The following is a 59,941-nucleotide window of genomic DNA, read 5'->3' on the forward strand; positions in this document are numbered from 1 at the left end:
CAGTAGGCTAATGTTCAATGGAAAGCAAAATACCTAAAACAGTCACTTCAGATAATGTATGAGCCTTTAAGTTAATGCCTAAAATTTTCCTTACAGAGCATATAAATGTAAATGTTTATACCCTCAATATATATCTGAGAAGGTCTTACATTTTACTTTACATTGGACATTAGTTATAACTTTGTGGGTGAGTCAGAATAGATGTGAGATGACTTTCTTCCTTGTATTTCTGTCTGGGGAACAGCATGAATGGCTGTAGCAGTGTGGGTAAATTTTTGTATATTTCGTGTTTTGATGTGAAGGTGTATTTGTGCTTCCGTTAATCTCAACTCTTTCCTCCCACAGCTGCTTTAAATTCTCAGGCTTCATTGTCATGGAAGGAGCTCATAGGTAGATGTCTTCTCTCTTTTACTCTTTTTGTTTTGTGAAAAGTGCCTCCTATGAACCTGGCTTCTCATCCCTATTCCACTCCTATTCTTGCCCTGTATTCATTGGGCAGCAGCCTTTTTTTTTTTTTTTTTTGGTAGTATCTATGAAGCTCCAAACTGTTATAACAAATAGGAATTTTATATCAGATAGAATAGGTAATGGAATACCAGGAGGACCTCTGATGGTGGTCAGGCACCAGATGTACAGAATTTTAGATGCACAGGCTAGAATAGACCTATCCAATTCTGGAGTGATCTAAATTGAGGCCATTACGATAGTGGGCCAAATCAAGCCAGGGGCCTATTTTTATAAATAAAGTTTTAGTAGAACCAGCCATGCCCATTCATTTACATATTATCTATGGCTACCTTCTAGCTAAGATGGCAGAATTGAGTAGCTGAAACAGAGACCCAAAAGCCTGAACTATTTACGGAATTTTACAGAAGAAATTTGCTAACAGTTATCTAGATCAGCATTCCCCAAAGCAGTTCTACAGAGCACTATTGTCCAGGAGAAAATAACTTTGCTTTTGGGAAAGGGTTATATAGTCATTTTAGACCAGAAAATGCTGGATTAAACCAAGTTAAACAGCCTTTTTTTTTTCTTTTTTTTACTATAGGTCATTTCAGATCCTTTCACATGCTACATGCGTTGAGAAACTCTAAAAGGAGATAGAGGGTGTATTCCCTTTAACTTATTTGACCACTGGACTTCTTTTCCACAGCTCTCTTACTAATACCTTGCAAAATCGTGTTCAAAGGAACACTTATTTGAGAAATGCTAACTTAGACATTCACTTGACAGAAGTTTGAACTTGATAACTGACTCCTTGGATTATTTTTCTAGTTGCATAAAGTGAAAAACTATGTAATATAGTATTTAAGCATATGGACTATGGCTTTAGACAAACCTTAATCTTAAGTAAGTCTCTATCACTTACTAGCTGTTGAACTTTGGACAAATTATCTAATGCGATAAGCAGGACTGACTACATAATTGATGGGCTATGCTACAAAATGAAAACACAGGACCCCTTGTTCAAAAAATATTAAATCCAAGATAGCGACAGCAGAGCATTATACCAATGGGCCCTTCTGAGCACAAGACCTGTGTGCAGATTGTATACGCATGAACTTATAACCCTGGTAACAAATTTCAGTTTCCTCAACTATAAAATGTGGATAATACCTACTTCATGGGATTATTGCAAGAATTCAATCAGAAATATATATAAAGAGCCTAGTAAAATATCTGGCACAGAATAGGCAGTAATAAATGACTTGTTTTTAATTCAAAAGTATTTATAGCCATATTCAATAACCTATTTGTTGAGTGTCTACTATGTGCCAGGCACCACACTAGGTACTTAGGATATTATGGTGAAGAATACAAATAAGGTCCCTGTCTTCAGGTAGATTATTGTTTAGTGGGAAAGACAGATAAAAAATAAACAACTGTTAATTATGATAAGAGCTATAAAGTGAAAACAAGGTGCTGGGAAAGGAAATAATAGAGAGGATCTGCTTTAAATTGGGTGGTCAAGCAAGTCCTCTTCTAGGAAGTAATGTTTAAGTTGAGATCTGAAGGATAAAAAAAAAAAAAAAAAGCTCTCCATGGAAGTAGCAGAAAGGGTGTTCCAGGCAGAGAGAAAAGCTACTGGAAAGGCCCTGAAGTGGGAAAGAACATGGCATTTGTGAGAAACTAAAAGTAAGCTAGTGTGTCTTTAGGGACTGAGAAGGAGAGTGATTTGTGGCACACCTTGTAGGGTAAGGTTTTGGGTTTTATACGAAGTGCAATGAAAAGCTTTTGAAAGGTTTCAGGTATGGTAGTCACATGATGTAATTGATATTTTTAGAAGATCATGTTGGCTGCTGTGTGGAGAGGAGCCATAGATAAGCTAGAGTAAATGAATAATAGGAGTCTATTTCTTTCTTTCTCCAGGAAAGAGTTAGTAGTACCTTGTATTTGGTTGCTATTTGAGAATGTAGTGATAAATAAGTGTATTGAAGGCTTATGATAGGCCTTGTTAATTGATTGGATGTGGAGGATTCAAGGGGAAAAAAGAAATAAAGAATGGCTCCTAATATTTTTCTGGGCAACTGGGTGACATCATTTAATTGAGATGACATGCCTGCGGAGGGTTTTTTTTGGGGGGGGGAGGGCACCCACACAGAAATCCAGAGCTCAGGTTTAGACATGTAAAATAAGATGTCCAAGTGGAGATGGTGATATTAGTTATAGCTGTTGTTTTGTATTGTTGTCTAGGATTCCGTGATTACTAACTCTTGGTGTCACCTCATTAGATTCCCGGGAAATATTTAGAAAACATCTGAAAGAAAAATACCTAAACATAGGAGTCCATAAATGTTATCATCATGGCAATCATATAGAGTCACGGCTGCTTCTTGTAAAAGAACATGGTATATCAGAAAAGACACCGTGTGGGATTCCTCAACAAGATAATTTTATTGATATGGGACATGTATTTGATCCTGACGAAGAGGGCTGCAGCTCATCCCAAACTGTGGTGCTTCAGGGATGTGCTGGGATTGGGAAAACAGCTGTGGTGCACAAGTTCATGTTTGACTGGGCAGCAGGAATGGTTACTCCAGGAAGGTTTGACTATCTCATCTATGTAAACTGCAGAGAAATAAGCCATATTGCTAACCTTAGTGCTGCTGACCTGATCACTAACACTTTTCAAGATATAGATGGACCAATCCTGGACGTTATTCTTGTGTATCCAGAGAAGCTTCTTTTTATACTTGATGGATTTCCTGAGCTCCAGCATCCTGTAGGTAACCTGGAAGAGGATCTTAGTGCTAACCCCCAGGAGCAGAAACCAGTAGAGACCCTCTTATGTAGTTTTGTGAGGAAAAAACTGTTCCCTGAATCCTCCCTGCTGATAACTGCCCAGCCTGCAACCATGAAGAAGCTCCACTCTCTGTTAAAACAACCTATCCAGGCCGAGATCATTTGGTTTACAAATGCTGAAAAGAGAGCATATTTCTTGAGTCAGTTTTCAGGTGCTAATGCAGCAATGAGAGTCTTTTATGAGCTGCAACAAAATCAAAGCCTTGACATTATGTCCTCTCTTCCCATCATCTCCTGGATGATCTGCAGTGTCCTGCAGTCACAGGAAGATGGTGACAGGAGTCTTATGAGGTCACTTCAGACCATGACTGATGTGTATCTGTTTTACTTTTCCAAGTGCCTCAAAACCCTTACAGGTATCTCAGTGTGGAAGGGACAAAGTTGTCTGTGGGGCCTTTGCTCTTTGGCTGCAGAGGGACTACAGAACCAACAGGTCCTATTTGAAGTCCGTGACCTCAGGAGACATGGGATAGGGGTATATGATATCAATTGCACTTTTCTAAATTACTTTTTGAAAAAATCTGAAGGAAGTGTCAATGTCTACACTTTCCTTCACTTCAGTTTCCAAGAGTTCTTGACTGCTGTGTTCTATGCCCTAAAGAATGACAGCAACTGGATGTTTTTTGATCAAGTGGGGAAAACGTGGCAAGAAATATTCCAACAATATGGGAAAGGGTTTTCATCATTAACGATACAGTTCTTGTTTGGCCTCTTACGTAAAGGAAAGGGAAAAGCTGTGGAAACTACTTTTGGAAGAAAAGTCTCCCCAGGACTTCGAGAGGAATTATTGAAATGGACTGAGAAAGAAATAAAGGATAAATATTCTATGTTACAGATTGAGCCAATGGACTTATTTCATTGTTTGTATGAGATTCAGGAAGAAGAATATGCAGAAAAGATAATTGGTGATTTACAATCAATTATATTGCTTCAACCTTCCTACACAAAAATGGACATTCTGGCTATGTCATTCTGTGTAAAAAGCAGTCACAGTCATCTGTCAGTGTCTCTGAAGTGTCAGCACCTAATTGGATTTGAAGAGGAAGAGCAAGCCTCTGCATTCATGACACCAGTCTTTACACTTAATCAGTGAGTATATTAATGTCTTTTCTCCAATGTTTTGACCTTGAGAAATCATGGGCTTTCTTGTTTATTTCAAGTATTCAGGCACACGATCATTTCTGGTATTGTCAATAAATAAAATGAATCATCTCCACTTTCTATATTTTATGTCAATCAACCCAGTAAGGATTTATTCAATATATATCACATATTAGACACTAGACTAAGTAGACAGTAAAGGAACGTTAACAATTCTGAGCACTTATTATGTATTAGGCACTGTGCTAGCCACTGTGTGTGTGTATGTGTGTGTATATATATTAGTCTTCACTGTTACCTTGTGAATGTACTTTATAATTATAAAAGTGTTATGAGCATGTAAGTCATCAAGATTATCATTGAGGACTCTACTATTTTGGTATTGATGACTGCTATTCTGGAAAAGGTGGTAAACTTAACATTGAATTGGTCATCACTCTCCTCTACATATACTTCATCACTGAGGCCTCAGAGAGCCTCAGGTTAGTAAGGGACAGAATTGTACTCCTGCATATATTGCTGTGAATCCTGGGCTTTTCCCACCAGGCTTCCACCTTCACAAAGGGTTCAAAGAGGCTTAGGTAAACCACTTATTTCATACAGATTCTGTATATTGCAAAATACAGTTCTATTGACTTATTGACCTGTGTTATCTAGAAAATGCCACTGGTCATAAGTCCGTTCTCAATACTTGGGTTAAGATGGACATTGCCACTCCTTTAGTTGTACAACCAGCTGAGAGGTAGGGGACCTTGAGAAGAAGAGAGTGGGCAGAAGGCTCTACTTAGGAAGTGTTAACGCGAGTCTTTTCTCTGATAGTTATATTTCCTCAGTGGGAGTAGCATAGAGGTAGAAATGAGTATGGGGTAGGTGTGTTTGAGGGAAGTGGGAGGGGAAGGGAAGTGCAGCAAGAGTGTTTGGGACTAGAGTGGAAGGAGTAGGAGAGGTTACATGGACTTGGAATTACCAAGGACCTTGGCTACAATGTCTTGATAAATTCAAGACCACTTCAACTGTATATTATAAAGTAAAATGATGGATAAATGCATTGAGAACTTTTAAACACTGGTGGAAACAAAGAGAGGCTTCTGGTTCATTCTAGATTTCCAGAAAATCAGCCTTAAATGGAGTCCCTACCCCAGCCCTATTGCCTTTATCAGGGGGCTTAAACTTTCTTCAAAACTTACCCCAAAATATTCTTTTCACAAGCATGTTGACAGAGAGTTCACTATTGTACTGTTTTAGGTTTATTTTGTTGTTCAAGTGTAATTAACATACAGTGTTATATTAATTTCAGGTGTACTATATAGTGATTCAGTGATTCTGTACATTTCTCAGTGCTTGTCAAGATAAGTGTGCTCTTCATCCCCTTTATTTATTTCACACATCTCCACCCACCTCCCCTCTGGCAACCACCAATTTGTTCTCTGTATTTAAGAGTCTGTTTATTTTTTGTCTCTCTTTTTTTTGTTCATTTGTTTTGTTTCTTAAATTCCACATATGAGTGAAATCATGTGATATTTGTCTTTCTTGGACTAATTTCTTTCACTTAGCATTACGCCTTCTAGATCCATCTATGTTGTTGCAAAAGGCAAGATTTTATTCTTTTTTTTATGGTGGAGTAATATTCCATTGTGTATGTATGTATATATATACATACATATATATGTATTGTTTGTATATATATATATATATATATATATATATATATAAATACACATACACACATACATACACACACACACCACATCTCTATCCATTCATCTATTGATCTACACTTGAGTTGCTTTCATAATATGTCCATTGTAAATAATGCTGCAATAACCATAGGGGTGCATATATATTATCAAATTAGTGTTTTTGTTTTCTTTGGGTATTCCTCAAAAAATTAAACATAGAATTATGTTTAACATATGAACATTTGAACTTTTCTAGTTCAAAACATATGAACTTTTCTAGTTTTTAATGATTAATTATTCTATTAGTACTGACAACCAAAATATAATTATAGTGTAGATAGCTTGGGGAACTCACTTGACTTCTCTGAGCCATCTGCAAAATGATGATTATGATATCCATCATTGTGTTAGGGACCAGATAAGATAATTTTATATGTAAAGTGCTTACCTTGGTGCCTGGCACACAGTAACATGGTTTGTGCTTTGAAGTCAGACAAATCTGAGTGCTGACCTCCATTCTATTCCTACCTATGTGACCTTAGGCAAATATCTTAACTTTTTGTGCCTTAATTTCCTTATCTGCAAAATGGGATAATACCTCCTAAGGACTTTGGAAGAAGTAAATGAATACTAGTATGGTAAACAGAAGCCAAAGTAAGCCTTTTACTTAAAATTTTGTTCTTAACTGTTTTGTTTTAAATTATTTTTGCTTTAGGGGCGCCTGGGTGGCGCAGTCGGTTAAGCGTCCGACTTCAGCCAGGTCACGATCTCGCGGTCCGTGAGTTCGAGCCCCACGTCGGGCTCTGGGCTGATGGCTCAGAGCCTGGAGCCTGTTTCCGATTCTGTGTCTCCCTCTCTCTCTGCCCCTCCCCCGTTCATGCTCTGTCTCTCTCTGTCCCAAAAATAAATAAACGTTGAAAAAAAAATTAAAAAAAAATTATTTTTGCTTTCTCATCTTTTTTAGGTCCTTCAAGCTACACAATTTGCCAGTGTCTCAGCTACACTTGCTCTGCCAAGCACTACGTAATCCATGCTGTAAAATCAAAGACCTGAAGTAAGTTGAACTTTGCTTTAAACACTTAGGTATTTGTAAGGTAGAAACTGGATTGCTAGAAATTGTACCCCCAGCTGATGGGACCTGCAAACAAAATATAACTAGTGCTCAGCTTCTCCATAGCAGAACAGCAAATGATAAGATATGCTACAAACCTAGAAGGGGTAGAGAGTCAGGCACAGATCCCTGTCAGCCCCTCCAGCCTCTGTCCCTTTTGTATATGCTATTTTTGCTGTAGGGAGTGGATGGCAGTCTATAACATCTAAGAGATCTGTGTCTGTGCCCCTCCTGGACCTACCCTCTTCTCCTTCCAGATCCAACTGTCCTCTTCCTTGGTTTTCTTTCAGTTGGGTCCTGTCCCACTCCATGCAGCTCAGTGATCTTTTTCTCTCCCTCCATGCCTCACCCCCATCCCCTGCTGTTATTCCCCAAAGTGCCATTGCTCAGAAACTCCCCACCCACCACGCTGCCTTCCATTCTGTGCTCACTCTCAGGTATCTTGTCTCCTTCACTCCACATCTCAAGCACACAGGCACGAGCTCCCTTGTTTCCAGACCCCTCACCACACAGATCAGTGTCTGTTCTCCTTCCTTCCTTCCTGTCCTAGAGGAAGAGGTGGCCTTTCCAAACCTCCCCAAGCAAGTAAATTCACTTTTTAATTTTTTATTTTTAAGCATTTAATTATTTCACTTTACACAACACAGAAGTATATAAAGATATAAAAGCCCTCCACCCTACTGTCCCATACCCCACCCCACCTTATACCCCAACATCCCCACTCCTGCTTACCATGCCCTGACCATACCTCCCTAGGTAACACCTTGTTTGCTAAATATCTTTCCAGACCTTTTTTTCTATGCCTTTTCAAACATCAATGTGTAACATAAGGCACATATAAACCTATAATATATATATATTATATATATATATATATTATATATATATATATCTATATCTATATATATATATATCTATATATATATATATCTATCCTGCATATGCAGTTACAGAGCTTTGGGGGTTTTGTTTCACACACAAAAAAAAACTGGCCGTCATATTTTATTTTTTATTGAATAGTACAATGGACATGCCTCCCAATGTGGTAAGCAGGGTCTCTCTCTTGTGTGTTGTATGTTTTCAAGCTTTCTTCAGTTGTCTCCTTCCCCATGGTTCAAGTTTCTCCCGTATTAAGAGGAACCCTCTCTCAGCCATGTACCCCATTCCTTCCCTTTACTGCTAGGAGTTCTTGAAGAGCCCCCCTGCCTGCACTTCCTCAATTCCCATTTACTCCTCAGTCCTTGTGGTTTGGGTTCTACCGCTCCCTGGCCCAGATCTGTTCAAAGATCGAAATAATACCAGATCCAATGAATACTTTTCAGTTCCTACCTTAGGGCCTCCCCTGCAGCCCTGGGCACTGCTGAGAATGCTCTCCTTGCATCTCTCTTCCCACTGTCATGACTACTCCTAAGGACCTTGTCGCCTGTATGGTTCCCAGCCAGTGGCAGTTTCACACTCCAGTGGACGTGTGGCAATACCTGGAGACATTTTTGCTTGTCACGACTTGGGGAGTGGGTGCTACTGACCTCTAATGTGCAGAGGTCAGGGATTCTGTCAAACATCCCGCAGTGTACTAGACAGCCCCCTGCAACAAAGAATTATTGAACCTCAAGTGTGAGGAGTGCTGAGGCTGGGAAACTCTGTCTTAGAAGAATATAAACAAGCCCAAAGATATTCCTGAAAATGCAGGTTAGGGATCTTGCCCCCAATCCTGATGGTGGTCCACACCTGCCCCAATAGGAGACAGCCCAAAGTCCTATCCAGGAGCTATGGTGATGAACCAGGGCCATTATAGCTTCAGGCTCTATGTCTGTAGTCCCTGGGTGATGTCCAGGGCTCCTCCAGTTTTCTTACTCTGGTCCAGGTGTGACACCTCACGATCCTTCTACCTGTGGGCTAATCCATACATTTAGTCTCCCTCAACACCACTTAGAATCATGAGAAAGGAAACACAAACCATCCTCTCCCCTTCTCTTTTCCCAGTTTACCCCCTCCCTCTAGACATTGATTTCCCATTGGGATATGTTTTATTTCATTTATGAATTCACTGAGACCTTTGTAACCAGATCCCCCCTCCCACTATTATTCTGGCAGTGGGTTTGGGGAGAGAATTGCTCAGGATAGCACCACACTTTGGTCCATAAACTAGACCAGCAAACCCTCTAGGCACTATCATTTGCTGACTCACCTCCTTGGAAGTGGTAGGGGTTCCCTGTTCAGATCTGTCTGTCCCCAGTTCTGCCACTGGGGACTGGGGAAGATTCTCATGTTTTGGGGCTATACAGCCATAGCAGTTGTCTGCATCTGGTGCTGGTGTCCTCTGTATGTCCTGCTGGTGATTTCATCAGTCCTGAGGGATTTCATCTTAGGGGTGGCAAATCTCTGCTGTGTTGTAAGCCCAGGGTTAACCCCAGGCCTGTTTTGATGGTTTCTTATGATATAACTTGATCAGAACACGAACAAGCTTCCTGTCCAGTTCATTCCGGGAGACTTTTGGGATATAGGAATCCTCACTACCTGTAACTCTCTGATACTCCTCCCCAGCCAGTGTTGACATTTTTCTTGGATGATCTGTGGTTTGTGACTGCTCTTCTTGGTGCCAATTTCTGACCTGGAAATAATCTGGTTACCCAGAGCAGGAACCCACTCAACTTAACTTAAAGGGTATCTGTGTGGATTGGATTTTCATGCAGCACAACTGTAGAAAGACCACCACTGTCTCCATCTCTGGGGTTACAAGATCAACTCCTGTGCTTTCTCTATGCCTTATCTGCTCCCTGGGACCTGATTCTGGTATCCTCTAAGACACTTGGCTTCTATAAAGCACACAGTTCTTCTCTCGGACAGCCGGGGCCAGTCCTTGGCTGTGGCCTCGGCATTCATGACTCTGACCTTGGCCCCAACTCCAAATAACCCACTGCTTCCTTGCCCAACACCACTCTATGAAATTTGCCTCTCTGTTCGAGAACCTGTTTGGCTAAGGATGGGTCAGATGTCCACTCCTCCCATCATATACAGCCTAGGTGGGGAGATGGGTGGATTGTCATATACATGGCTGCTCATGTCCACTAGATACTAGGGCTTAGGAGTAAGAACAAAAGCTACGGTGCTTCTGGGGTATGGAACACTAATGCTCTGGAACACAAAGGGGGTCATCAAAACATGTCTCTCCCTGTCAATCTACACCTTCTCCACTTCCCACCCCACCTCCCTCCCATTCCTTTAGCCCCATTCTCCCACTTATCCCCTTCCCCACTCCACCCAGTCCCCTCCCTCACCTTTCCCCCATCCCTCAAAAATTGATTTTCCACTGGTATAGGTTTCTGTTCTATTTGACATTTCTTAATTTACTGAGGGCTTTGCAGCCAGATTCCCCTCCCACAGCGGAAGCAAATTTCCCTCCTTGAAAAATTCACAGCTTTACACCAAGGGCAGTCCCAATCCCCAGGTCTGCGAAATATGGGAGGTCTTCTATGCTGATAGGGATCAGAGTCTCTCCTGTGTCTTTGGGATTCTTGAGGGTCTTTTCCCTGGGACCCCACATTAGACCTCACACTAACCTCAGAGGGCCTCCAGCGGGGAGATGTCTGAACTGGATTTCCTACGGTGAATGGTGTTGCTGGTGGGACTGGTGTGGGCGCAGGTGGGAAGGGGGAAAAGGGACAGGCGTAGGAGTATGTGAATGAGGCAGGGAGCTGGACAGGAAGGGGTGATGGTGTGACTGTGGCCCTAGGCTTGATGGTCCCAGAGAAATAAAACATGGCTGTTTCCACTGACTTAATATCTCCCTTCCTCTGCCCACTGGCGGTGTAATTTTTCCGCTCCACAGCTCCAAGCAGGTTCATGAGGCCTCCACCTGGCTCCTTTGCAGCTTCTGCCCCTTCTGCATTCTTCTGTCCTCTTCTTCCTCTTCCTGCAGTGCCAGTAGAAGCAGTAGAAGTGGCAGCAACTCCCGCCTCCTCTACCTCACCTGCTCCTTCTGTCCTAGTGGCCAGGCCTGGCTCCTCTGAGACCTGGACCTGCTTCTGCAGAGACTGCAGCTGTGGGAGAAAAGTGGGCAGTGTTGAGACCCATTCTGGGGGTGGTGAGGGGATGGGGCAGGGAGATAGGGCAGGGATCAAGCAGAGATAATCTTTAAGACCTGGAGGAGCTTCCACTTCAGGAAATCCCGTTCTGTCTGCACCTCTTCCAGGTTGGCCTGGGCCATCTGTAGCTGGAAGGCTGCCTCTTTGTGCTCCATCTCCTGCTGTGTAGTGAACTCCTTTAGGTCTGAGGCCGAGGTCTGTGCTGTGGTCTTATGCAGTTTGGCGAAGTCATGCAGCCAGTGTACCCTGTGCTTGTGTAACTGGCCCTGCCTGCAGGCAAAGCGCACACCTAGGGCCAGGCTGCTCCAGGCACAGGCGTCTTTGGCCTCACTGGACACTGCGCTGTCCTCCAGGATGGCCTTGAGCTTGTTCTCCACTTCCTCCCAGGGCAAGGATGTATTCTCCAGGTAGAACTCCGGGCCTTTTGTGTGCCCAGACATCTTCTCATTGATGAAGGTTACCACTTTGCTGTGCTGGAACCCACCACTGGGGTCGTCGGGTTTCAAGGCCATGATGACTGAGAACCTTAGGGGTTTGGCTGGCCCTGCAGAAACGAACAAACCAGTTGTCCCGTAGACCCCCCCTTGCCCCTCTCCCCTTGTCCCCCTTCCCCTCCCTCTTTATCCCCCTTCCCCTCCTCCTCCCCCTTGCCCCCCTCCTCCCCCGTCCTGCCCTCTTGTCCCCCCAGCCCCCTCTGTCCCACTCCCTCATCCTACCCCCTCCCCTGACCCGCCACCTCCTCCCTACCCCACCCCGCTTCCCCATCCCGCTGCCCCCCCGTCCTGCCCCCTTATCCCCCCCTGCCCCCGTCCCACCCCCTCCCCCATCCTGCCACATTGTCCCCACACACACACCCCACCTCCGCCTCCCTCGTCTGGTCCCCTTGTCCCCCTTTCTCCAGTCCTACCCTCTCGTCCCCTCCCCCACCCCGCGTTTCCAACCATCTGTTTGCCCTGCCCCTCCTCCCTCAGACCCTCTGAAAGGTCCACTGACTGGTTTGCCCCACCCTAGTACACCTCCAGCCGGGGCCAGATGGGGTGCAGGCTAACCATACCTAACCATACCTACCTAATAAGCCCAAGCAAGAGGGTACTTTTCCCTCCAAGGGCTTGAGAAAAAGGAAGTCTTGGGGCCAATTCTGGAATCTTTTACTCTGGGACTGTTCCAACTTCCAGTGATAGTGGGGGTGGGAGGGAATGTGAGAGGAAGGTTCTGTCCCAACTCCAGGACATAAGAGGACCTGCTATATTGTTGAAAGTCCTTGAAAGCCGGAAATAGCAGGAGTGGTCAGAAAAGACTTAGAATCAAGAACGTAAAGGACTTGTAATCAAACACAAGAAGTTATGCGCACCCCACCATAATGCTTTGTCCCACACCAGGGGGCCCGTCCCTTCTAGAGATGGAATTTTCTAGAACAAGAGGCAGCCCCAATCCCCCAGTGGCCTTCTGAATGCCTTGGAGGAAGAATGTGGAGCTAGGGAACAGCTTCATTGCCCATTGGCCCAGCACTGAATATTGTAGTGACCCTAAATGGTCATAAATCTTGGCTGCTTCACCCTCAAACCATGTCTTGAATCTGTCCACCTTTGCTGCCCCCACCATCCTAGGTCAGCTGCCCCCACCATCCTAGGTCAGCTACCCCTACCCTATTTCTTCCCTGGACTGCAGCCCTCTGATATCTGGTCTGTCTCCTGCTTCCTGGCATTAGAGGGATATGACCATCTCACTTTATTTTTTTTTTTTTTTTTTTTTTTAAAGTAACTAACTGTTTTATTTTATTTTATTTTTTTTTTTTTTATTTTTTTTTTTATATGAAGTTTATTGACAAATTGGTTTCCATACAACACCCAGTGCTCATCCCAAAAGGTGCCCTCCTCAATACCCATCACCCACCCGCCCCTCCCTCCCACCCCCCATCAACCCTCAGTTTGTTCTCAGTTTTTAACAGTCTCTTATGCTTTGGCTCTCTCCCACTCTAACGTCCTTTTTTTTTTTTTTTTTTTTCCTTCCCCTCCCCCATGGGTTCCTGTTAAGTTTCTCAGGATCCACATAAGAGTGAAACCATCTCCACTGACTTTCTGAAGCCTTCTGTATAAATCAGACAGACTTCAGGTTTAGTCCTGAAGTCCTTTGCCACTTACTATATGACTTTCTGCTGTAAATGAATCTTAGTTTCTATCAATGGGCCTACTGCAAGGACAAATGACAAAATACATTGTAAACTTGATGTAATTTTTTCTATGATCACATTTTTGTAAAATAAAATCTGTGTGTGTGTCTGTATGTTTCTATGATCTTGGAGAAAGGAGTGGGAGGGTATACACCAGACTCTTAACGTTGGTTATCTCTGGGAGGTGGAATTGGAGAGGAGGTTTGGAAAAAGGTTTTATCTTTTTTTAAAAAAATTTTTGACATTTATTCATTTTTGAGAGAGAGAAATGCAGTGTGAGCAGGGGAGGGGCCGAGAGAGAGAGGGAAACACAGAATCAAAGCAGGCTCCAGGCTCTGAGCTGTCAGCACAGAGCCTGATGTAGGGCTTGGACCCATGAACCGGGAGATCATGACCTGAGCCAAAGTCGGATGCTTAACTGACTGAGCCACCCAGGTGCCCCAAAAAAGTTTTTATCTTTTAAAATACATCTTCCTATGATTTCACTTGTTACAAAGAACATATGTATGCATGCATTAAAAACCTGGAAATTCGGGTGCCAAAATTTTAACAGTGGTTATTTTGGGGTGATAGGAATATAGTACTTAAAAAAACTTTATTCTTTACGTTTTTCTCTATCATAGAAATTGTTTATAGTAAGCATATATTATGTTTTTAAATTTTTAACTACTCTTTGATAACTTATGATCATTGTAAATACATTTTAAATACCTATAAAGTAAATGTCTCCCTGTAATCTCACCCTTTCCCAACCTAGAAGATAACCACTGTTAATAATTTGATATATATGTGTCTGTGTGTGTGTGTGTGTGTGTATATATCCTTCTAGTCTTTTTTTTTAATGTTTATTTACTTTTGAGAGAGAGAGTGTGAGTGGGGGAGGAGCAGAGAGAGAGGGAGACACAGAAACCGAAGCAAGCTCTAAGCTCTGAGCTGTCAGCACAGAACCCAATACGGGGCTTGAACCCACGAACTGTGAGATCATGACCTGAGCTGAAATTGGACGCTTACCGACTGAGCCACCCAGGCGCCCCTGTCCTTCTAGTCTTTTAAAATAGGCCATAGCAAATACAGTTGACCCTTGAACAACAGGGAGTTTGAACTGTGGAGGTCCACTTATATGTGGATTTTTTTTAAATAAATTCAGAGTAGTACTATAAATGTATTTTCTCTTATGATTTTCTTAGTAACATTCTCTTTTATCTAGTTTACTTTATTGTAAGAATATAGTATGTAATATATATAACATACAAATACATGTTAATTGATTATTGTTAAGGTTTCTGGTCAATAATAGGCTATTAGTAGTTAAGTTTTGGGAGAGTCAAAAGTTGTAGTCAAAAGTTTTCAACTCTGTGGAGGTTGAAGCCCCTAATCCCCTGAGTTGTTCAAGGGTCAGCTGTAATTGGAAGTTTCTCAAACAAAACATCCTCTGTCTTGTCTCTGGCCTTTGCATCTCTTGGCCTTTGCACTGGCTGCTCCATGAGTGGATTGTCCCTCAGCCCCTCCTCTTCCTCCTGCTTCCATTCTCTTCATCCAGCTGTTCAATTTGTCTTCCCCTTTCACAACAGCACTCAAATATTTATTTTTTTATAAATATTTCTTGATCCTCCAACCCCCACCCCAAGCTAGGTTGAATTGTACTACCTTTCTGTGTCCCCATGATACCTTATGCATACCACTTGAAGTACTTTTCACACTGTATCCATGATTTTCTAATTTTTTTGCCCCATTAACTGGACATTCTTGAAGGCCAAGTTGGGGTCTTAATTATTTTTGTGTTTTTAGCATTTGGCACAGTGGTAAGCACCCAATAAATAGTTGAATGGATTGAAAAAATTCATTACATCAGTAAGGTACAAACAGGTACCTTTAAGGGGAGTCCTATTTTCTTTCTTCTCTGAAATATCTTTTTCTCCACACAGACTGATTTTCTGCCACCTCACAGCTTCTTGTGGTAGGGACCTCTCTTTAGTATTTGAAACTAACCAGTATTTGACAGATTTGGAATTTGTAAAAAATACCCTGGAAGATTCAGGAGTGAGGCTTCTGTGTGAAGGATTAAAGCAGCCAAACTGTGTCTTACAGACATTGAGGTAACTGATAGCAGGAGATTTTGTTTTCTCTGTTCATATCATTTTTTGTCAATTTCTGTTTGCATGTGGGGAGAGCATGAACAAGATGATGAGGTCATTCTTCTTTTCTCTGAAGGTTGTACCGATGCCTTATATCTCCTGCTTCTTGTGGGGCACTAGCAGCTGTTCTCAGCACCAGTCAGTGGCTCACTGATCTGGAATATAGGGAAACAAAATTGGAAGCTTCAGCTCTGAAATTGCTCTGTGAAGGCTTAAAAGATCCAAATTGCAAATTACAGAAGCTCAAGTAAGTTGTAACTGTTAGTTTCCTTACTGCAAGAAAAAAAATTTAAATATGCAACTCAAAATGGACATTTTGTGATCAAAACATTTCAAAGAGTCATGGAGAGGAAGAATAAAAAGTGACAGTCCCTAAAATTGTTTCTATGCAACAAGTTTAGGAAGAGAATTTTCATTGTAAGTAACAATAACATCAATGACTATAATAATAACCCACACTTATTGAACAGTTACTTTGTGCTAACCATTGTGCTGAGTGCTTTGTATCCACTATTTCCTTTAATTATTATCCCCATTTTAGCAGATGAGGAACTGGAGACCTAAGATCATAAGACTAAATAACATGGTAAAGGCACAATTCAACGTTTATTTATTTTTGGGACAGAGAGAGACAGAGCATGAACAGGGGAGGGGCAGAGAGAGAGGGAGACACAGAATCAGAAACATGCTCCAGGCTCCGAGCCATCAGCCCAGAGCCTGACGCGGGGCTCGAACTCACGGACCGCGAGATCGTGACCTGGCTGAAGTCGGACGCTTAACCGACTGCGCCACCCAGGCGCCCCTAAAGGCACAATTCAAAACTGACATGTGTTTGACTTCAAAGTCCATGGTAATGATTTTAATAAAAAATTTATCATATACATGTTAGGGTTCTCTAGAGAAACAGAACAAATAAGATATATACAAAATATGCAGTTGACTCTTGAACAATATGGAGGTTGGGGTGCCACTCCTACCCCCGCCAGTTGAAAATCCACATAGAACTTTTGACCTTCCAAAAACTTAACTACAAATAGCCTACTGTTGACTGGAAGCCTTATTGATAACATGAACAGTCAACTAACACATTCTGTATATATGTATTATATGCTGTATTAAAACAAAGTAAGCTAGAGGAAAGAAAATGTTAAGAAAATCATAAGAGAAAAATACGTTTACAGTACTATACTGTATTTATCAAAATTCGTGTTTAAGTGAACTTGTGCAGTTCAAACCTGTGTTGTTCAAGGGTCAACTGTATAGAGAGATTTATTCTAAGGAATTGGCTCATGTGGATTATGGTGGCTGTCAAGTTCAATATCTGCAAGGTAGGTCAGTAGGCTAGAGACACAAGGAAGAGCCGACGTTGCAGCTTAAGTCTGAAGGCATTCTCCTGGGAGAATTTTGTCTTCTTCCCAAGGAGGTCAGTCTTTTTCTAGAAAACCTTTCAACTGATTAGATGAGGCCCATCCAAATTATGGAGGGTAAATTACTTTACTCAAAGTCTACTGATTTCAATACTAATCTCATATAAAAAGGACCTTTCCAAATACATCTAGAATAATGTTTGACCAAATGTCTGGACATATGACCCAGCCAACTTGAGGCATAAAATTAACTATCATAATATATATGTGGGTTTTTTAAGGCAAAACCTCTTTAGCATTGAAGCTTTAAAAAATCCACTTTGAAACTTTTTTTTCTGGCAGAATGCCTCTATTTAAAATTTCTAAATTGGGGAGATACAGACATGTGTACTTAGCCCTCCTTCAAAGCTAAGGTTGGAGCCTGGTAACTCAAGAGAAAATTGAGGACTCGAAAATTGTAGTGTATATCATAGAAATTTTTTTAAATGCTGGAAGAAAAAGTTGATGGGAAATAGTTCAAGAAATTGAACTACTTAATATGGAGAAACAAAGATTTAGAAGACAGGAAGGTTGGTAAAAACCACTCTTCATCCCAAACAAGGAATATCATGTGGAGGATAATGATGGGCTGGGTCTCTGTAAGGATGGACAATTAATTAATAATGGACTTAAAATTTTTTTATGTTTCTTTATTTTTGAGAGAGAGAGAGAGAGAGAGGCAGAATGTGAGCAGGGGAGAGGCAAAGAGAGAAGGAGACACAGAATCCAAAGCAGGCTCCAGGGCCCCAGCTGTCAGCACAGAGCCTGACACAGGGCTCAAACCCACGAGCCATGAAATCATGACCTGAGCCAATGTTGGATGCTTAACCGACTGAGCCACTCGGGCACCCCGATAATGGACTTTTAGATAAGAGGCAAGATCTTTTGACTATGAAGCTTATTAAGGATATTATAGTACCCCCCCCCACCCCCGGGATTTGAGAGAAACTGTAAGATAGAATTATAAATTCATGCAGGGAGTTAAAATAAGATTAGGTTGCCTTGATGTTTCTCCCAATACTTTTTTTGAGGGGCAGTCAACACTTACTGAATTCCTACTGGGGGACACAGTATTGTGGGAGCAATGTATAACTCTTTCCTCTGGAGGTTGTGACATACTCAAGGTTGGCAGTCTTGTATGGGTGGGCCTTTATTTTCTCTGCTCATGAGGTATTGTGGCAGGGGGTGAGTAGGATGGTAAAACAGCCAGTTTTATCTCTGTTCATCTTTCTTTCTCTCCAGGTTGTGTGCTAGCTTTCTCCCTGAAAGCTCAGAGGTTGTTTGCAACTATCTTGCCTCTGTTCTCATTTGCAATCCAAACCTCACTGAGCTTGACCTGAGTGAAAATCCCCTGGGGGATACAGGGGTGAAGTATCTTTGTGAAGGTCTCAGACATTCCAACTGTAAAGTGGAGAAACTAGAGTAAGTTTCTTAGAACTGTCTGGTAGCATCTTATGACTATTGAATTTGTCAAGTGCCTGCTGTGTGCCAAGATCTATGCTTGGTGCTTGGCAGAAGTTATTTCATCTAATTCACTCTTTCCAATAACCTTAAAAAATGGATTTGTATTTCCATTGTACAGATGAGGAAATTGAAGATCACAGGGAAAAGTGATTTGTCCAAAGTCACAGCACTCGAAAGTGGTATGGTCAGGATGTGACTCTAAAATCTTATCATGGGGAAAAGTGACTTGTCCAAAGTCACAGCACTGAAAAGTGGTATAGTCAGGATGTGACTCCAAAATCTGTCTCCAAATCTCATGCTCTTTCCATTATATTACCATCTTGCATGCTTACAAGAATGCCACTACTTAAATATTAATTCTATAAAGAACACCTACTATGCACCCAACACTGGACTAGATGTAGGTAGTTTTGTCAGAAGGACAAGTGACAAGGCTGCCCTTAAGGGCACACAGATATGAAACAATTGGAGAACAACACAGCAGTTCATTCAATGTGTAATGAAGTGCCCAACACTGTGGAATCATTTAGAAATGCCAGATGAGCCCAGGGAAAGGTAGAAGGTCCCTATGAGCTGGAGACCTCAGGAGGAGTCTTTGTGAAGGAGCTGCACTAGGAGCTGGAACTTGAAGGATGGCTAGAACTTAGTTATATGGGGAGGCTAGGAAAAGCTAAATGCAGCAGTGGCTGATTTTTCTTCTTTTTCTCTTGGTAGCTTGAGCACATGTTACCTAACAGATGCTAGCTGTATGGAGCTCTCTTCTTTCTTGCAAGTGAGTCAGACTCTAAAAGAGTTGTTTGTGTTCGCCAATACCCTAGGGGACATAGGAGTACAGCATCTCTGTGAAGGTCTGCAGCATGCACAGGGTATAATCGAGAGTCTTGTGTAAGTGTCTACTTATCCTTGTTCTCATGGGCCTTGGCATTTGAAGTTCAGTGGGACTCTATGGTTAACAGCCACCTTGGTATCCCCATTCCTCCAGGCTTTCCCAGTGTTCCCTTTCTGCGGCTTGTCGTGAGTCCCTCGCCCAAGTCCTGAGATCCACCCGGAGCCTGACAAGGCTGCTTCTAATTAATAACAAAATTGAAGATTTGGGACTGAAATGGCTGTGCGAAGGATTAAAACAGCCTGACTGTCAGTTAAAGGATCTGGCGTAAGTATCATGGACTATAGCCACAGGCTGAGTTTCCTGATGTTTCAGCAACTCTTAAAATTAAATGAGTATTTTTTGGCCTGGTGATTGAATCTCCAAGGAAGCAATAATTGAAGATCCAAATAATTCGGGGGGGAATAAATGTTCCTCTACTCCACAATCTCTGCTTGGACCTGGCCCAGGGGATTTTTTTTTTACACGACACTCTGAGTTTCTAATGTGTTTTTCCAGTGGGCAAATAGAATTTCTAAAGTGACTCAGTGCAGATGAAATGATGCCAGCCTTCTCTACCTTACTTCCCGGCAGACTGTGGACCTGCCACCTGACTGGAGAGTGTTGTCAGGATTTGTGCAATGCACTCTACACAAATGAGTACCTGAGAGACCTTGACCTCAGTGATAATGCCTTAGGGGATGAGGGTATGCAGGTGCTGTACGAAGGGCTGAAACACCCCTCCTGTAAACTACAGACCTTGTGGTAAGTGCACAGGGACCCTTTATTCACCAGGCTCTTGTTCCAGGCTATATATGAAATGGAGGGTCTTTTTGGAACTTGGGATAAAACTGATTTCTTCCTCAAATCCCTAATCCTCCTTAGGTTAGCAGAATGTCATCTCACAGATGCATGCTGTGGAGCCCTTGCCTCTGTCCTCAACAGAAATGAGAACCTGACACTGCTATACCTAAGTGGAAATGACCTCAAGGATTTTGGAGTGCAAATGCTGTGTGATGCACTGATTCAGCCAATATGTAAACTACAGACATTCTAGTAAGTTAATGTGGTGGGAGAAGTGGGAGGGAGGGGGTCAAGGCAGACATGTTGGGTTTGATCATAGGCTACTGCAGTGGGGAAAGAAGAACTGAGAGCAAGCCATGCCGAGGCAAAATATCAAAGGAAGTGAAATTACCAGTAGGCCTCCTCCTTGGACATGGGGCCAAAGAGAGAGGCAGAGAACAGGCAGCACTGGATCTCACTGCTAAGAAAAGCAGCATGGTGTAGGAAAAAGAATATCAGATCTAGATTCTTTTAGGTCTGGCTTAAATACTAGGTTTAGCATCTACTAGCTACATACCCATGGTTACTTAACCTCCCTGCACTTAAGTATCCTTGTCTGTAAAATGGAGCTAATACTAGTACTTGACTATCTGGTGTTGACATGGGGATTGAATGAAGTGAAACATTAATTATAAATGCACCCAGTACAACCTTTGGCACATAGATGGTGCTCCATAAATGTTAGATTCTTTCCCTTTTCTCTTCTAATACTTGCTAGAGGTCTTAATGTTTACATTTGAGAGTCTTCAAGACTCAAGGAAATGAAGCTATAATGATGCAATGATAGGAAGTAGAGGTCTTGACCCTTTCTGGTCAATGTCCATCTGCCAGCTCAGCAGGCTGGCATTGACACACAAAGTCATTCTTAATTAGGATACAGCTATGCTGTGTTGGCAGCTAACCAGTGACCAAACGGCCATTCATTTCTGGAATTCAGAACTGGAACACATAATGGAAAATAAAGGCCGAGTGCAAAAATTCCACATTCAAGGCCAATTTGATGGATTGAAGCATAAATGCAAACAACATAAAGGCCTGATTACAAGTATGGCTGAAACAGAAGCTGGTTCTCTACTAGCAAAGTGAAGTATGTTAGTTTCAAAGGCTTGGAAGTGTGGTGATTACTGCCCAGAAAGGGGGAGTTACTCACAACATGATAAGCGTCAGGGATTTAGGGACCTTCATGGTGTCTTTCTCAAAAGAAATAACTGCAGCCTATATTGTTAGCAGGTTGGAATAAGCTTAATGACCAATCCTAATGTTTCTTTAAATATTGAGTAATTTAATGTGGTAGCATTCTATATTGTGTGTGCTTCAGCAATGGTCCTAAGTGACAGCAAGGAGAATTTTTTTTTGTTGTGATGGCATGCCATTATTTGCTTTTTTATTGTAAATTGTTATGCTGTTTCCTGTATCTCTTGCTCTTTGCCTTTTAACCAATGTGCTTCCATTGTGTTTTCATGCCAGCCTTCAAACCTTTATAACTTGTCGATCAATAAGTTGATAACAGTGGGCAATAATAGCTCAGAATACAAAACAAAGGACACACACACGCACACAGAATAGACACCATTAACTGACCTCAAATCAGTTTTGAATGTTAGAGTATATATAAAACAAACAACACTGAAATTAATAGAAATATATACTTATCCACGTAAGGTGAGAGGAAACTATGGATGATTTAATGCTGTGGTAGGATAGAGATGGAGTAAATCCAGGAGAGCCTTCTAAAAGGGGGAAATTCTGCTGGAAGTTGCAAAGGCTGGAGGAAAAAGGTTATTTTCTAAGAGCTGCTTGAGTGTGAGGCTGAATCTTATTCCTCATTGTATTCTCCCCCTGCCCCAATAAAAAGTTCCTGGCTCATTGCTTTGCATATAGTAAATACATACAGAAGATCAATTAGTAATTTAGAGCATCTAGAGGCAAAGAGACAGTTAATGATATATCCAATAAAGACTATGTGTCTAGACATTCAAAAGGTCAAGGAATAAAAGAGATTGTGGCCTCAGAGGACAGAGCTCACCTTCATTCATTCTACCAGTATTTGCTGAATATGTGCCATGTACTAGGCAAGTGTGCCAGGTGCTAGGAGACAAGAGTGAATAAGACAGGAGACATGATCTGTGCTCTTCAGGGGCCAGTGGGCTTAGTGGTAGAGACAAGCACATAAACTGAATAATGCAATAAGGGGATCGTAAGGTCTTGAGGGAGTCATGGCAGGAGACAACCCACCCAGTCCAAGACGGGCAGGGAAAACTTCTTGGAGGAAGGACCACCTGAGTTAAGTTTCAGGACTATTGCCAAGAGAAATAGTGGTAAGGATGGAGAAGGGTAGTCCAAGCTCAGGAGATGCATGAGCAAGATAGCCAGACAATAAACAGTACAGTTTATGGTACTTGATAGGGAAATGGGTGGGAAATATCCAAGGAGTTTGCTATTTCTGGAGCATAAAGTACAAAGCAGAATGTGTCAAGAAGTGAGACTTAGGGGGTAGGTAAGGCCTGTATGCCATATGTGATTAGTAAGACCTGTTAGCAGAATTCTGGGTACAAATTCAGCCCTTGCTCTCGTTCTCTCTCTCTCTCTCTCTCTCTCTCTCTCTCTCTCTCTCTCTCTCTCCCCCATCTCTGATACTCTAGCAGTGGTACATTTTGAGGCCTCTCCTCACGTTTCCAAAATTGGTCCCCAAGGTAGAGCTAGTTTTGCTTCCAAAGTTGGTTGAAGAATCAGTCCACTGCTGCTGCTGTTTCTCGCTGCCACAGGGGGCTGATCCTAAGAACTGAATCTAACCAGTCCCACAGAAGTTTGGTTACTAGACTGTGATGCCCTGGCTGGTCTGGATCCCTGCTAGCCATGCAGTGCCATTATACTTGGGCTTTAAGGCTACAGGTATTATTAGTCCACACCCAAACATACAGCCATTGTTCTCTAAAGTACTGTATATGTCAGGGTGGTTGGGTCTAGAGGAGCTCCTGGAATCAGCCACAGATACAGATACACACACACTCTCTCTCTCTCTCTCTCTCTCTCTCTCTCTCTCTCTATATATATATATATATATATATATATATGAAACCTGCCCTTGCCCCACAAAGACATAGGCCCTTGAGTTGAGTCAGGGGACCCACTTAAACCTTCTTTCTTCAAGATAATCTTATTTTATGGGCTGTGGTGCCTTTCACTGGCACTGGGTCTTGGATAAAGGCCCCTAGCTCACCCTGATATGTGTTCCTAATTCTAAATTTGGAAAGAAGGGGTTGATAATAACTGGTCTCTTAACTCCCAGAAGACCTCTGGGCTTCCTAAGCATATTGGCCTACCTCTTGCCCAACAGTGAGCTCTATACATCAAGAGGTAAGGCAATTTTTGCTAAGTCAGTAAAAAAAAAATTCTGAAGGTCTTGTTACACTTTTGTGGCATTAAATATCTACTTACTGTACAATTTCATAATTAGCATGGTTACTCATTTCACTTTGCTAGATAAAGATTAGCTTCTATCCATTAAAAACTGAAATCTTTACCTCACTACACACTTGAAAGAGCTGTACCTTCTTTTGTAGTCAATGGGACACACATATGGAGTTTGCAATGTGGGAAGTTTTCTAGTAGGTGGGCAGTTGGATATAGGAGTGTGCCTTGGAGATGATAGATGAAGCCATGGCAATGGATGAGATCCTCTGGGGAGAGTGAGAAGAACCTCTGAGGAACATCTCTGGGGAATTAGCCCTGGGAAATACCAACTTTTTAAGAAGTGGGTATGGGAAAGAAAACCCATGGAGTAAACCAGGAGAGAAACGGTGTCCTGGAAGCTATGGGAAAAGTGAATTTCAAGGAAGAAGTGCTCAACAGTATCAAATGCAGCAGAGAGGTTCAAGAGGACGAGTACTGAAACATATATCCATTGGGTTTAGTAATTTGGAGGCCAGAGGGGACTTTCTAAAGGGCTGGTTTAGTGGCATGGTGGGGCCAGAAACCAGACTGCAGTGACTGGAGGATAGGAAGTAAGGAGGGGAGAAGGAGCAGAGACTAATCCTTCAAGAAGTTTGTGAAAAGGAGGGGCACCTGGGTGGCTTAGTTAAGTGTCCAACTGTGGCTCATGTCATGATCTCACAGTCTGTGGGTTCAAGCCCTGTGTCAGACTCTGTGCTGATAGCTTGAAGCCTGGAGCCTGCTTCGGATTCTGTGTCTCCCTCTCTCTCTGCCCCTCCCTGAACTTGTGCTCTCTCCCTCTCAAAAAAAAATAAACATTAAAAAAATTTTTTAAAAGTTTGTGAAAAGGAGAAGAGATGTAGGGCTATGGCTGGGAGGACTGGTGGAACTGCAGGAAGGAGGGAGAGAGTTGGTCTTTTCCTTTTCTGGCTCATTGAGGATAGGCAATTAATGTAGTCTGAGTGAAAGCCCATAGAGAGGGAGAGGTTCCATATATAGGAGCAGGAACTAATGGACTGATGCAATGGGGCCTTGGACAAAGTCAGAGAGGGACAAGAGTGAGGGTCCAAGAGGAAGTTTTCTCAAGGAAAGGAGCTAAGGCTAAGGGAGGCAGTTGATGTGGGTGAAGTAACTCAGTGGTGGTGCTATGGAGCAAGTGGAATGGGAATCTTATCCTTGCGGATAGGAAAGCTACTGAAGGCATCTGCTGGCTTGACTTGACACAAGATTCTTTTCATTTTTCATAGCATTGACACGGATCATTTACATGAAGAAACGTTCAGAAAGATGGAAGCTTTAAAAATGAGCAAGCCTGGAATCACATGGTAGTTTCCAAGGAAAGCCCCTGAATCAGCTGCATATAGACTCCCTCGATCTGCCCCCATCTTTAACAGTTGTGCAATATTCTTGTTCTAAACCTGTTAACCATTGCCAAGGACCCTAGTGTGAAACAAACATCAGTGATTTCTATTTCTTACATAGAATCATCCACTAAGTAGGATGTGAAAGGCAGAGGCACTTTAGTTCAAATGTCTTCAGCAATAATACCTTACATTTATATGTTGTGTTATAATGTTTACTGTGTTCTCACAGAAACCCTCAAAAGTGGGAAGATGAGGCTCAGAGAGGCTGTGACTAGCTCTAGGTCACACAGCTCATTAGTGGGAGAATTGGGACTGGAATCTAGCCAGGTTTTACAATACCCAGACCAGACAGAGAAACAATAGAAAAAGAATGTGAAGGAGTCAACTTAAAGAAACAAGATACTTGAAATGATTAAAGGGCAAGAGTGTATACAAACATATATCTTATGGTGCTGATTTTAAGTAAAACTAATTCACAAAGGAAAGAGTGGAATGAGTTCCATTAAAAGGGAAAGGCTTCATGGAGATGCAACTTGATGTGGGCCTTGAGAATGAGCAGGATTGAGATGGGGGGAGATACATAGGCCAGTGGCTGTGTTTGTGAGCCGCTCGCCAAAAGCGCCTAGGGAGAGAAAAATGTTTGCATTAGAGTTTCCTGAGCTGTGGCAGTATCTACATTCTAGCTGAGGGTGTTCTCTAGTTTCCAGGCTCAACTCCTTTTCTGAACTTCTAATACCCCATGTGTTTGTTCTTATTCATGGACTCCTATGGCTGACTCACTCCTCATCCGTGACAACAAATTGCATGGCCTAGCATGGATCCTACACAACCCCATGTTTCTCTCTGCCTAGCTTCTACAAAACACCAGATGAGACAAGTGGAGGAGAGGAATGCCAGGCAAAGAAAATAGCACAAAGTCCATGATACAGGAGTTAATGTGGTATAGGATGGGCAGAAAAGTAGGCTGACCTAATTAAGATACACAGGTGTCTCTGGAAGCTACTTGACTAGCTGTGTGACCCTGAACAAGTCAACTTGGATTGTAACAGTTTCTATTTTCTCATCTGTAAAATGGGGATAACTTCACATTAACCTTATATGGCTGTTGTTCCTGATATGGTGCTGACCCACAGTAGGTACTATAATGGTAGCTATTTGTATGAGTGTGTAAATGTGATACAACTCAGCTGTGTAGTCTTTGAGCTCCCAGATTTTCCTGCTGTGTAGTCAGTGTTAACTGTGCATTTGCACTAAATGTGTGTTCTGGAGACAGTATATCTAGTGGGGGAAGAGACACATAGTGGGAAGTTACTGCCCGCTAGAGGTCTAGCTGCTCCATGTCCTCGTCCATCATCATATGTTGTTCCTTGCTGCCCTGGGAGATGGTAACTTTTAGTCCGGAGACTACATCTGGCCTGAGATGGTCAAAACAGCACTTTGTTTCCAGTTTTCTTAAGTTCTTTCCTTTTAGTTATTTAAGACTTATTTATTGACAATTATTATGTGCCAGGTTTTGTGCTAAGTATTGGCTTTACAGAGATGAATATGCCTTTTCCTGTGCACATCCCCCTCCATCTTCTCTGACTGCCCTGGTCCCTCTGTCAGTCTGGTAAAAATCTGATAAAACTCAGTCACAATAAGAACTCAGAAATATAATGTTGAATGAAAGATTGCGGAACTCTGTGTGTGGGTCTTTGTGTGTGTGTCCCATTTGTGTATAAAAGGATAAATACACATGTATGTGTGTGTGTCCAGAATATGTGTGGAAGAATATATACAGAAAATTGCCAATAGGAGTTATCTCTGTTAAGAGGAATTTGGCAAAGAGGGGCCATTTTTATCTATAGCCCTTTGTTCTACTTGATGTTTTTACCATGTGCATGTATTAATTTTATAATTAATAAACTTGATGTTAAAAATAAAACTCATTTATACTGAGGAGTTATTTTTCTTCTTTTAAACATGACAGTTGAGAAGAAAATATAGGGCAGACATTTATAAGCATGACAAAAACCCAAAGGAAAAGAATGAAAGATTTGATAAAATTGAAATTAAAAATACTTTTATGAGAAAAATACATAAATAAAAGACCAGTGATAAACTGCAAGAACCTATTTGGCATACATATAAAGACAAGGCTAATGTCCATAATATAAATAACAAATCAGCATGAAAAACAAAATGTGAAGGACTCCTACTTCCAGCAATGATGAAGTAACAAAGAATGGACTCATCTTCCCACATTAACAACTCAAAAAATGGGCAAAATATATGAAATAGCAGTTTTCAGACTTTGGTGGAGTTGGGAAAAATAAACAAATAACCAGGTGGTAGTTTTAAACAGAACCATATCAATAAATATATTAATGGTCTCACAGCAACCCAATTAAAAGACTGAGATTGGTAGAATAGAAAATTAGAAAAAAACCTCAACTATATGTTGCCTATAGGAAACCCACTTTATAAAAACACAAGTAGGTTAAACATAAAAGACAGGGAAAAATACACCATGTTAACATTGATTTTTAAAAAGCTGGCGTGAGTATATTATTAGAGAAAGCAGATTGCAAAACAAAGAATATTACCAGAAATACAGAGGGCTATTTTATAATAATAACATAGTTAATTCATCATAAGGGCATAACAGTCCTAAAAATACTTGCACCTAAACAACACATTCAAAATACATGAAACAAAAACTGAGCAAGGAGAAATAGACAAATCCACAATTTTAGTCAGAGACTTCAACATCCTTCTCAATAACTGATAAACTAAGGAGATAGAAAATAAGCAAGAATAATATATAGATGATTTGAACAACACAAATAATAAATATGACCTAGTTGACATCTAAGCAACACTCAACCCAACAACAGAAAACGTGTTCTTTACAAATGCACATTGACTATTTACCAAGATAGATCAGATCTTGGTCATACAAGTCTCAATAAAGTTAAAGGATTCAAGGCATACAAAATATGTTCTCTGACCACAATGGAGGTAAATTAAAAGTCAGTAAAAGAAAGATATATGGAAAATTCTCCGAATGTTTGGAAAATAAATAACACACTTCTCAATAATCTATGGCTCAAGAGTAAGTCTCAAGGAAAATTAAAAAGTATTTTAAACAGTGAAATGAAAACAGGAGACAAATTTGTGGGAAATAGCTAGCACAGTGCTTAGAGGGACATTTATAGCACTAAACAGCTATATTAGAAAAAAAAGATCTTGAATCAATGACCTCAGCTTTCACAATAAGAAACTAGAAAAGATCAAGTTTAATTCAAAGCAAGCAGAATAAAGGAAAACAGCATACATACTTACTGTATTATCCCATTTTAATAAAATTCTAGAAAATTCAAAGTATTCTATAATAGCAGATTAGTGGTTACCTAGCAACGGATTTGGAGAGAGGAAGGGATGCATTATAAAGGGGCACAAAATTATTTGGGGGTGATGGATATGCTCATTATCTTGTTTGTGGTGGTGATTTTAATCAAAATTCATCAAATTATACTTTTTAAATATGTCTAGCTCATTGTATGTGACTTCTACCTGGCTATAACTGTAAACACACGTGTACACACACACACACACACACGTACACAGACACACACACAAGCATATCTGAAAGATTCATTTAAGAACACCTGTTGTCTAACCTCCTTATTGTACAGGTAAGGAACCTAGAGTCCAAACAGGTCAAGATCACACAGCCAATTCATAAGACTGGGATTAGAATTTAAGTATCCTTATTCCTAGCCTGGCTCTTCTTAGTATATCAAAGACAGAGCTCAGATTAAGGGAATAAATTAAATGGTGGGTTTTCAGTGTTTTGTGGCATACCAGTGGGAAAGAGACATGTGCATGAAAAGGAGTGACTTTCCCAGGATTCTTTCAGTGATGTGCTAGAACTAGCCAGTAGTGGCATTACTTGATAGTATGGTATTTCTATTTCTAATATTTTGAGCAACCTCCATACTGTTTCCAAAGTGGCTGCACCAATTTACATTCCCCAACAAGGCATGAGGGTTCCTTTTTATCCACATCCTTCCCAACACTTGTTATTTCTTATCTTTTTGACCCTAGCCATTCTGACAGGTGTAAGTTGGTATCTTGTGATTTTGATTTGCATTGCCCTGATGATGAGTGATTTTGAGCATATATTCATATGTCTGTTGGCCATCTGCATGTCTTCTTTGGAAAATGTCTATTCAGGTTCTCTGCCCATTTTTAATCAGATAATTTGTTTTTTTGTGTGTTCAGTTGTATAAGTTCTTTATATATTTTGGACATTAACTCCTTAACAGATATATCATTTGCAAATATCTTCTCCCATACAGTAGGTTGCCTTTTAGTTTGGTGATACTTTCCTTCACTGTGCAATGCTTTTTATTTCAGTGTAGTCCAATAGTTTATTTTTTGCTTTTGTTTCCCTTGCTTGAGGAGATATATCTAGAAAAATGATGCTAAGGCTGATGTCAAATAGATTACTATCTATGTTTTCTTCTATGATTTTTATGGTTTCATGTCTCAACATTTAGGTCCTTAATCTATTTTGAGTTTATTTTTGTGTATGGTGTGAGACAATGGTCCAGTTTCATTCTTTTGCATATAACTGCCCAGTTTTCCCAACACCATTTATTGAAGAGACTTTTTTTCCATTGTATATTTTTGACTCCTTTATCATAGATTAATTGACACATATAGGCATGAGCTTATTTCTGGACTGTCTATTTTGTTCCATTGATCTACATGTCTATTTTTGTGCCAGTACCATACTGTTTTGATTACTACAGCTTTGTATTATAGTTTGATATCTGGGATTGTGATGCTTCCAGCTTTATTCTTCTTCCTCATGATTGCTTTGGATATTTAGAGTCTTTTGTGGTTTCATACAAATTTTAATATTATTTGTTTTAGTTCTGTGGAAAATACTGCTGGTATTTTAATAAGGATTGCCTTGAATCTGTAGATTACTTTGGGTAGTGTGGACATTTTAACAATATTAATTCTTCCAATCCATGAGCATGGTATGTTATTCCATTTGTTTGTGTTGTCTCCAATTTCTTTCATCAATGTTTATAGATTCAGAGTACATGTCTTTAACCTCCTTGGTTAAGTTTATTCCTGGGTATTTTATTATTTTTGGTGCAATTATAGATTGAATTTTTATCTTAATTTCTCCTTCTACTACTTTGATATTAGTATGGAAATGCAACAGATTTCTATATGTTAAGTTTGTATCCTACAACTTTACTGAATTCATTTGTTACTTCTAGTAGTTTTCTGGTGGAATATTTAGGGTTTTCTATGTATTATATTTTCTTGTTTAATTCTATGAAGTAGATTTTTTTTTCATGTTATATGTGAGATGCAGAGTGTGAAGTAATTTGCCAAAGTTTCCATAGGTAGTAAGTGGCAGAGCCAAAATTCAAACCTGTCTGACCCCAAAATCTGTGTTGTTGACAATCATACTCTGTCTAGGGTTGGAGAAAGAAGGAAGCAGATGTAAAAGAATAATTATTATTTCATTCAACAAATGTATATGCACTTTCTGTGATTTGCTGGACCAATGGGGTATAAAAAATGAATATGCACAGTCCTTGCACTTAACATGATTATAATTGAACAGAGAGGATACATCCACTGTTCTAATAGATCTAATAGAAGGCATAGTTGAATCTGGATGATAATATAATGATAATAGCTATCGATTATTGAGAGCATACTATATTTCAGGCACTATGCTAATACATTCTTTTTTTTTCAATATATGAAGTTTATTCTCAAATTGATTTCCATACAACACCCAGTGCTCATCCCAAAAGGTGCCCTCCTCAATACCCATCACCCACCCTCCCCTCCCTCCCACCCCCCATCAACCCTCAGTTTGTTCTCAGTTTTTAACAGTCTCTTATGCTTTGGCTCTCTCCCACTCTAACCTCTTTTTTTTCCTTCCCATCCCCCATGGGTTTCTGTTAAGTTTCTCAGAATCCATATAACAGTGAAACCATATGGTATCTGTCTTTCTCTGTATGGTTTATTTCACTTAGCATCACACTCTCCAGTTCCATCCACGTTGCTACAAAGGGCCATATTTTCATTCTTTCTCATTGCCACGTAGTACTACATTGTGTATATAAACCACAATTTCTTTATCCATTCATCAGTAGGTGGACATTTAGGCTCTTTCCATAATTTGGCTGTTGTTGAGAGTGCTGCTATACACATTGGGGTACAAGTGCCCCTATGCATCAGCACTCCTGTATCCCTTGGATAAATTCCTAGCAGTGCTATTGCTGGGTCATAGGGTAGGTCTATTTTTAATTTTTTGAGGAACCTCCACACTGTTTTCCAGAGTGGCTGCACCAATTTGCATTCCCACCAACAGTGCAAGAGGGTTCCCGTTTCTCCACATCCTCGCCAGCATCTATAGTCTCCTGATTTGTTCATTTTGGCCACTATATCTGAGGGTGGTTTTGAGTTGTATTTCCCTGATGAGGAGCGACGTTGAGCATCTTTTCATGTGCCTCTTGGCCATCCGAATGTCTTCTTTAGAGAACTGTCTATTCATGTTTTCTGCCCATTTCTTCACTGGGTTATTTGTTTTTCGGGTGTGGAGTTTGGTGAGCTCTTTATAGATTTTGGATACTAGCCCTTTGTCCGATATGTCATTTGCAAATATCTTTTCCCATTTCGTTGGTTGCCTTTTAGTTTTGTTGGTTGTTTCCTTTGCTGTGCAGCAGCTTTTTATCTTCATAAGGTCCCAGTAGTTCATTTTTGCCTTTAATTCCCTTGCCTTTGGGGATGTTTCAAGTAAGAGATTGCTATGGCTGAGGTCAGAGAGGTCTTTTCCTGCTTTCTCCTCTAGGGTTTTGATGGTTTCCTGTCTCACATTCAGGACCTTTATGCATTTTGAGTTTACTTTTGTCAATGGTGTGAGAAAGTGGTCTAGTTTCACTCTTCTGCATGTTGCTGTCCAGGTCTCCCAGCACCATTTGTTAAAGACACTGTCTTTTTTCCATTGGATGTTCTTTCCTGCTTTGTCAGAGATGAGTTGGCCATACGTTTGTGGGTCTAGTTCTGGGGTTTCTATTCTATTCCATTGGTCTGTGTGTCTGTTTTTGTGCCAATACCATGCTGTCTTGATGATGACAGCTTTGTAGTAGAGGCTAAAGTGTGGGATTGTGATGCCTCCTGCTTTGGTCTTCTTCTTCAAAATTACTTTGGCTATTCGGGGCCTTTTGTGGTTCCATATGAATTTTAGGATTGCTTGTTCTAACTTCGAGAAGAATGCTGCTGCAATTTTGATTGGGATTGCATTGAATGTGTAGATAGCTTTGGGTAGTATTGACGTTTTGACAATATTTATTCTTCCAATCCATGAGCATGGAATGTTTTTCCATTTCTTTATATCTTCGTCAATTTCCTTCATAAGCTTTCTATAGTTTTCAGCATACAGATCTTTTACATCTTTGGTTAGATTTATCCCTAGGTATTTTATACTTCTTGGTGCAATTGTGAATGGGATCAGTTTCTTTATTTGTCTTTCTGTTGCTTCATTGTTAGTGTATAAGAATGCAACTGATTTCTGTACATTGATTTTGTAGACTGCAACTTTGCTGAATTCATGTATCAGTTCTAGCAGACTTTTGGTGGAGTCTATCGGATTTTCCATGTATAATATCGTGTCATCTGCAAAAAATGAAAGCTTGACTTCATCTTTGCCAATTTTGATGCCTTTGATTTCCTTTTGTTGTCTGATTGCTGATGCTAGAACTTCCAAAACTATGTTAAACAACAGCAGTGAGAGTGGGCATCCCTGTCGTGTTCCTTATCTCAGGGAAAAAGCTCTCAGTTTTTCCCCATTGAGGATGATGTTAGCTCTGGGCTCTTCATAAATGGCTTTTATGATGTTTAAGTATGTTCCTTCTATCCCAACTTTCTCGAGAGTTTTTATTTAGAAAGCGTGCTGGATTTTGTCAAAGGCCTTTTCTGCATCGATTGACAGGATCATATGGTTCTTATCTTTTCTTTTATTAATGTGATTATCACGATGATTGATTTGCGAATGATGAACCAGCCCTGCATCCCAGGAATGAATCCCACTTGATCATGGTGAATAATTCTTTTTATATGCTGTTGAATTCGATTTGCTAGTATCTTATTGAGAATTTTTGCATTCATATTCATCAGGGATATTGGCCTGTAGTTCTCTATTTTACTGGGTCTCTGTCTGGTTTAGGAATCAAAGTAATACTGGCTTCATAGAATGAGTCTGGAAGTTTTCCTTCCCTTTCAATTTTTTGGAACATCTTGAGAAGGATAGGTATTATCTCTGCTTTAAACGTCTGGTAGAACTCCCCTGGGAAGCCATCTGGTCCTGGACTCTTATTTGTTGGGAGATTTTTGATAAATAATTCAATTTCTTCGCTGGTTATGGGTCTGTTCAAGCTTTCTATTTCCTCCTGTTTGAGTTTTGGAAGTGTGTGGGTGTTTAGGAATTTGTCCATTTCTTCAAGGCTGTCCAGTTTGTTGGCATATAATTTTTCATAGTATTCCCTGGTAATTGCTTGTATTTCTGAGGGATTGGTTGTAATAATTCCATTTTCATTCATGATTTTATCTATTTGGGTCATCTCCCTTTTCTTTTTGAGAAGCTTGGCTACAGGTTTATCAATTTTGTTTATTTTTTCAAAAAACCAACTCTTGGTTTCATCGATCTGCTCTACAGTGTTTTTAGTTTCTATATTGTTTATTTCTGCTCTGATCTTTATTATTTCTCTTCTTCTGTTGGGTTTGGGGTGTCTTTGCTGTTCTGCTTCTATTTCCTTTCGGTGTGCTGTTAGATTTTGTATTTGGGATTTTTCTTGTTTCTTGAGATAGACCTGGATTGCAATGTATTTTCCTCTCAGGACTGCCTTCGCTGCATCCCAAAGCATTTGGATTGTTGTATTTTCATTTTCGTTTGTTTCCATATATTTTTTTAATTTCTTCTCTAATTGCCTGGTTGACCCTTTCATTCTTTAGTAGGGTGTTCTTTAACCTCCATGCTTTTGGAGGTTTCCCAGACTTTTTCTTGTGGTTGATTTCAAGCTTCATCGCACTGTGGTCTGAAAGTATGCATGGTATGATTTCAATTCTTGTATACTTATGAAGGGCTGTTTTGTGACCCAGTGTGTGATCTATCTTGGAGAATGTTCCATGTGCACTCGAGAAGAAAGTATATTCTGTTGCTTTGCGATGCAGAGTTCTAAATATATCTGTCAAGGCAATCTGATCCAATGTCTCATTCAGGGCCCTTGTTTCTTTATTGACCGTGTGTCTAGATGATCTATCCATTTCTGTAAGTGGAGTGTTAAAGTCCCCTGCAATTACCACATTCTTATCAATAAGGTTGCTTATGTTTGTGAGTAATTGTTTTATATATTTGGGGGCTCCCGTATTCGGCACGTAGACATTTATAATTGTTAGCTCTTCCTGATGGATAGACCCTGTGATTTTTATATAATGGCCTTCTTCATCTCTTGTTACAGCCTTTAGAGTCTAGTTTGTCTGATATAAGTATGGCTACTCCAGCTTTCTTTTGACTTCCAGTAGCATGATAAATAGTTCTCCGTCCCCTCACTCTCAATCTGAAGGTGTCCTCAGGTCTAAAATGAATTTCTTGTAGACAGCAAATAGATGGGTCTTATTTTTTTTATCCATTCTGAGACCCTATGTCTTTTGGTTGGCACATTTAGACCATTTACATTCAGTGTTATTTTAGAAAGATATGGGTTTAGAGTCATTGTGATGTCTGTATGTTTTATGCTTGTAGCAATGTCTCTGGTACTTTTTCTCACAGGATCCCCCTTAGGATCTCTTGTAGGGCTGGTTTAGTGGTGACGAATTCCTTCAGTTTTTGTTTGTTTGGGAAGACCTTTATCTCTCCTTCTATTCTAAATGACAGACTTGCTGGATAAAGAATTCTCGGCTGCATATTTTTTCTGTTCATCACATTGAAGATCTCCTGCCATTCCTTTCTGGCCTGCCAAGTTTCAGAAGAGAGATCAGTCACGAGTCTTATAGGTCTCCCTTTATATGTTAGAGCACGTTTATCCCTCGCTGCTTTCATAATTTTCTCTTTATCCTTGTATTTTGCCAGTTTCACTATGATATGTCGTGCAGAAGATCGATTCAAGTTCCGTCTGAAGGGAGTTCTCTGTGCCTCTTGGATTTCAATGCCTTTTTCCTTCCCCAGATCAGGGAAGTTCTCAGCTATTATTTCTTCAAGTACACCTTCAGCACCTTTCCCTCTCTCTTCCTCCTCTGGAATACCAATTATGCATAGATTATTTCTCTTTAGTGCATCACTTAGTTCTCTAATTTTCCCCTCATACTCCTGGATTTTTTTATCTCTCTTTTTCTCAGCTTCTTCTTTTGCCATAATTTTATCTTCTAGTTCACCTATTCTCTCCTCTGCCTCTTCAATCCGAGCCGTAGTCGTCTCCATTTTATTTTGCAGTTCATTGATAGCATTTTTTAGCTCCTCCTGGCTGTTCCTTAGTCCCTTGATCTCTATAGCAAGAGATTCTCTGCTGTCCCTTATAGTGTTTTCAAGCCCAGCGATTAATTTTATGACTATTATTCTAAATTCACTTTTTGTTATATTGTTTAAATCATTTTTGATCAGTTCGTTATCTGTTGTTATTTCCTGGACGTTTTTCTGAGGGGAATTCTTCCATTTAGTCATTTTGGATTGTCCCTGGAGTGGTGCGAGACTGCAGGGCACTTCCTCTGTGCTGTCTTGAATAACTTGCGATGGTGGGCGGGCCGCAGTTCGACCTGCTGTCTGCCCCCAGCCTACCGCTGGGGCCACAGTCAGACTGGCGTGTGCCTTCTCTTCCCCTCTCCTAGGGGCGGGATTCACTGTGAGGTGGTGTGGCCCATCTGGGCTACTTGCACACTGCCAGGCTTGTGGTGCTGAGGATCTGGCATATTAGCTGGGATGGGTCGGCAAGGTGCACAGGGGTGGGAGGGGCAGGCTCAGCTCGCTTTTCCTTCAGAGATCCGCTTTGGGAGGGGCCCTGTGGCACCGGGAGGGAGTCAGACCCGCCGGAGGGATGGATCTGCAGAAGCACAGCATTCAGTGTTTGCGCGGTGCAAGCAAGTTCCCTGGCAGGAACTGGTTCCCCTTGGGATTTTGGCTGGGGGATGGGCGAGGGAGATGGTGCTGGTGAGCGCCTTTGTTCCCCACCAAGCTGAGCTCTGTTGTCCGGGTCTCCACAACTCTCCCTCCCGTTGTCCTCCAGCCCTCCCATTCTCCGAGCAGAGCCGTTAACTTATAACCTTCCAGATGTCAAGTCCCGCTTGCTGTAGGAACACACTCCATCCGGCCCCTCCGCTTTTGCCAGCCAGACTCGGGGGTTCTGCTTGGCAGGCAGGCCACCCCTCCGCCCCGGCTCCCTCCCGCCAGTCCGTGGAGCACACACCGCCTCTCTGCCCTTCCTACCCTCTTCCGTGGGCCTCTTGTCTGCGCTTGGCTCCAGAGACTCTGTTCTGCTAGTCTTCTGGCGGTTTTCTGGGTTATTTAGGCAGGTGTGGGTGGAATCTAAGTGACCAGCAGGACGCGTGGTGAGCCCATCGTCCTCCTACGCCGCCATCTTCCCAGGATCCTCTTTCCTGCTAATACAGTCTTCACATATATATTCCTCATGACCACTCTGGGACTATTACTACATTTTATAGATTAGGAAACAAGGCTAGTAGAGGCGTTATTAACTTCTATGGCTCAGAATAGTGTTACTGGCTTCTTCAGAGGCAGAAGGAGGGAACTACAGTGAACATTCACTTATACCTCCTTTTCGAGTGAACCAAAGGTATCTGCACCCAACTCAGAGCCTACAAACAAGAGCCACCAGCCACTTCAAGATCACATGTAACTCAGCCAGCACCTAGTCTGAAGCAGTTTGACACTACACTTTCATTGCATTTTCAGCTGTGAGAACAGTGAAGGCCACCATATTCCCATCACTCGCCACCATTATAAATGCACCACTGCCATTTTTTTGTTTAAAATCATTTATTTATTATATCTGTACCAAGTGCCACTGAACTATACACTTTCAAATGGTTAAAATGGCATGTTTTATGTTGTGTGTGTTTTACCACAATAAAAAACATTTATTACACAAAATGTTGACTTTCCTGCAAAGTTTAATATATATCATGTGGTAACAGAAAGTTACTTTCATTCAAAAAAATTTTAAACACTTAATACCCTATTATAGAGTTCATAATCAGGGCAACAGAGCCTTTTTCCGAGAGACCGGGTCTGCTGCCACTTCAGCAGTTTGGAGAGCAGACTTGCCGCAGCCATCTTTCATGTTCTCATTCTATTTTTTGCCCCTTCTCCCCAGCCCCTCTTCCCATGACACCTTTCCCTCACAGGTATGTCCACTGTGTCCACCAGATCCTTTGTTATGTGATAAAAAAAAAAAAAAGCTCTCCTATATGTTCCTCCTCATCACCAAATGCTACTTGCTCCTCCTTGCCCTAGCTGACTCTGGCATTTTGCCAAGGACACTAATCTATATGGAGTGAAAGAGGGAATTACATCTTTCTGCTTTTCTGAGGAAGCTTCCAGGCCATTGTTTTTCTGCCCTGCTGGAAACACAATGTTAAGGCACATGTCAGACAAATCACTCACTTACCGTACCCCATTTATATTGCTAGACATTGGTCATGCCCCTGAAGTAATCCAGGCCTTTTAGCCTCTAGCACATAGCCTTTCTACACAACATTCATGGTGGTGCCCTGGGGGCTTCACTGTTCACCTGGTTTATGCATTCAAAACTTTGGCTTAGCAGTTCGTGATTTCTTAAAACCTAATGATTTATTCAAGCCTCCATTTTAGTCCCACTCTTTAATGGCTACCCTCTAGACCTGTGCAGCCCAAACAGTATCATTCCCTATAGGTGGCCATTTAAATTTTAATTAGATAAAATTGAATAAAAATTTCAAATCAGCTCCTGAGTTGCACTAGCCATATTTTGACTGCTCAATAGCCACATATGTGTAGTGGCTACTATAGTAGATAATGCAGATAGAAAAAAATTTTGTCATTGGAGAAAGTTCTATTAGAAAGCATAGATCATAACATTGTTCTCAACCAGAGCTCCTCCACCCCCAAAATATTAAAAAATGTGTTGTGTATCTGCAATTTGCTAGGCACTGTTCAAGGAGCTGAGGATACAATGGTGAACAAAACAGGCATCATTTGTTAAGGTTTACTACAAAGCTATAATAATGAAGACAATGTGGCATTGGAAGAGGGATAGACACATAGATCATTAAAACAGAATAGAGAACTTAGAAATAAACCCACACAAATATGCCCGACTTTTTTTTTTGTTTGTTTGTTTTACATAGCAGTTCAATGGAGGAAGGATAGCCTCTACAACAAATAGTGTCGGAGCAATTTGATATTCACAGGCACACACACACACAAAGAAAATATGAGCCTCAGCCTAAACTTCACACCTTACACAAAAATTAAAATGAATTACAGATGTAAATATAAAGTGTAAAGGTATAGAACTTTAGAAAACATAGGAGAAAATCTTCTGGATCTAGGGCTACATAAAACTTAAAAATGAATTAAAAACATTTTCTCTGCAGAAGACTATGTTAAGAGGATGAAAAGACAAGCTACAAACCAGGAGAAAATGTTTACAAACCACATGGCCAACAAAGAACTCATTATCTAAAATATATAAAGAACTCTCAAAACTTAACAGTAAAAAAACAGACAATTTCATTTAAAAATGGGTTAAAAGAGATGAACAGACATTTCACTGAAGAGGACATACAGATGTAAAATAAGCACATGAAACAATGTTAGACACTATTAGCCATTACAGAGATGCAAATAGAACCACAATAAAATACCACCACACACCTACCAGAATGGCAAAAATAAAAGCAGTAATAACACCAAATGCTGATAGTGATGCAGAGAAATAATCACTCATACATTGCTGGTGGAAATATAGAATGGTACAGCCACTGTGGAAAACAGGTTGTCAGTTTCTTATGAAACTAAACATACAACTACTATATGACCCAGTAATTATACTACTGGACATTTGTCGCAGAGAAATAGAAATTTATGTTCACAAAATAACCTATATATGAATGTTCATTGGCGTTTTTTTTAATGTTTATTTATTTTTGAGACAGAGAGAGACAGAGCATGAACGGGGGAGGGTCAGAGAGAGAGGGAGACACAGAATCCGAAGCAGGCTCCAGGCTCTGAGCTGTCAGCTCAGAGCCCGACGCAGGGCTCGAACTCATGGACCGTGAGATCATGACCTGAGCCAAAGTCGGACGCTTAACTGACTGAGCCACCCAGGCGCCCCTGTTCATTGGCATTTTATTCATAATAGCTCCAAACTGGAAACAACCCAAATGTCCTTCAAGAGATAAACAGAGAACAGGTAAATGGGTTAAAAAAATATGAACATCCATACCCTGGAATACTACTCAGCAATAAAAAGAAATATTGATTGATACATGTGATGACCTGGATGAATCTTCAGAGGATTATGCTGAGTGAAAAAAGGCCAATCTCAAAAGACTACATACTTTAGGATACCATTTATATAACATTCTTGAAATGATAAAATTTAGAAATGGAGGACATATTAGTTTTAAAGGGCAGGAATGGGGGGAGAGCAAGGATCTAGAAGCCCTTAGAAGGATCTTTGGCTATAAAAAGCACTGTAAGAAATCCTCACAGTAATGGCACTGTTCTGTATTTTGACTGTATTATTGTCAATATTCTGGTTAGGATATTACAATATAGTTTTGCATGATGTTACTGCTGGAAAAAACTGGGTGAAGGGTAAGTAAGATCTCTCTGTATTACTTTTTTACAACTGCATGTATGTCTACAATTATAATAACTTCACTTTTTAAGGAGCCAAGAGAAGTGAACTTTTCAAGAAGGAGGAAGTGATTAACTGGTCAAATGCTGACAAGAAATCAAGCAAGATAAGAAATGAAAAATGCCCATCAGTTTTGACAATATGGAAGTTACCATGATCTGCTCAGAAGCTGTTTTGCCATAAAGGGACTGGAAACTAGATGGAAGTGGGATGAGGTGTAAATAGGAGGCAAGGAAACAATGACAGTAAGAAGAGTCAGCTCTTTGAAGGGGATAGTGGAAGCTTGAGTGAAGTGTGGAGTTAAGCAATTTTAATTTATTTTACTTTGTTTTGTTTTTAATGGAGATGCTTGAACATGCTCAAACCTGTTGGGAAGGATGCAATAGAGAGGAGAAAATTGAACAAAAAGAAAGAGAAGGGATCATTAATGGTGCAAGGCTCCTGAAAGATAGACAATGGGATCAAAAGTGTGTGTAGAGGGATTGTCATTGGAGAGAAGTGGTAACACCTTTTTCTAATGTAACAGAAGAGAATGAGAATGGAAGCAGATAATTTTCTCTGTGATGCTGGAACTGCTGAGAGAAGGAATGGATATGAAGGGAGAACTGGGGCTTAAGGAGATGGAGAAGGATTGAAATATTTGTTCTGGAGAATGAGTTGGCCAAAGAAATTTACTAAGATTGTCTGGCAGTGATGTGGGTGCATTTAGGGTTGGTGATCTTGAATTTCTTGTAAATCAGTATGACCTGTTGTGTGAACTTCTCTAACAGTTCTCGGCTGAAGATACAGAGAAACCAGAGTTGGATTTAACAGGGTGGAGTTTTTATAAAACAAGTTTAAGTCATGGGAGCTTAGTATTGCCAAGGACATTACTAAAATGATGAACCATGGCATCTAAGCTAAGGAATGAAGGAAGTATAAAAGAGCCCTAATAGATTGAGAGGAAGTAGAGCGATGCATGGACTTTAGGAGTGGAGGAGTGATCACAGTGCTAATTGAAAAAACTAGGAATAGGAGATCGTGGCTAGAGATGAGCATGCTTGAACTCATAACTTTGGGAATGAAGCAGTTACAGGTAATAACAAGATCTGGGGTGTAGCTACGGGTGTGTGAGATTAAAGGGAAAGAGAAGGTCTTTGGAGACCAAGAGGTAAAGGAACTGAGACGTCAGATGGGTTATTTTTGGAGATGTTGAAATCACTCAGGATTGTGCTAGGGCTTGAAGTGGGCAGAAAAGCTGTGGATCAGGGGCCAAAGTCATTAGTAAATACAAGGGGAGTGGCCCACAGGTAATTTTATGGGTGGTGAAGAGGGAAAGAAGGCATATAATTAAATGGCCTCAAAGGATTAGATTTCGTTTTTATAGTTTTTTGTTTGTTTGTTTGGGGAGCATAGGGAAGTAATGGTCTGAAAGCAGAAATGGGGAGCAAGCAGAACACCAATTTCACCCTTTTATCTTGTTTTGAGGACAGAAAAGATAAATCCTACTCCAGAGGGCTGCAGTGGTGGTCACTAGGTCTTACCTAACAGATTCAGTGAAGAGTCTGAGGACACAGGAGGGTTTACTGGATATGGTGAGGCCATTCCAGTGGGTACAGAGGAAAATTTCTGGGGGTGGAGTACAAATGGAGTGCTAGATCAGGGGCAAGGAAGTACATGGCATTATAGGGATGGTGGTGGAATAGATGCTGGGAGGAGGAGCAATGATTAGTAGGGTAAGGGTCTAGTGGATTTAGCCTCAGATATCTTGTAGGAGAGTGGAAACCAAGTCTAATGGCTAGAGTTCCCTGGGCTTAGCATCTATAATCTCTGCCTATTTGGACTAACATGGTGGCAAACCCAGAGGTTATAGTTTCTGTGTTGGCATGACGTGGAGTGGAACTGGTCCCAGAAGAGGTGGCTTTGGTCTCAATCCTTGTGCCCTGGAGTTGTGGCATCCTTGGTGGCTAAAATTCCACTTTTCTGACCAGCACCTTCTATCTCTCTAGTCTTTATGTTTTTATTGTCACTAAAGTTACTCTTCTAACTCATTTAGCCTTTTAGTCCTTTGGACCTTTCATTATTTCCCAAGCAATCTATCAGCTATCTCTTCTTTGTTTCTGCCCCTGACAACTATCTTACTAATATTTTCTAACTGCCTTGCCACTGGTCCACCCATTGTACTTTTATAATAGCAGAACCCTGAACCTAGGTCAAACCAAAATGTCTACCTCCTATGCATGGGGACTGGCTTCAGTCTCAGATGGGCTTTCCACACTGCCATGGATCCTTTGTATGCCCTTCATCAGCATTCTCTCCCATTCACCTAAGAAGCCAGTTCAGCTCTTCCTCGGTTTTCTTAAGTCCCCTTCCTCCTGTCTCTCAGCAGATAACCCATACTCCCACTTTACCATAAATGCAGAGGCCAAAAATAACTATTTAATAACTATTAAAAATATCAAGTATCATTCATCTTAAAAAAAACAAATTCTCTTGTCAAAAAATGTATTTCTTTGATATTTTATTCAAAATTAAATATATTTTGACTGAATTGATTACATTTCTGCTACACAAAAGCTTGTGTGGAGGGTGGTGGAAAGGAAGAGAATAGAAGGAAAAGGAAAGGAAGGGAAGTGATGGGAAGGGAAGACAAGACAAGAAAACAGAAGAGGAGACATGAGAGAAGAGAAGAGAAGAGAAGAGAAGAGAAGAGAAGAGAAGGACGCTGACAGTGTAAGATATGTTTCAATATATCCTGTAGGAATATCAAGCAGCTACTGGAATGATTCTTACACAGCACATTTATTCCCATGGCAAAGTGTTTACAATGTATTTTAGTTGAAAAGCAAGTTACAGAACAATATGAATGGTTTGATAATGTTTTTGTAAAAATGTAGGTGTCTGTATGTTGTATAGGGCACTGATGGGCCAGGGAGATAATTGCCAAAATGCTACCCATATTTTTTCTAGTTTGTGGTATACCTTTGATTCACCAATATTTTCTAAATCTATATTAAACATGTAATTTTTGTAATAAGTGCCTCCCTAGACACTACGTCATTCCCTCCCTGTAGCTATGCCTTATCTATCCTCTTTTCTTCAAATCTAAACTTTTTGAATTGTCTCCACTAACTGTTTCCATTTCTTTTGTCCAGTATCTCAATTGTTTGCAATATGGCCTGGGTTCCCACAGCCTACTGAAATCATCCTCACCAAGGTCATCCATGACATCCTTGTTGTTAATCTACTGGATGTTTTCTGTACTTATCTGGCCTTCCCAAGTTGCTGGACTGGTTGATACTATGTTATGGATTACTCTGTTCTTTCTTTTACTCCTTCATCTCTTGGGTCCCAGGACCAAACTGTTTCAGGCTTCCCGGCAGCAAGAGTGTGAACTGAAAAGGCAGCCAAATCTGGGTTTAAATCCTGGCTCTTCCACTGACTTAATAGCATAAACTTGGACATAAGGTCGCTGAGCCTCAGTTTCCTTTTAGGGGAATGATAACGCCTACTACATAAAGTTTTGTTCTGGATTAAATGAGCTGATGCTGGTGAAACACTTAGCAGCCAGTGGCACATGGAAAGTGGTAGTAAATGACAGTCATAGCATTAGTAGAATTATTGTTATTCTCTGAATTTTCTTCTTAGGTTCCCTTTTAAATGTCAGTGCTCTCTAAGGTTCTGTCCTGGGTCTTGTTCTGATGACATACCCTCGTCTTGGGTGATCTCATCCATGCCCATGGCTTCAACTACCACCATATGCTGATAAATTGTCAAATCTGTACCCTCATCCAGACTTTTCTCCTGAGTTCTAGACCCTACTAACCATCTGCCTAAGGTTCACCACTTGAATGTCTCCTACCAGAATTTCAGATATGAGAAGATTGTGTAGATCAGTGGTTATCAACTGAAGACCATTGTGTCTGGAGTCATTTTTGGTGGTCATGGCTGGTGGCCTTGTTGGGGGAGGGGGGCTGTGTCCTGTTGAAATCAAGTGGGTAGAGGCCAAGGATGCTACTAAACATCTTACAATACATGGGACAGCCCCTCACAAAAAATAATTTTCTGGCCCCAAATGTCAATAGCGTCAAGGTTAAGATTCCCTGGCATAAACAGTCTTGGAGTGCCTGGGTGGCTCAGTCAGTTAAGCCTCCAACTTCAGCACAGGTCATGATCTCATGGATTGTGGGTTCAAGCCCTGCATCAGGCTCTGTGCTGACAGCTCAGAGCCTGGAACCTGCTTCAGATTCTGTGTCTCCCTCCCTCTCTGTCCCTCCCTGTTTGCACTTTGTCTGTCTCTCTCTCAAAAATAAATAAAACATTAAAAAACTTAAAAAAATAGTATCTAAAGGCTCAGCTCCAACACTCAGTTGGGAACAGTCAAGTGATGATGAACAGGGACTAGAGAAGGAGGTGGAATGATTAAGATCACAGGGGGGTTTAGTGACAGAGCGGCCGTTGATCCCATTCTCCTCACTACTTGTTTGCCTTCTACTCCTCTTGCTGATCTTCCTCTGCTTCCTTTGGAAATTCTCCTTCCTGTATCTATTCCTTAAATAGCTGTCCCTTAAGTCTTCTGTCCTCATCTCTGCCCCTCTCAACATCTCTCACTAGTTCCATGATCTCATCTAATACCATGGCTTCAGCTTCAAACCTATGTTTCCAGGCCAGACTTTGATTTCTCAAGGTCCAGATTCATAGAGCTACATAACTACCTACTTACTATTATTCAGAAAACCTTCTGAACATAATAATTTCTATTCCCATATCCAAGGCTTGAGGATTTTGAAGGACTATATACATGCTATTGTATTCCCTGTGCCCTCTGCTTTATTCACTTAACTGAGTAGTCTCATGTTCCAGACCAGTTTTTCACTTTTCTATCAAAATTTACCCTTCTAGCATCCCATTCCCTGGAATCCTGGGGAATCCTGTGTGGATTTTTTCTTTGCTTATTATGCTCCCTGCAAAATGCTGAACTAAAAAGCACTGGATTCAAAGTGTTATAACTCATGAATGGGCGTGGTCTGCCAGACAATTTAAGCTTCTGAATGCCATCTGATATTTCAGGCTCAAGGCAATTAACAAAAAGTATGCAGATTGCTGTTGGGATGTTAGCTTTGATGCTTTAAATGTGGTTTGTAATGGGTCCCTAAAATTAGAGACAGATTTATCACACCCTTATTGACAGGTTTGGATTATTCCTCAGTCAGTGAAAGAGGGACAACCTTCAGGGATTGTGTAGAAAGTTTTTCCCTCTGTCTCTGCTCAGGCAGATCCTGTCCCATTTTTCAAAGCCTAGCTCAGATACCACCTCCTCCATGCAGCCTTCTATCTCTATGGCTTTTGCATGTCTGGAGAGTTCTGAAGGTGGGGATTTAGAAGCTAGAGGGAGCTGAGAAAGAGAAAAAGGAGGAGAAAGAGGTCAGAGCAAAGGACATAGAACGGAGAGGTAGAAATCCAGGAGGGGTTTGGGTTATCAGGGGAAGACACAGAATTAGAAAGAAGGAATTCTTTAGGGAAGGAGAAGGCTGAGGTTGTTTTAAATGAAGAATCAAGAGATTGGAATCTTTCTGATCTTATTCTTTTCTCAGCATCACCTTACCAGTTAAAGAAAGCTGCTTGTTGTTAGCCGTTTTATTTATTTGTTTGTTTGTTTCTTTGTTTATGTGTTTGTTTTTTGTTCTAAGGTAGAAGTCTTTTTTTTTTTTCTAAGGTAGAAGTCTTGATGTGTCCCAAGAATCCCAAATGAACCCTTGCCATTCAAAATTGTCTTCCTCAAAGTTATTCCACTTAGGTCATAATAAAAGTTCCATCATAGAAGAAGAAAGAAAGGCATTCTACTTTAGGATCATCACCTCATTCTCAGATCCCAGAGAACATAGACGGCCAGAGAACTCACAGAGACAAAAAAAAATAGAGACAGTGACTTCATTCAGACAATAGGTTAACTCTCTCAAAGAATCAAAGCCTGCAACTTTAATGCTACAAAGAACTAGAGCATGTGAGTGGGAACAGGACATCACATGTTACCCGATAGGGGCCTCTAAGAATGGAGGGAGAGATGCCTTGACTTGTGTTCTTGTCTGAAATCTTAGTAGGTTCAAGGGCTTATCCAGACCCAACTGGAGTCATTGCACCGGACTGTCACATACAAAATAGTTAAAATGACTGAAATAGAGGTTACAGGCTTTATTCAGTTCAGGCACATCTGGGAATGCCTGACATCAGATAACTCCCTGAGCCAAAGTAGGGTTGGGGTTTTCATAGGATGAGAAGAGAGGAGTATAGAACTGTGGTCTTGCCCCAGGATGCAGTATTCTTTATCTGTAAGTGCCACACAACTTGCTGTCAACATGGTTGGAGATTGTTCTAGTTTATTACAGCTCTCTTGGGATTGTTGGTGCAATCTCATTTTGGCTGCTGTCAGAGCAGTCCTTCTGAAAGTGATCTTTGTTAGCCTGTGGGTTGTCTATTAACAGTTTAATGCCAGTTGAGGTACAGAAACAGAGAGCTAGAGAAGAAAGAGAACAACAAGAAGAAATAAAAAGAAAGGTGACAATATTCCAAGCAAGGAAAAACTGGGGTTTGTTTTAATTCTTTTTTTTTTTACTTTTTTTTAACTTTATTTTTTATGTTTTAAAATTTACATCCAAATTAGTTAGCATATAGTGAAGCAATGATTTCAGGAGTAGATTCCTTAATGCCCCTTACCCATTTAGCCCATCCTCCCTCCCACAACCCCTCCAGCAACCCTCAGTTTGTTCTCCATATTTATGAGTCTCTTCTGTTTTGTCCTCCTCCCTGTTTTCATATTATTTTTGTTTCCCTTCCCTTATGTTCATCTGTTTTGTCTCTTAAAGTTCTCATATAAGTGAAGTCATATGATTTTTGTCTTTCTCTGACTGACTAATTTCACTTAGCATAATATCCTCCAGTTCCATCCACGTAGTTTCAAATGGCAAGATTTCATTCTTTCTGATTGCCAAGTAATACTCCATTGTGTGTGTGTGTGTGTGTGTGTGTGTGTATATATGTATATATATTATATATATACATATATATATGTACACCACATCTTCTTTATCCATTCAGCCATCGATGGACATTTGGGCTCTTTCCATACTTTGGCTATTGTTGATAGTGCTGCTATAAACATGGGGTACATGTGTCCCTTCGAAACAGCACACCTGTATCCTTTGGATAAATGCCTAGTAGTGCAATTGCTGGGTCGTAGGGTAGTTCTATTTTTAGTTTTTTGAGGAACCTCCATACTGTTTTCCAGAGTGGCTGCACCAGCTTGCATTCCCACCAACAATGCAAAAGAGATCCTCTTTCTCCACATCCTCGCCAATAACTGTTGTTGCCTGAGTTGTTAATGTTAGCTATTCTGACAGGTGTAAGGTGGTATCTCATTGTGGTTTTGATTTGTATTTCCCTGATGATGAGTGATGTTGAGCATTTTTTCATGTGTCGGTTGGCCATCTGGATGTCTTCTTTGGAGAAGTGTCTATTCATGTCTTTGGCCCATTTCTTCACTGGATTATTTGTTTTTTGGGTGTTGAGTTTGATAAGTTCTTTGTAGATTTTGGATACTAACCCTTTATCTGATATGTCATTTGCAAATATCTTCTCCCATTCTGTCGGTTGCTTTTTAGTTTTGCTGATTGTTTCCTTCGCTGTGCAGAAGCTTTTTATTTTGATGAGGTCCCAGTAGTTCTTTTACAGTTGCCTCAGATTTCACCAATTCTATGCACCCTTCACTCAGGTACACAAATTCTCAAGTTCAAACCTCAAATTTTCCCCTCCCCCTGCGGCTTAGCTCTATACATCCCACTGCTCCCCCTAATACTCCCCTGCACTCCAGTTTTATTGCCTTTGTATCCTCTGCCCCATAGTTACAGGAAAGGTCACATCTTGTTGGGTGGGGAGACTGAAATCAGGGAGAAGAATCAGGAGAAGGCTGTATCTGAGTTAGGCCTTGAGATTGGACAAGATCTGCCTGGGTAGAGGCAGAGGGAAAAAACTTCCAGAAGCATACAATGGTATGAGTTTGTTAATTCTTCAAATAGAATATTATGGAGGACTTTCTTTGTGTCAGGCATTAATTGTGTTCTGGGTAAGAGTGTGGGTTTTGAGGACAAAGACTCAAACCCCAAGGCTTGCCACTTCCTGGCCATACGAGGGGTTGTGATCAGCCATAACATAATCAATGAAGCAGTCTGGGTGGAGGTTGACAAATTAGAGAGCAAAAGTCCTGTTTAACAAGGACAACTCCTGCTCAGATGTTGGCAGTCATAGCCGTGTGGTCTAGTTGGGTGTGATATTCAGATAGTTCAAGAAAACTGAAATTCTGGATTTTTATGTGAAATATTTTTATTTTTAAAATACTGGCCATTAAATTTAAAAAGATACATTTACAAGTTACACTGCACATATATGTAGGCTGGTTCTCTACATGGATGGCAAGTTGTCCCACTCTGACTTAAAGGCTTAACTCTTGGGGGTGCCTGGGTGGCTCAGTCGGTTAAGCGGTTGACTTCAGCTCAGGTCATGATCTCACAGCTTGTGAGTTCGAGCCCCTCATCAGGTCTTGTGCTGACAGCTCAGAGCCTGAAGCCTGCTTCAGATTCTGTCTCCCTCTCTCTCTGCCTTTTCCCCACTCATTCTCTGTCTCTCTCTCTCTCTCAAAAATAAATAAACATTTAAAAAATTAAAGGCTTAACTCTGTACTTAGAACAAACAAGATCCTCCAATAAGCACTTCTGTTTCATTTCCAGCCTTGTTTTCCCCCTACATCTCTCCTTCTCTGCCACTCTGTGGCCCCACATAGTAAAATTCTTGCCCAGATGAACCTTTGTGTTCATGTAGAGGTCACTGAAGAGCTTTTCTCCATCTGCCCACTTCAATTTTCTTCTCTGGACTAACATCTCCTATTCTTCAAGAGCCATCTCCTTTCAGAAGCCTTCACTAACTCCTTCCCCATGCTTCCAAAACCCCTGGACACTATTAGCTGCATCCTATGGCCATTCCTTGTCTACTTGTCTTTCTTTTCCATGAGTCTGAGTATATTATGCGTGGGACATAAGCGCATGCAGTAGATATGTGTTTGGTAAAAGAATGAATGGAATAAATGTATGTTTCCAATGTCACTTACAATATGTAAATATGCACCAAGAAAAATATATAAGTACCCTTCTGTATCCACTCATCCATTTTTCCAGCAAATACTTATTGAACACTTATTTTATGCCAGGGACTGTTCTAAGTGATGGAGATACAAGAATGAACATGCAGACAAAGTCCCTGCCTTCACATATCTCATATTTTAGTGTGGGAAGACACTAAGCAAAATATTTAATCTAATGGAAGATGGGGATAAATGCTATGAGAAGAAAATAAAGGCAGAGAAAGGGCTTAGAGGGTGACAGGTATACTTTCTGACAGGGATCTCTGGGAAGTCACTTTTGAGGAAAGGCTTGTGGAAAGGGCAGGAGCAAACCATACAAATAGACAGAAAAGAACATGCAGGCAGAAGGAACAGTAAGTGCAAAGACCCTGGGGTAGGACCATGATTAGCATATTTGAGGAATAGCAAGGAGGCCAGAGTGGCTACAGAGGAGTGAGCAAGGGGGAGAGTGGTGAGAGTTGAGGTCAGAGAGGCAATGAAGGGCTAGACTGTCTTATCATCACACCTCTCAGTCATTCATTGAACACACACCTTGCTGAATAATGGAGTAAGGAATATGAGTCTTGGTGGGATGTGTGGTGGCAGTGCCAGGGAGATATGCATAGGTCAAAAACAGTTCTCCCCACAGATACATGCTTTGTGTAGCGCCTTCTCTACCCAAAGTCTTTACCACAGGGCTCTCAGATGCAGGTCCCACCTGAGACCAGGCACTGTTTGCATTGGGAGGGTCATGAAATGGTGGAGGTTGGCCAAAGTTACTTCCTGCTAGTTGGGGTTGGGACCAGGCTGCGCACCTCCGCCCAGTTGGAAAGGGCTCTAGAGTCGTTATTCATCAGATACGTTACTGTTTAGAACAAGGCCTGAGTTTCCCACTTTTACACCTTTTCCCCTCCCAGGAAGTCATACCAAAAGAGAAGACCTATGTTCTACTTCCTGCTTGACCTCCACAATGGGTTGTGAGAGCCAGGACAGGTCTGGTGCTCTGTGCAATGAAGGATCAAGACTTGATGGTCTAATGCTATATGTCACATCTATGCCTTGACCCTTTCTGCCTGATGGGCCACTTGATTTCTAACTTTGGAAGTGGGCCTTCTATAGCTATCTTCTGGTAGCTGCACCTGGGTGGGAGTATAGCTATACTACCTACTCAAAAACAGTGGTAGTGGTGAGGTTGGACTGAAGCCTCAAGGTCCTTGCCTTTCCTGCATGCCCTGACATTCTTACCATTAATCCTTCTTCACAAGCAAAGGTGCGAGGCCATCTCCAGGGATGACACCTGGGTGCCAGCAGGCTTGTAAACCCACCCTGCCCAAGTGGGACTCCATCATCTTCCTGGGGTGCAGAATGAAAGAGCATCTCCTCTGAGGGAGAGACACAAGGTTCCATCCAGGACTGTCAGAAAACCACTGGGAAAGGCTCAGGCCAGGCTCCCTGCTGAGTAGCCCTGAGCAGATCCACAATATGAGGAATAAGGGACCACAGGAAGGTCAGTGCTTGGGAATGCTGTAATAGATGGTAGTTCTGAAGAAAAACTTGGTCATCCTTGTAGCTTGGTCTGGGGCTACTTGCTGCATAAATTCTTCCTGAGCTGTGGCATTTTCATACTTTGAGGCACAGTTTAACCCCTTAAATGAGCACAAGGCACATTTGTCAAGGGCTGGTAACTCAGAGGAAGCTTGCACATTCCTGCTTTGCTGATTTCAGCTCTGTGCTTCCCCCAGAGTTGCTGTTGCAAAGGATTGTGGGAACCCTAAGTCTTCCTACTCATCAGAAGTACAGAACTGTCTAGTACTTCTAGTACAGGAAGGCTTGAAGCAATAAAGGAGGCTATGAGGATAGGGGAGCTGCTGTACCCCAGTGGCCCAACCCTCCGGGAAGAGGGAGGGACCCCAGCTAGGGGAGGAGGACAGATACTTCCCTTAGACTCTAAAGGTTAGAGCATGCTGTGAGCTCAGACAGGCCTGGATTCCTGGCCCAAACTGTTTCTTTTATGAGCTCTCCTTGTAAATTTAGGGGCATATTAGGAACCTGGACGTCCCTTCACTTTAAACTAGGAGCCACAAGGGGAGCTTGGATGGCTCAGTCGGTTGAACGTCTGACTGAGGCTCAGGTCATGATCTCACCGTTTGTGAGTTCGAGGCCTGAGTTGTGCTCAGTGCTGACAACTCAGAGCCTGGAGCCTGCTTCAGATTCTGTATCTCCCTCTCTCTGCCCCTCCCCAGCTCATTCTCTCTCTCTCTCTCTCTTTCTCAAAAATAAACATTACATAAATAAATAAACAAGATCACATGAAGTGAGCCAGGTACAAGCAGTTGGTGGTGGGGACTGAGAGAGCCCCATCTGAAGGCAGCAGCCACTCCTAAGGTCCTCTCAGTTGCCATGCTGAAATCTGCCTGGATGGCTCTCCCTACCAGTTGTTTTACATTTATTTTTATTTATTTTGAGCAAGAGAGAAAGAGGGAGAAAACAAGTGGGGAGGGGCAGAGACAGAGGGAGACAGAATCCCAAGCAGGCTCCACACTGCCGGTGCAGAGCCTGATGTGGGGCTCAAACTCATGAATCGTGAGATCATGACCTGAGCCAAAACCAAGAGTCAGACACCCAACCAACTGAGCCACCCAGGTGCCCCTCTACCAGTTGTTTCCAAGAGAAAGAGCTTCACACAATGATTTTAGAAACTGCCCACATGTTTCAATGTTGATAAGGAATTGCATTCGTATTTATACAGCAAGCACATCTAATACTGCTTACTATATGCAGACACTGTTCTAAGCATGCGGCAGATAATAGACAATTCTTAGGACAATAACAACCTCACGAGGTAGATCTTCCTTTACCTCATTTATTGATGAGAAAAATGAGGCACAAAAAATTAAGTAATTTGCTCCCAGTCCTTCCTCAGCTGGTTAGTGGCAGAGCCGGGCTTAAAGCCAAGCAGCCTGACTGTAGTCCATGCTCTCTGACGCTATGTTCTGCTACCTCATTAAAACTAGCAAATGAGCAAACACAAAACAGCAAAAACAAACACCGTGCAGGACAAAAACCAAGCAGGCGAGCAAATGCAAAAACAAGCCCTTCATTTGCCTCCTCTGCTTGAAACCTGATCCGGCACAATTGGACACCTTTGCTGTTTTCCTCTGCTTTTGTTGTCGGTCTTTGTCAGTTTCTTCATGCCTGACCCCCATCTTAACAACACTCTTTCTTAGATATTCCCAACGTTGATTTGTCTTCAGCCCTTTCATAAAACAACCTGGCCTCTCAGCCTTGTCATGTTTGCTCTCTGAAATGCTACCTCTCACTTTTCATGGTTCATTCTCTATCTTTCCCTTCAAAAATTCTACTCAAATCCTTCCAGAATCCCTGTCTCCTGCCAGGCGGATGCCCTGGAACTTATTTTGCAATGAGTATTTGGGGGCTCACAGCCACCCCTTGCAATGGCCCACATTTCTCTTTCTATACTGGTATTATTTGCTGTGTCGCAAAATGCAGTCTTTTATAGACATGTACTTCTTAGTATCAATCCCTGTTTTGTGTGTATTTGTCTTATCTTTCCAGCAAGAGTGGAAGCCAGGAAAGCAGGGGCTGTTTTGTATTCTACTGGCCCTTTTGCAGTGCCAGGAAGTCACATCACATACTCGGTAAAGGCATGAGCTTTGGAGAAGTCTCACTTGGACCGAAGCCTTGGCTTTGCCACTTACAAACTCTGTGACCAATGAAAACTCACTTGACCTCTCTGAATCTCCTTCATAGGATTATTTTGAGACATAATGCATACAGAATGCTTAACCTGGGGCCTGACTATCATCTGGGAAGCCTTAGCATTTGACAACTCTTATTACCATGTCCCAGGTACCTTGAATCCGCTTGGGCAGCAGCAGAAAGCTTCAATCACTTGGCTCTAAACAGATCTCTAGTCCATAGGGTTAATTTCACTCAGGTATATGGCATTTTTAGGAAGTGTTGACTAGGACTGGTTGGGAAAAAAAACCCCACAACAACCCAAGGCTCTACAATTATACAATTAGAATGTAATCTTTTTTTTTTTTTGGTTCAAGTTTGACCTCTGCTAATTGGAAGGAATTGGAAGGAAATAAGATCTAACACCTCTTTGGGTTGAATAGGCGGGTACATGTGTGTGCACACGTGTGCAAGCCTGCTCCTGCACATACATGTGATTTTTCTCAAAGCAGAGCCTATGACATGTGTTTGTACAGTGCGTCAACACAAATTGCCTAGGAGTAGGCTTCCCCAGATACTTTAATGTACACAGCAGGTTGAGTCACACTATCAGTTAACATAGAGTTCCTGGTACTACCCCCTTCCAGACTCCCTACTATCGCTAGGTAAGCAATCCTAGGCTACTCAACACAAGCTGACTCATACTTACTGTTAAAACATGACTTGCCAAAGGAGAACTTTCTGCATGATTCTTCCGTCCAGGAAATGAAACAAAGATTTCCCAAATCTAAGAGGAGAGAACTTCCATGATCCTACCTACATACACTCCTGTTTCACAGTCTTATTGGAGGTCACTTTTGGCAGTTCTCTGGAGGACTTCCAGGAAGGTGTCCAGAGAGCACATTTAGGGACTGTGTGTTCACACCAGGTTGTTTGTTGAGAGAAATTCCAGTCCTTACACACAGGGATGGAAAGGAGAAGAGAAACTCATTGCTTAACACTATCACAGAATTCACATGAGAACCCGTAGTCTGGGACTCTCAGTCTCCTGGTTTGGAGAATTGTAAAATTATGTGCCACCTCTTCTTTTTACTGTTTTCAAGACAAGTAGGTGTTAACCTGGAATAAGGAAGTTGTTAATGAGAATGATGTTATTCTAGGTTTGTTTTTCAACAAATACACCAGGATCATGCACATCCAAGTGAGTGATACCCTTTCAAATAGTCACTTTGACATATCACAAACTTGGAAAAGTGAATTCACCAAACATAACTATGCCCAATCCTTCAAGTCACAGTATACCATAAGTTTTGAGCACATATTCTGGAGTCAGCTGACTTGAGGTGAGGTCCTGACTCTGGCGTTTATCTGATCTTCAAAAAAAATTCTCTCTGAGCCTCATTTTTATCAATAGGATGGTTACCAGGGGCTGAAGCTTTGGCCAGCAACAGCCCTATCTTGAGGAGGATGACTGGCAGCCATTTCACAACAGCAGACTGGTAAAGGAAGATTAAAATGGCTGCTCACTAGATGTGTGTCCTAAAGGATGGGGAGGGGGAGCAGGAGCCAACGGGTACCGCCCAGCGAAGAGAACACAAAACTACCCAATACATGTGTAATAGGATGTGGGTTATATAACAGGAATAGTTGAGGTCAGTTGAGAGAGGTGAGAATATGAGTCCTGAGTCTGTTGCTGTACACGAGATTTATGTAAATTGCTTCACTTCCCTAAACTTCTATTTCTTCACCTTTAAAATGGGGATAATAACCCTACTTACCTCATAAGACTGTGAAGAAGATTAAGTGAGATATTGCATATGAAGCACTTAGCACAATGCCTGGCCAATAATGTTTGCATGCATGTGTGTATGCGTGTGTGTATGTGCGTGCATGTGTGTGTGTGTGTGTGTGTGTGTGTGTGTAAAATCACCTAAACATGGTCCTTATCCTCATTGGGAGCTTGCATTCTTAGAGGTATGAAGAGGACCAGTACATGAATAGTTGTGATATCCACTAAGTGCTGTGCAAAAATTAATGCTATAACAGTGAGATCACATCAAGTGGGAATCAGGAGACAATCTATGGAGGAGTTAACATTTGTGATGAGGCTCACAGGATGAGTAGATTTCTGATAATTCAACTTGGTGGGGTAGCAGATCAGGAAGGAAGGAATAGGCTTGCAGAGGCACAGGGATGGAAAAGTAAGGCATGTGTTCAGGGAAAAGAAAGTATTCAGTTTTGTTTGGTGACCACTTGTAAGGCCTTGGCCAGCCCTGACATTCTTTGGTGCTACAAATTGCAGAAAATAGGAGGGGTAGGTTGGGCACCTATTAAATGCTGGATAATGTTTATGCCTTGGAAAAAAGGTTATGGGGAGTCATGGAAGATTTTTGAGTATGAGAATGACCCGTTTAGATCGAACTTTAGGAAAACCTATCTGGCAAGATTATATAGGATGGATTTGAGACAGAGGAAAATTGGCGGCCAGGAGATGGGCCAGGAGGCAACCACAACTATCTAAATGAGAGCTAACAAGGACCAAACTAGAGGATGACAGGACTCATATTCTCACCTCTCTCAATCGGCCTCAACGATTCCTGTTATGTATTTCACAGGTAGTTTTGTGTTCTCTTCACTGGGCAGTACCTATTGGCTCCTGCTCCCCCTCCCCATCCTTTAGGGCACACATCTAGTGAGCAGCCATTTTAACCTTCCTTTACCAGTTCGCTGTTGTGAAATGGCTGCCAGTCATCCTCCTCACAGATAAGGCTGTTGTTGGTCAAATCCTCTGGAGATGGAAAAGAGAAGATAGGCTGAAGAGCTCTCAGTAGGATTTGGTACTCCTGGAATGGCAGAATGATTAAAGTAGGAGTCAAATAAGAGTTAATGGGGTGCCAGCCACAGCGGCTGGGAAGTAGCACATGTTTGGAGACCAGAGGATGATCTGTGTGAAGTAAATGTTGAAGTGCCAGTGGGCCATGTAAGTGGAGTTGCCTAGCAGGGAGTTAGAAAAAGCAATGAAGACTCAATAGTGCTGTGATTGCACAAGGAATTTTTGAAACTCTCGCTTCGGAACCATTCCAACAGGAATGAATTAAAGCCTTTAAGCACTGACCAGATTCTGCCCTTCTAGATGGTATTTAGAATTAAAAAAATCCTACAAAACCATAAAAATATGTAGAAGGAAGTCCAATAAATTTTGGTTTTCCTGTGATGACTACTTCAAGGATCAAAAAATATATATGAAAATCTTTACTCCTAGATCTGTCTCTCTGTTTCTATCTCATGCTGGTGCCATAAGTAAGAATGGCTTCAGTCTGTCTTTTGGGAACCCAAGACAGCCTTCTGAGCCTGTTCCCAAGCCACACAAGTACAACAGGCTTATTACTTTATTATTATGTCCTGTTTTGTGAGCACAAAACAACATCACTGAACTTGATCACCTACCTTATTTGTTAAAATTAATCTCAAATGACAAAGCTATTTCCAAAGACCAAATTCTTTCAAAGGGCAATGATTTGCTTTGATTTAGGACATTAGGACATCTAAAAAAAAACATTTCTCCCTATCTCACACAATACACAAAGATCAATTCCAAATGGATTAAATACAGATTCCCAAATCCATTCCCAAATCCATTAACAAATACTGATTGAGTACCTACTATGGGCAAGGTGCTCTGTTCTAGACCCTTGGAATAAATAGTAAATGAAACGGAGAGAAATCCCTGCCCTCTTGAAACTTACATTTTAGCTGGGTGGAAAAGTTAACAATAAGTAAACTGCATAGTGTGTTAGAAGGTAATGACTGCTACCTAAAAAGGAAAAGGCAGTGAGGAATTGGGAGGGCTGGAGTGGAAAAATCTGCAGTTTTACGTTGTGTGAGCAAGGGAAGTGTTGAAAACTTAAATTTGGGTGAAGACCTAAAGAAGATGAGAGAATTGGCCCTGCTGATACCTGGGGTTAAAGGGTCACAGACAGAGGAAACTGCCAGGGCAAATGCCCAGAAAAGTGGGAACGTGCCTGGCTTCTTCAAGGGTCAACAAGAACAGTGTGACTGAAGCAGGGTGAGCAGGGAGGAATGGTAGGAGCTGAGGTGGAGGGGGTGAGGCAGATCATTTTATAGCATCTTCTCAGCTACTTTAAAGACTTCAGCTTGTACTTAGAGAAATCGGGAACTATAGGAGGATCTTGAGCAAAAGTGAGATGTGATCTGACTTACATGTGAGAGGATCATTCTGGCTGCTGTGATGAAAATAGAATGTAAGGAGACAAAGAAGAAGCAGGGAGATCAGTTAGGACGCCATTGCAGTGAGCCAGGCAATTGATGCTGGTTCACACCAGGGTGGTAGCAGTGAAGGTGGGCAAAGTCATCAGAGTCCAGTTATATTTTGAGCATGGATTCAAAAAGATTTGTAGACAATTTGATGTGGTACATGAGGGAAGAGAAGCAAAGATGATGCAAAGTCTTTGGCCTGAACAACTGGGAGGACAGAGCTGCCATAACTGAAAGGCGGAACAAAATTATAGAAGCATTAAGAGGAAATATATATTAATATTGTATAATAATACATAATAAAATTTCTATAGTCTTGGATTGGGGAAGGCTTTCTTTTTTTAAAGTTTATTTATTTTTGAGAAAGAGAGAGAGAAAGCAAGAAAGGGAGGGGCAGAGAGAGGGACACACAGAATCTGAAGCAGATTCCAGGCTCCAAGCTGTCAGCACAGAGCCCGACATGGGGCTTGAACTCATGAACCATAAGATCATGACCTGAGCTAAAATCAGATGCTTAAGCAACTAAGCCACCCAGGTGCCCCTAATTAGGGAAGGCTTTCTTAAGGAAGACATGAAACTCACAAGCTGTGAAGAAAAAATTCCCAGATTAACTACAACAGAAGACATGAAATTTAAAAAAAAGACAAAATGCAAACCTTCTTTATGGGAGAAGATGTGAAATTAAAAAAAAAAGTGACAGACTGGAAGAAAATATTGATAATATATATACCAAACTTAGTTCCTCTTAAATTAGTTCTTAATTATCAATCAATTAATTAATCCTTAATTAAGGGATATGAATTAAGATTCCTAAGGTATAAAGAGCACTTCTATGATATTAAAAGACAGATAATTCAATGGAAAGTGTCCTAAGGTCATAAACAGGCAATTCACAGGGAAAGGAATACCAACTAGGCCAGTAAACCTATGAAAAAAGGCTCAGCCTCATTAGAGAAATAAATATTAAAACAGCAACGTAATACCAGCTTTCACCCACGTTACCAGTAAAATATATGACTGATAATTTTCGTTGTTGACAAGGCTGTGGGAAACAGGCACTCTCTTTTTTTTCTTTACAAATTTTTTATTCAAATTCTGGTTAGTTGGGGCACCTGGGTGGCTCAGTCTGTTGAGCATGCATCTCTTGATTTGGCTCAGGTCATGATCTCACAGTGAGATCGAGCCTCGTGTCTGGCTCTGCACTGGACGTTGAGCCTGCTTAAGATTCTCTCTTGCTCTGCCCCTCCTCTGTGCTCTGTCTCTCTCTGTCTCTCTCTCTCTGAAATAAATGAACAAATAAATTCTAGGTAACCCAGTGCAAATATTGGTTTTAGTAGAATTCAGTGATTCATTACTTACATACAACACCCAGTGCTCATCACAAGTGCCCTCCTTAATACCCATCACCCTTCTAGCCCATCCCCCACCCACCTCCCTCCATTAACCCTCAGTTTGTTCTTTATTGTTAAGAGTCTCTCATGGTTTGTTGCCCTCTCCCCCCCCCCCTTCATCTGCTTTGTTTCTTAAATTCCACATATGCAGTCTTAGTGAAGGTGTAGATTTGTAAAGAATTTATGGTGGATAATATTGCAGCATCTACCAAGATTTAAAGTGTTCATATCCTTTGGTCCAGCAGTTCAATTTCTAGGTACCTAATCTACAGAAATAATCACACAAGCAGGCGGAGATGTAGGCAAAGGGATGTCCATTTCACCAATGTTAATAATAGTGAAAAACTATTAGGCATAAGAATTGGCCAACAAAAGAATGGCTAAGTAAGTTGTGGTACATCCGTACTGTGAAATATCATCCAGCCTTCAGGCATATAAGGCAGCTCTATAGATGTAGTTGGACATGCTGACCTAAAGAGACAATACAAATGCTTTTTCAAGGGAAGAAACAAACTATAGAACAGTAATGTGTAGTATGATGACCTTTGTGATTTAAAAAACAGCCACCATGCATGCGTGTGTGTGTGTGTGTGTGTGTGTGTGTAAATTCATAGACGCTCTGAGAAAAATGTGAAAATCCTATTGTGAGCGTGGCATGGGCTTACACATGTGGGTGAGAGAATAGAGACTTTCTTCTTATTCTCTGTACACTCCTTTGTTCTTTGAAACCCCTTTACAATCAAAATGTGTTATTTTTGTAATTTTTAAGTTAAAAAAATGAGAAATATGTCAGATACTGCAGATTTCTGAAAGTTCCCAAAGAAGAATCCTGGAAGCGCTAACATGTTTGTTACATTAAATTACATTAAATTCACACTGTGCCATTGTGACAGGAAGAACAGCATCTAATGTGTGCTATGTGGCCTTGGGAAGGACACAACGTTTCTGAGCCTCTGTTTTTTTTTTTATATGGAGAATGTAGATAATACCTGCCCTGTGTGTTTTCATCAGTTGCAAAGATAAAATGGAAAAGCAGTTGAAAAATTATAAAGCCTTGTAAAAATATGAAGCATACTTAATAATACTTCATGTGCTAGTTCTTTGTCAATAACATCAAAATTCAATACCAAGAAGAGAATTTAGATGATCTCTTTGAATTGGTTTTAACACAATTCTTCCTGTCCTGATTAGGTCTTACCTATAGAAGCAATGTAGGCATTGTACATCAATGTTCTAGAGAGTTATGTGTTTGCATGAGACATTCTGGTGCAGATGGGTTTGGGCAATAGCCTTACGTCATACTCTTCATGCCACCCATTTCAGGGTCAGCTAGCTTGGTCATAGTGAATTAATTAGAAAGCTTTTACTTAGCACCAGCTTTGTGCTTAAAATTCCACTGTAAGCAGGTAGCCAGATATCCAAGTTTGCCTGGGACTGTTACATTTTACACTGCCCGTTCCGTAATGGCTAATAGCAGCCTATTCACTCTCAAAAGTGTCCTGTCACCTATGGGGCATGGAAGGAAACACAGGAAGCC

General features: G+C 41.2%; 2 protein-coding genes across 2 annotated transcripts; one reads left to right on the forward strand and one right to left on the reverse strand.

The window, feature by feature from the left end:
* The first annotated feature begins 2,605 nt into the window (after nt 1-2,605).
* Nucleotides 2,606-25,548, forward strand: LOC115507820 (NACHT, LRR and PYD domains-containing protein 12). Its single transcript, XM_032592071.1, has 11 exons — nt 2,606-4,392; nt 7,048-7,137; nt 11,387-11,474; nt 11,556-11,686; nt 15,661-15,831; nt 18,233-18,412; nt 19,169-19,339; nt 19,437-19,607; nt 19,914-20,084; nt 20,205-20,375; nt 24,842-25,548. The coding sequence occupies exons 1-11, from the start codon at nt 2,903-2,905 to the stop codon at nt 24,921-24,923; spliced, it is 2,916 nt and encodes a 971-aa protein (XP_032447962.1). The 5' UTR covers nt 2,606-2,902; the 3' UTR covers nt 24,924-25,548.
* Nucleotides 10,542-11,791, reverse strand: TEX13B (testis expressed 13B). The gene is made up of 2 exons (XM_030306318.1): nt 11,336-11,791; nt 10,542-11,234 (listed from the first exon to the last, which is right to left on the reverse strand). The coding sequence occupies exons 1-2, from the start codon at nt 11,789-11,791 to the stop codon at nt 10,542-10,544; spliced, it is 1,149 nt and encodes a 382-aa protein (XP_030162178.1).
* Nucleotides 25,549-59,941: the final 34,393 nt, after the last annotated feature.

Source organism: Lynx canadensis, chromosome X, assembly GCF_007474595.2.
Source record: "Lynx canadensis isolate LIC74 chromosome X, mLynCan4.pri.v2, whole genome shotgun sequence".
NCBI lineage: Eukaryota > Metazoa > Chordata > Mammalia > Carnivora > Felidae > Lynx > Lynx canadensis.

Bases quoted from the DNA above. Each gene is read 5' to 3' on its own strand.
- LOC115507820 (XM_032592071.1), top strand. From the start codon at position 2,903: ATGGGACATGTATTTGATCCTGACGAAGAGGGCTGCAGCTCATCCCAA. The intron at 7,138-11,386 runs GTAAGTTGAACT...CACCTCTTCCAG, and splicing joins TGTAAAATCAAAGACCTGAA to GTTGGCCTGGGCCATCTGTA. The intron at 19,340-19,436 runs GTAAGTGTCTAC...CCATTCCTCCAG, and splicing joins GGTATAATCGAGAGTCTTGT to GCTTTCCCAGTGTTCCCTTT.
- TEX13B (XM_030306318.1), bottom strand. From the start codon at position 11,791: ATGGCCTTGAAACCCGACGACCCCAGTGGTGGGTTCCAGCACAGCAAA. The intron at 11,235-11,335 runs GTCTTAAAGATT...TTTCTCCCACAG, and splicing joins TGAAGTGGAAGCTCCTCCAG to CTGCAGTCTCTGCAGAAGCA.